Source organism: Heloderma suspectum, chromosome 6 (assembly GCF_057233095.1).
Source record: "Heloderma suspectum isolate Gila_16-S chromosome 6, 16-S_ref, whole genome shotgun sequence".
In the NCBI taxonomy this organism is placed as follows: Eukaryota; Metazoa; Chordata; class Lepidosauria; order Squamata; family Helodermatidae; genus Heloderma; species Heloderma suspectum.
This window is the reverse complement of record NC_139463.1, coordinates 107,890,314-107,961,751: the sequence shown is the minus strand read 5'-3', so window position 1 is coordinate 107,961,751 and position 71,438 is coordinate 107,890,314. Positions and strand designations below refer to the sequence as shown.

General features: G+C 46.4%; 3 protein-coding genes across 3 annotated transcripts in view; 2 read left to right on the top strand and 1 right to left on the bottom strand.

Moving 5' to 3' along the window:
* The first annotated feature begins 12,665 nt into the window (after positions 1-12,665).
* On the top strand, positions 12,666-31,592 carry LOC146342358 (vomeronasal type-2 receptor 26-like). Its single transcript, XM_084807819.1, has 5 exons — positions 12,666-12,701; positions 15,352-16,206; positions 20,399-20,626; positions 22,263-22,389; positions 30,691-31,592. The coding sequence occupies exons 1-5, from the start codon at positions 12,666-12,668 to the stop codon at positions 31,590-31,592; spliced, it is 2,148 nt and encodes a 715-aa protein (XP_084663945.1).
* Positions 31,593-43,654: 12,062 nt separating this feature from the next.
* LOC146342357 (vomeronasal type-2 receptor 26-like) lies at positions 43,655-54,394 on the top strand. The gene is made up of 5 exons (XM_084807818.1): positions 43,655-43,900; positions 44,743-45,597; positions 49,215-49,451; positions 53,156-53,276; positions 53,493-54,394. Exons 1-5 carry the CDS (start codon positions 43,823-43,825, stop codon positions 54,392-54,394), a joined length of 2,193 nt encoding a protein of 730 aa, XP_084663944.1. The 5' UTR covers positions 43,655-43,822.
* A 16,714-nt stretch (positions 54,395-71,108) lies between these two features.
* LOC146342356 (vomeronasal type-2 receptor 26-like) overlaps positions 71,109-71,438 on the bottom strand; it is a 16,550-nt gene continuing 16,220 nt past the window's right edge. Inside the window, exon 7 of the mRNA XM_084807817.1 lies at positions 71,109-71,438. This exon is cut by the window's right edge and continues 1,698 nt beyond it. The gene's annotated coding sequence lies outside the window, so the exon portion shown is untranslated.

The window sequence follows — 71,438 nt, the reverse complement described above, 5'->3', positions numbered from 1 at the left end:
ACTTGGGGTTCCCCCCTCCAAGGAGGCTCTGACCTCAGAAGGGGGAGTTGGACATCCCCCCTCCCTGTCACAGCTGGTGCAGAAAGAACTGCACCAGCTGGCTTCCAAGGTGAGGAAAGAGACCTTGGAGGGGGGGGGGAAGGGGGAATTTTGGTGGGCAGTGAGAGGAGAAGACTGGAGAGGCCAGTCTATCGGTTTGTGTAGCCCAGGACAAAAAAAGCAAGGCTTACATTGCCCTGTTCTGTTTTGAAGGATCACACACACTGTTTGATCCAGGAGGAACGGAAAAGGCCTTGTGGCAAGTAATAGTGAAAGTATTCTTGGATTACCTGTGGCTACATAGGCTCTGGCAGCTATTAAATGTCATCAGCTATGTACTAATGAGAATGTTGCTGATGGTAAGACAAATAATTGGCATTTATATTGTCCTACATCACTTCTGTTTTAAGATTCATGGTTTGCTTTACTTCCAGTTTTGTATGGCCTTCACCTAATTAATGAAGTAACTCTGAAAATTATAGGTTTGTCTTCAGCCAAATGAATCCTGGCATAGATAAGCTTTGGTGCCAAAGTTGAAGCCAGGTTGACTGGGTCATGTGAGTGTTCTGGGGACCCACTGGCAAGAAGGAGTTCCCCAAAGAAAATGCAACATGGCTTTCCTTCAGATAAATCTTGTTGTCATTTTCTGATTAATACTCATCACAGTGACTTGAACTCAGCCTCTGAATTAGGAAGTCCAAGCCAGAGCATCTTCCAGAAACATGATCAGAACTGCCCTGGTTTACCATGCTGCCCTGGCTTTTCAACATTACAGAGCTCAATTTTAATTCCCCTCCCCCAGGTAGGGATGTCAGAGAATTCCATGACGGATCTCGGTGAGGCCAAATGCCAGTGCATTTGGCCCCTCGAAAACTGTCGCAGAATGAAGCCCCCGCCCCCCCAACCCATCAAAGGCGCGCGGGACGAAGTGTCCACCACCCCCACCCCACGAAAGGCGCGCGAAACGGAGCACTGCTGTGCGAATGGCAGCCGTCCTGCGGCCGCCATTCGCGTCTTCCTCTTCAGCCGTGATAGGCTACGTAAATACTTACGTAGCCTATCAAGGCAGAGGGTGGGAAACCCCAGCATATGCAAATGGCGGCGGCTACCGCCATTTGCGTACGCTGGGTTTTTTCCCCCCCTGCCATGATAGGCTACGTAAGTATTTAAATTTTATTTAAATGGCAGCGGCTACCGCCATTTGCGTACACTGGGGTTCTCCCCCTGCCATGATAGGCTACGTAAAAGCTTACGTAGCCTATCACGGCGAAAGAAAGGGATGCAAATGACGGTGGCTACAACAGCCGCTATTTGCGTCCCTGCAGGGCTGGGCTGCCCAGCGGCCGGATGTCTGGCTGCTGGCGGCCGGAGCTGGCCGGCAGCTCCGTGGCTTGGCCACGGAGCAGAGCTGGCCGGCCAGGATTCTGGGGAGAGACACGGAGTGCCTCCCCCCCAACGGAACCTGGCGGAGCCAGGTAAGTGGGGTTTCGTACACCCCTACCCCCAGGCCAATCAAGCTTTTCAAGATCCTTGAGCAACTTTCCTGGAACTGGGACTCCTTAGCCATTGCTGGGTGGGGTAAAAGTAGAGGGTTGAAAGACAGAAGGAGCAGCTGACCAGGGAGAATGCCTCAGAGCTCCCTGAACTGTTGCAATTTATTTATTTATTTAATTTCTATACCGCCCAATAGCCGAAGCTCTCTGGGCGGTTCACAAAAATTAAAACCAATCACACAATAAAACAATTTAAAATATATAGAATATTAAAACCACAATATAACAATACAACCACAATAAAATCTAGCAGCAGTGCAGGAGTTTAAAATACAGATTTAAAACAGCAAAGATAAAAATTTAGAAAGCTAAAATGCCTGGGAAAATAAAAAGGTCTTCACCTGGCGCTGAAAGGAATACAATGTAGGCGCCAGGCGAACCTCACTAGGGAGCTCATTCCAGAGCCGGGGTGCCACAACAGAAAAAGCCCTCCTCCTAGTAGCCACCCGCCTCACTTCCTTTGGCAGGGGCTCACGGAGAAGGGCCGCTGATGATGATCTTAAGGTCCAGGCAGGCACATATGGGAGGAGGCGATCCTTCAGGTAACCTGGCCCCAAGCCGTTAAGGGCTTTGAATGTTAACACCAGCACTTTGAATCGGGCCCGGAAATGGACTGGCAGCCAGTGCAGCTGGAAAAGTACTGGCGTAATATGAGCTCGCAGGCCTGTCACTATTAACAATCTTGCTCCCCTATTTTGGACCAGCTGAAGTTTCCGGACCGTTTTCAAAGGCAGCCCCACATATAACGCATTGCAGTAATCCAGACGAGAAGTTATCACAGCATGGATAACTGTAGCAAGGCTATCTCTGTCCAGATAAGGGCGTAGTTGGTATACCAGCCTAAGCTGATAAAAAGTGCTCTGTGCCACTGAGTTCACCTGTGCCTCAAGTGACAGTTCTGGATCCAAGAGCACCCCCAAACTACAAACCTGATCCTTTAGGGGGAGTGCAACCCCCTCCAGAACAGGTTGAATATCACCTAGCCGGGCAGATGAACCACCCACTAACAGTACCTCCGTCTTGTCTGGATTGAGTTTCAGTTTATTGGCCCTCATCCCGTCCATTACCATGCCCAGGCACTGATTCAGAACAGCCACTGCCTCACCTGGTTTTGATGAGAAAGAGAGGTAGAGCTGGGTGTCATCTGCATATTGATGGCACCTCAGCCCACACCTCTGGATAACCTCCCCCAGCGGTTTCATGCAGATGTTAAACAGCATGGGGGATAAAATAGAGCCCTGTGGAACCCCATGGCACAATTGCCATGGCACAGAGCAATAATCCCCGAGCACCACCTTCTGGAATCGGCCATCCAAGTAGGAGCGGAACCACTGTAGTGCAGTGCCTCCAACTCCTAACCCAGACAACCTATCCAGAAGGATACCATGGTTGATGGTATCGAAAGCCGCTGAGAGGTCCAGGAGAATCAACAGGGTCGATTCAACAGGGTTGCAAGGGATTCTGGGATGCATAGCCTCCAGCTAAGGTGGGGGATTGGGCTAGTTGGTGTGTTGCAGCACAGTGCTTTGAGTTACCTCTGCAATTACATCGAGTGTAATAGCCAGGGATACTGTTCCATTAAAAGTTAGTGGGACCTTAGCCTGGTACTAGAGATGCTCGAGAATTTCATTCAGTCCATATGTGGAAGCAAACCAACATTATTCAGACATCCCAAACAAATGTGTGGATGAGAATACAGCAATATACTGCCAACTTCGCATTTCTCCAAATGTCATGAGGCAGATTTTGGCTTTAGAAAGGTACCCAAATGCACGTAAAATACTTTTTTTATGTTAAAACACGTATTCTGTGGTAAAATGGGTATAAAATACATACACATTTTCATGCAGATTTTGATCCAAGTCAGAGGTTTGAAAAGGTCACCCCTCCTTTGAAGTGTGCTTTTATGAGCCCCTGCAATGCGTTTCCTAGTATCTCCCGAAAAGGTACAGATAAAGGCAACCAAATAAATCTTGGGGCTGGAGCAACTTCGCTAAGGGGAAGGGTTACAGTGTTTGGGAGCTTTTTATCTTAGAAAAAGTGAGGAATGGGCATGATAGATGTGCATACAATTATGTCTAGTGTGTGAAAGTGGACGGGGAGAAGTCCCCCCCCCCAATATTAGAACCTGAGGTCATCCGGTGAAATTAAATGGTGGGAGACCCTGGACAGATACAAGGAAGTATAGTTAAACTATGGCATTCGCTATTGGAAGATGTAGTGATGCCCTCCACTTTGGATGGCTTTCAAAGGAGGTTAGACACATTCCTGGAGGATAAGGCTATCCTGCTACTTACGATGGCTACATATTACTTCCAGAAACAGAGGCGTACGCTGGGGATCACAAGCAGGAGGGCAGTGTTGCACTCATGTTCTGCTTCCAATTTGTCTGGCATTTGTCTGGCCACTGCGTGGAGAGGTGGCTGGACGAGACAGATTTTTGGGCTGATCCAGCCTGTCTCTTCTCCTGTCTTTCTCTTTAACCTGAAGTGCGGCAGCAGTGTCGCAGGTCCCCCCTTGTTTGCAGTTTGTGAGAACTGGGCCAGCCAGTATTTGCTGCACAGTGAAATGACTGTGAAGATTATTGTTCCCAGGCCCAAACCCTGACTAGACTGATGTGGGAAAAACCTGGCAGGAACAAAACTAGCATGCTGGGGAGAAAACCTGGCTAGGCTAGGCCTGTTCTCCCTGACACTTCACTGTTCTGTGTCCAGGGAGATTAAAAAATTAAACAAACTATGCAAACAGGAACACGACTGGTGAAAAATCTAGGGTTCCTCCTCTCAATCTTCCCCCAGAAATCGAGGAGATTTTGTGCACCTGGGCCAGAGGTTCTGAATAACCAAGAACAAAACACAATGTCAATGCTTAAACTAGAGAAAGATTTATTTTAGGGAAGTCAGAAATACCCATCTTCAATCAGACATGGAAGAAAATAAATCTCAAGGGTATCCAAATCATACAGACAGCAGCGTAGGGATTTGCCTAAGTCTGGGTCCCAGTCATGCCTGCCTTTAAACATGCTGGGGTTCTAAGCTTTACAAGCTGCTCATGCTACATGATGAATTTGCTCTGTATCTTGAACCATCCAGTCTAGACTGGAGGTGCTGACCTAATAGCCAGGAAGGTGTTTCAAAGGTAATCAGAGTTTTCCAGGCAGGGTTATCTGAGTCAGGGTGAGGAGAGACAGCAGGAAGCCAGGAGAGATTAACATTCAGCTGCCAAGGAGAGGGTGTAATGAGTTTCCTGAGCCCAAAGCTGCAAAACCAGTGTGGAATTCAGATGATAAACATGCATGCAAGGAGTTGGCAGGGATCAGAAGTGGGCTAGAGGAGGCCCAAGGCAAGAAGAGTGGGAAAAAATTAGGGATGTCAGAGAATTCCGCAACGGATCTTGGTGAGGCCAAATGCCAATGCATTCAGCCCCCCCAAAAATCCATCGTGGAACGAAGCCCCCGCCCCCCCAACCCACGAAAGTTGGGCGGGACAAAGCCCCTGCCCCCCCAACCCACAAAAGTCGCATGAAATGGAGCACTCACCTGCTCCCATCCTTGCCGACTTGTGAATGCCGACTTGTGAAGCATTCACCTCTGCTTCATATTTGTGATCGGCTACGTAAATACTTATGTAGCCTATCATAGCTAATGCAGGGACGCCTTTTGCATCCCTGCAGAGGCCGTAATAGGCTATGTAAGTATTTACGTAGCCTATCACAGCAGGCTAAAAAAAAAAAATGCATACGCAAATGGCGGCACCTACGGAGGCCGCCATTTGCGTTCTGTATTTTTCGCCGTTTTAGCCTACGTAAATATTTACATAGGCCATTATGGCGAAAAAAAGGGGAATGCAAATGACGCCTACTATGCCATTTGCGTTCCCCTTTATTTCCTCGTAATAGCCTACATAAATATTTACATTGGCTAAAACGGCGAAAAATACAGAACGCAAATGGCAGCCACCATAGCCGCCGCCATTTGCATACGCGTTTTTTATATTAGCCTGCTGTGATAAGCTACGTAAATACTTACGTAGCCTATCATGGCTAAATACAGGGACACAAGTGGCGCCGGCTATGGCCACCGCCATTTGCATCCCTGCTGCCCAGCGGCTGGATGTCTGGCCATGGGCGGAGCCGGCCGGTGGCTCCGCAGAATCGCCACGGAGCGGAGCCAGCTGGGCAGGATTCCGGGGGGGGCGACTGGATCGCCTCCCCCCCTGTTGAGGATTCTGGGGGGAGGGACAGTGCGCCTCCCCCAGGCCGCGAAACATTCCGCAAAACGGTGACTTTCGTACATCCCTAGAAAAAATCGCCTCCAAATGGCATCCATTTCAGCTAAGGCAGTCCAGCATTAAGCAGCTTCCAGATTCACTCATGCATGTGTGTACAAATTAGCTCTAAATGGACGGGGAATCTATTGTTATACTGAACAGCAATACTGCCATTTTGGACCTCACCCCTGAAGACATAGGTACCCCCTGGACATTTTCCTTGTGATACACGTGAAGTGACTGGCAAGTGAACTTGGCTTCTTTTTATGCCAGTTAGAGATGTCAGAGAATTCTGCCATGGACTCCTGTGAGGTCAGATTCTTTAGAATCCGTCCCCCCAGAATCCGTGGCGGACCCCCCCCCCCGCGCAATCCCTCCAGGATGGACCTGCCTGGTGGCGGATGCGGCAGCTCTGGCAGCTCCAGCGGTGGCGGATGTGGCAGCAGTGGCAGCTCCGGCTGGTCTCTTGGCCACTGCTGGGCTGCTGCGGCCACAAATGGCAGCCGTTGTAGCGGCCGCCATTTGCGGGGCTGCCTTTGTTTGTGATAGGCTATGTAAATACTTGCGTAGCCTATCACAGCTTAATGCAAGGACACAAATGGCGGCCGCTACGACGGCCGCCAATTGCGGCCGCGGCAGCCTGGCAGTGGCCGGAGCTCCATCTGCAGCCAGCCCTGGCCGGCTGCTCCGCGGAGCAGCCACGAAGCAGACCCGGCCGGGGAGGATTCCGAGGGGAGGGACGGAGTGCCTCCCCCCTACCGCAGATTGCCCGGCACAGAGCCAGGTAGGGCTTTCGTACATCCCTAGCGCCAGTTACTGGTTTGTCAAATGCAGTGCAGATGGCTTTAAGCCTGCTATTTGAGACATGAATGAAAGCATTACTCCTTCAGTTGGCCAGGCCTCCCTTGTGGACCATGGGAATGCTGTGGACATAATATATCTCACCTTCAGCAAAGCTTTCAACAAAGTGCCCCATGATATCCTGATTAGCAGATGACACAAAATTGGGCGGGATAGCTAATACCTTGGAAGACAGAAACAAAATTGAAAGGGATCTTGATAGACTGGAGAGCTGGGCAGAAAACAACAGAATGACATTTAATAGGGATCAATGCCAAGGTCTACATCTAGGAAAAGAAACCAAATGCACAGTTACAAGATGAGGGATACTTGGCTCGCTCAACGATACTACGAGTAAGAAGGATCTTGGAATTGTTGTCCATCACAAGCTGAATGTGAGCCAACAATGCAATGTGGCTGCAAAGAAGGCAAATGCTATTTGGGGCTGCATTAATAGAAGCATAGCTTCCAAATCCCAGGAAGTACTAGTTCCCCTCTACTCAGCACTGGTTAGGCCTCATCTGGAGTACTGTGTCCAGTTCTGGGCACCACACTTGAAGAAAGATGCAGACAAACTGGAGAGGGTTCAGAGGAGGGCAACAAAGATGATCAGGGGACTGGAAACAAAGCCCTATGAAGAGAGACTGGAAGAACTGGGCATGTTTAGCCTTGAGAAGAGAAGACTGAGGGGAGATATGGTAGTGCTCTTTGAGTACTTGAAAGGTTGTCACAGAGAGGAAGGCCAGGATCTCTTCTCTATCATCCCAGAGTGACACGGAATAATGGGCTCAAGCTACAGGAAGCCGGCTCAACATCAGGAGGAATGTCCTGACTGTTAGAGCAATACGACAATGGAACTAATTACCTAAGGATGTGGTGGGCTCTCCCATACTGGAGGCATTCAAGATGAAGCTAGACAGCCATCTGTCAGGATGCTTTGACTGAGATTCCTGCATTGAGCAGGTGTTGGACTCGACGGTCTCATAGGCCCCTTCCATCCCTACTATTCTATGATTCTATATCCTCTCCTTGGTATTCTGAGGACCTGAGCGATGGCAAGGTCAACAAGTAGAATCCAGATGGTGCAAAATTCAAAGCAAATATGATCACACACAGATTAGAGCTTATTTTATGGCCTACCCTATACCTGTGATGGTGGCAAAAAAAAGCTTATTTCTGCCCTACCATTGAGGAGTTTCTCACAGGTAGGGCTTATTGCATGTAGCACAACATCCTAGAACAGTTTCTTTCTTTTTTCTGAAGGCTTGTTCTTTTCTAAAGTGGCAACAGCATCACCTGTATTGGCACTAGGGATGTTGCAGGAGTCCGGGAAGGGGGTGGAGTCCAGTGGACTTCCCCCTCCTCAGCCTCCCAAACTCCATTCTGCAGACTGCCACACTTGTCCAGCTAGGTCCCTGCTGGTCTGCCAAGCAGCCATTTTGCATAAAAATGGCAGCTCAGCCTTATTTGTAAAACTCCATTTACACAAAAGGTGGCTGTAAAAGGGCCATTTTCACATGATTACAGGTGTGAATGGACAATTTATGCCTGCAATCTTGTGTAAATGGCTGCTTTACAGCTGCCATTTGCATAAAGGAGGATTTACAAAAAAGGCTGAGCCACCATTTTTATGCAAAATGGTGGCTCAGCGAGGGATCGGGCAGTTTCGTGCCACTTGCTGGGCATCCGCAGACCACCCAGCATCTCGCTGCGCACAGCGAACAGGGTCGGGCCGCTGGCAAAGGTCTGGCAAATGGTGAGTGGCATGCAGCATGGGTGGGGGTGAGTTCGGCCATCCCTGGCCCCCACTGTGCATTCTCCACAATGACCCATAGCTAGCATATTCTGGAGCATTGTGGAGCAGGGGGTGGGGGAGAGGCAAGCTGACCATCACACACACCAAAAAAATAAATAAAGTGAAGAAAATTTGGAGAGAATTCTGCGAAGTCGACTTTTATTTCTAGAGGGATACGAAAAGAAAAATCTCAGACATTTTCTGAGAAAAACACCTTCCGAAACTATTTGGCTCCACTGTGGTTGTCACTCTTCATAGTTCAGGACCTCCCCAAGAGTCTTCCAAATGTGAAATTTCTGAGGAGTGACTATGGATACATCTTGTCTCTAATGCAGGTGCCTCTAATGTCACTACTTCCTGAAAGCCCTGTAGCAGGTGTGAGGGGGGCAGTGTTGTATCCAGCTCCAGGGAAGACATGAAGCTAGTGCTGTCCAAAATCTGTCCTCCAAATTCCTGAAAGTTTTATTCGCCAAAAAAAGTGGTTTGTTGGTTTGTTTGCCTCATTCTCGGGGCATTTCATAATTGTGAATTTATTTGGGTGGTGTTTGTGACCTTAGGGGTCACAAGGGTCTTGTGGGTGTTTTTTCCTTTCTATTACACATCTCCCCATTGCTCTGCAGCATCTCAGGCTGCCTGCACTACCTGATCAGAGAAAGCCCTATGGGAGGAGTTACCTCATGCTGTCTTCCCCTGGACTTTAATGGAAGTGTGGGAAGGCAAGGAGGCTAGAGGCTTCCAGAGAGATTATTGTACAATTACAGACAGGGCATTTGTGCATATTCCTCTGCCACATCATGAGTAAAGTGGGGAAAAGAACCCCAAACCCAACCCATGAGAATTTCTCTGAAATTTTCATCTCCTTGGAAATTCTTTTTGAAACTAATTTCTTTTCTATCAAATTGAATAAGAATGGTCAACAAATGTGGGAAAATTCTCAGAAGAGAACTAGTATTCACTCACACTTGGATGCCAGTTTTGACACAATCAGAGAGGGATGTAGCAATGGCCTTCTCTCATCCTGTTGTTATGGATACTTTTCAGCTTGGACTGCCTGGGAATGTTGACAAGCTTCTTCAATAACTGAGGCCTACCTCTTTTGCAGCTTTCTCCCTCCTGCCCTGAGAGGTCTTCCAGGGCTGGGCTTACAACATGCATATCAGAAGTGGTCATAAGAAGGCAAGATCATAAGAAGAGCCATGCTGGATCTGACCAAGGGTCCATCTAGTCCAGCATTCTGTTCACACAGTGGCCCACCAGGCTATTGACCAGGAACCCACAAGCAGGACACGAGTGCAACAGCACCCTCCCACCCATGTTTCCCAGCAACCGTTGTACATAGTTTCACAGCCTCTGGTACTGTAGGTAGCACATAGCCATCAAGACTAGTAGCCACTGATACTTCATTAATGGATGTGTAATTCCAGCATTACTAAAGGAGGCAGTAGTAAAACCACTGTTGAAGAATCCAGGTCTAGGTCCCTTGGCTATGAAGAATGATCACCCAATTTTGGATCAATCATTTCTGAACAAGGTCTTGGAATCGCTGGCATTATATCAGCTCCAGGCCCTTTTGGATGACACTGATCATATAGATCCATTCTAGACTGGCTTCCAGCCAAAGTTCAGAAAAAGCTCCATAACTCCTAGGGTCAGTAGAAGAGCTGTAGTAGCAGAGCTCAGTTAAAAGGATCTCAAGTTGCAAGGAAGAGAGAGACATGGAGCATCTTTGCTCATCAGAGTAGACAGATCTGGGATAGATGTACTCATGGTCTGACTCAGCTGAAAGCAGCTTCAGATGAACCTGACCAGGATAGCGATAGAGACTGGACATCCACCATTCTCCACTGGTCCTAGGCCAATCTTTATCTGCTCAAAAAGTTAGACCAAGCCTCCAATACACTGCTTCACTCCAATATAGTTTTGTATATAGATTTCTTGCCCCAAGACTAAGTAGGGCATTCCCTATACAGGGATCTGTCCATTGCATTTTCTTTCCTTGTGCTGAGACTTGAGGACTTTGACAAACAGATGATGTGCCCTCTATTTTTTTTTTTTTTTAATTACTGTGTTTTGCACTGCTGCTCTTGGAAGCCCCATAGGTAATCAGAGGCCTCCAGTTGAAAAATCAATACTCTGAAGAGCCTATTTCTACCATTATATGCAATACTCAGTCTCTGAAAACCCCTGTCCAAGGAACAATCTAAGAGGTTACTTTGAGGCAGGCACAGTCCCGTCAGTTGAAGCTTTTCTGTAGCTTCTGCCAGGACTGATACTGGTGATGATGGCTATCAGTGATCATGAAGGGGTCCAGTTGGGGCTTGGTCCAGATTGGTCATCTGTCCATCTGATTTTGCTGCTGCCACTGCTGCATTATTCATTGAGCCATGGTTTGAACGCCTCCATATGTAGCTGGCAGTCAACAGTCCAATCTCATTCACATAAACCTTCAGATGGGATTATCATTGGCGAATTTGTATCCATGATACTTGCTAAGACCACTACCCAGGAGTTCACAAAACAAGCCAAGTCTTCTTCTGTGATAACTGCTTAGTAAGTATTTCTTTCTTTTCTCTGGCTTGTGAAAAGTTCTGTACTGGACTGTGTGGTCATTCTTAGCTTCAAAAAAAAGTTATACCTTTAAGCACCATGTTGTTTCTTTCTTCACTGTTCTGGGAGAGCTGGAGTGGCTGGTTTTAAAGGAGAACCTAGATATGATGGGCAGTATGAAAAACTGGTGACATGGAGAGAATGGAGAGAAAGAGCAGGATATGGTCATCTCTGGATATAAACACTACAGGAAGGACAGGGAAGGGATTACTGGAGGAGGTGTTGCTCTGTACATCAAGGAGAGCAGGACATCTAAAAGGGGCAGACTCTTCCACAGAAGAGCTGTGGGTGATAATAAAAAGGTAAAGGTGTCCCCAACCAGTCGTGTCTGACTCTAGGGTGCGGTGCTCATCCCCGTTTCTAAGCCGAAGAGCCAGCACTGTCCGAAGACGCTTCCGTGGTCATGTGGCCGGCATGACTGAACACCGAGGTGCACAGAACGCTGTTACCTTTCCCACCGAGGTGGTACCTATTTATCTACTTGCAACTTCTTGCTTTCGAACTGCTAGGTTGGCAGGAGCTGGGACCGAAGACGGGAGCTCACTCCGTCACGCAGCACTCGGGTCTCGAACTGCTGACCTGCCGACCTTCCAGTCTGCAGTTCAGTGTCTTAACCACCAGGGTCCAAAACTAATTTAGTATGAGGAACGTGCTATTGTCCCCCAGACCAGAATGCTCAGGGTGACCTTGAGAAGGAAAATGAAATCAGGGAGGCCTCCGAACGAGGAAGCGTTGTAATAACGGGGCACTTCAATTACCCCCACATTGATTGAACAAATCCATGCTCCAGGACAAAGAGGTTAAATTTCCTAATGCCCCAAAGGACTGCACCCTAGAACAGCTGGTCATGGGACCGACCAGAGGGGAGGCAACCCTGGATTGAATCCTAAGTGGTGTCACCCAGGTGAACGTGTAATTATGTTCCCAGGTATTTGGATATTAGCTATGAAGCCATTGTTGTGGATTGCTAATGCAGTGTTCCTGCTAGGCTTGCTGTGGAGACAGATTCATATATTGTGGATGAACACATTTCATATTGGATTGTTTTTAGATAATGTTTATTTGGTGTCTATTTTAATTTGTATTGTTGTGTTGATTACAGTTTATCTTGATTCGGGAGTGTATTATTATATTAATTACAGATTTCTGTATTTGTGTGTAAGTCACTTCAAGATACCTTTTTGAGGTGGGAAGCATGCATAAATGTTGTTGTTGTTGTTGTTGTTGTTCCTTTTTAGTTAGATGAGTGAATATTTATACCAGTTGCAGCATATTTGATTGGATGATATATGACCATCTCATTGCAGCATGATCCCTAAAAACTACCAGCATGTGCTTGCCTTCATTTTTGCCATCTCTGAGATTAACAAGAATGCTGAATTGTTATCCAACACTACACTGGGTTCCAAGATTTATGACAATGCCTTTAATTCAAGGCAGACCTGTTGCACCACCCTGGATCTTCTTTTCACAGGACAAGGGAATCCCCCCAATTACAACTGTTCTGGGAAAGAGAAATTAATGGCTGTCATTGGAGGACTTACCTCTCAAAATTCTATGCAGATGGCCAACATTTTAAATAACTACAAGATGCCGCAGGTATGTGTTTAGGGTTAGATAAATGAAGCTACATGGTAAGTTCCTACTTACATCAAAACTGTTAAGGATGCAGGTCTCTTGTTCAGCCCACTGAGGTCTTTATTGACTGCACTGCCATTATGGAATTCCTGGAATACACATCCTAGCTGTGGTTGCTGCATGAGAGAATGGAAAATGCTAGCATGGACATCTCCAGGAATTTGTCGACGGGGTGTGTGTGCAAAGCTGCACAGTGGTCTGTAATTAGCGCATATGCTGGTAGAACACACCTGTGTGTTTTCCTTGTGTGTCTGCAGAGGCTCCACCCCGCCCCGCCATTCATATTCCATGACATTTAGAATCCTACACAGAGTGGCAGAAATTCTTGGGAGTTTGACAGCAGTCGTGCAGAAGAGTATTCTAGTTAAGCTTCACACAAGACTCATACATCAACATGAGAGTCACACAAGAGTCATACATCAACATGAGAGTTGGAGTGCCTGATTTTAAAGCAGAACCTAGATATAGCGGACATAACAGAGACCTGGTGGAATGGAGAGAACCAGAGATATTGCCACTTCTGGAGGTAAGCTTCATAGGAAGGACAGGGAAGGGTGTACTGGAGGTGTTGTCACTGTATATTAAAGGTGCCATAGTGTTGAACAGACTAGAAACCTTACAAGGAGCAGGCTCTGGGTGACAATACCAGGTTCCAAAACTAATTTAGTACAGGGGACATGCTATAATTTCCCAGACCAGAACACTCTGGGTGATCGTTAGATGGAAAATGACATCAGGGAGGCATTCAAATGAGGAAGTGTTGTAATAATGGCTGACTTCAGTTGCCCCCATATTTGCTGAATAAATGCATGATCTACGTACTCTGGAACCAATCGAAGTAGAGGGGACCCTGGACTTAATCCTAAGGGGGATGCGGCACACTGCAGCAGAACCACGCTGCAGCCGCTTTTAAGGGGAAAAGACGCACTAAAAGGACTTCCTGAAAATTCACCTTTTCCAGAGGGACACTGTGAGGCTGCTGCGGATTGGCGACAATGTCATCTGTTGCAAACGACCCTAATGTGCTGTTGCTCCACACTGAATCAGCTGTGCAGATTGTGCCTTGGAAACATTGGTGATAATGTTTCCACAAATTGCCACAAAGTTTTGCGAGCTTTCAAATTCTCCAGAACTTTTCATCAGGCTAAGTAGTACAGAAGCAGGAGATGGGAGAAGAAGCAAAGTCCAAAAAACTGGCAAAATGTTGAGGCCCAGTCTGAATGAATTCGTCAGTGGTAGGGATGGAGTCAGAGGAAGATTTTCTACCACATGCAGAGAGACTTTACACTGACGTTTACATCCCCTCCAACCACTAGGTTATACTCACAATTTTGCCTCAACTGACTTTTTTTTACCTAGGGCACCACTGATAATCTGTCTCAGACTTTGTGAATATAAGGACTGACATTTTTTTTCTATACTTCTGCTTTATGCTGCCTCAGGAACCGCTGTGTTTCTCCGAAGGCAAGAGGCAGATTAGTTACAATTGGGCTTAGCGTTTCCAGTAATGAAGATCAGCCCTTGCTTCTCCTTCCCAAAATGCACTGCTACATGTAATCTGACCTGCAACACCTACCACTGACTAATTCATTCAGACTGCACATCCCCCTTTTGAGAACTCTCTTGTTCCTCAGTAGGTAAACCTGGAGTCCAGACAACGCCTGTCCACCTGTAGCTGAAACCCTCAATCTTTTCCCTGGGTCCCTTCATCCCTGCACGAAGGGCATGGCTAATATTGGGGCTGAGGGTGACCTGCTGTACTTACTTAACAATGCTGTCCAGGCAACATACAAAACAGAGAGACCTTCACAACATGTTTTGTTATTCCAGTCCATGAGGAAACACTAACTTCTGAGTTGCTGCACGGCACACTGACTCAGCTCTAAGGCCTGCACTAAAAAAGAGGGGCAAAGGCCTCACCCAGGCCTCCTGCAAGAGCTACAACATAAAACTATAGGCATGCATGCATGCATCCCAACAACCCCTTGCAGGCCTAAAGAAAGTGCACTGCTGCTACAATCAACTTCACAGCTCCCCAACCTGAAACAACACACCAGGTGACTGGATCACAGCATCTGACAACATTGCCGAATTGTCATACACTGCTGTATCCCCCTCCACCCAGTATAATGGAAGTCATGGGAGTGACAACACTGGGCTCTTTCCAGGGCTGCGTAACTCACACTCAGTCACTCACAGCAACGAATCCTGTAATGTAGATACAATCATGATGAACTTTATCCACATGCCATGTCAATATAGTTTCTTAATGTTTATAAACTCAGAAATATTTAATCAGTTAATTAATAATTAATTTTAAGACCTGAGTTAGAAATATCATGAACTGCTGTCTTTGCTCCTACCTTTTCTTTTGGGATAGAATATTGTGGCTCACCCATGCAACTGTCCCCCTTTCCTGTTGACACCCATGAATGCTAGTTGCTTCAGCATCCTGCTTAGATTCCACTCCCAGCCTGACATCACGTTAGTTTGCCGGGAGATGTGATATTGGACTTTAAAAGACCCAAGGTCTTAAAAAGACTTTAAAAGACCCAAGAAAAATGCAATTGATTCTCAGTCCTGAAGATACGTACCGTATCTTTCCCATTAGCTCAGCTATGGCTCCTTTGATCCAGCATTAAGGGACAAAACTCAGTTCCCTTCTTTCTACCGGATGGTCCCAAATGAAGATCCTCAATATGCTGGGATTGTTCAGCTACTCCAGCATTTTGGTTGGAACTGGATCAGCCTCATTGTTTCAGAGGATGACAGTGGAGAGACCTTCCTCCGAACGCTGAGACCAAGGCTCTTGGAGAACAATCTTTGCATTGCTTGGATGCACGTGATCCCAACAGTAACAACACTTTTACCATATGAAATACTTCAAAAAAAATTGAGACCAATTCAATCAACTCTCAGACTAAGTGAAATCAACGTGATTCTTGTGTATGGAGACGGTCAGTCTCTGGAGGCGTTACGGCTGGTTTTATACTCCAATGAAATTGTTCACATGTATCCTATAGAGAGGGTATGGATCACAACAGCTGAATGGGATTTCACTGCCGTAACACCTGGGGGTAAATTCACCACTAAATCTTTCAATGGCACCTTGTCCTTCACCCTCCATACAAACATGGTGCCAGGATTTCAAGATTTTGTGGAGATGATCAATCCTTTCCAGTCCACTTCTTATTTCATCCATCAGTTCTGGGCCAGTGCGTTTATCTGTTCTTTCCCTATGTATAACCTTTATGTCGCAAACAAGAGAAACTGCACTGGGAAGGAGAAGCTGGGGAGCCTCCCTGGATCTGTGTTTGAAACAGGGATGTCTGGCCAGAGCTACAATATCTACAATGCGGTCTATGCTGTAGCACATGCTCTCCATGCCATGGATTCATCAAGAGACAAGTACAAAACAGGGGGAGATGGAAGAACATGGGATCTCCAGAAACTTCAGCCATGGCAGGTAGTTGCACCTCCAGGGACAAATCACAAAACCTCATAAAATACCACAGGAGTACTATTAAAAAAAATACTGTAAAAGCACAATCATAAATAGATCAACAGAAAGAGAGAGAAAACCAAGTCAGCAGGCATAATTGGTGAGACCACAACAGAAAATGAAGGTCTCAGCTTGTGTCTGGAACATGAGCAGTGGGGAGACATAGCTGATATTAGGGCCCATTTTATAAATTCATTATTTATTTTGCGACCAGGAAGAATAGTTGGATTGTATGTTTCACATCCATTGGCTGGCATAAATAAGGTTGAAAAAGAACAAACAGGCAAACATTTTGATGTGGCTATTAAGTTGAGATCACAATGGCCAATGGAAACTGTTGGGAAATAAATGGTTATGGGCATTGTTTATAATATAAAGTTGGCTGCTAATTTTACATTACATGACTGGATGTTTAGTTTTGTTATTCACTTTTTAATATTAGCAGTCCTGTGTAGTTTACATACCTTAATTTATCCTGTTTGTGAGTGTTTTTTATTAACTGTTATAGGTCCCAATATGAGGAAAGGTCTATGTAGTACATTAACATTTTGGTTGATTGGTTGGCTGGCTGACTGACATGTATATTGACAGTACATTACATCAATCGTGAATGTTCCAAACTTCACTGGGAATAGTGCTTTGATGGAGGACTTAAATGCATTCCTGGTGAAGCTAAAGCTTCAGGCTAGAGATGCTGTCATGGGAAATGTTTGGGCTTGCTGGATTTCCCCAGAGCCCCTGGCTTGGCTTGCATTTGCAAGATGAGCTGGGGGCTTTTTCACAAAATCTGGGACTTTCACGGGTCCCCCCCCCAAAATCAGCATTTGCACAAATTGCTGCCGTAAATATGCTTAACTTGCACAGATTGTGGGTAAACTGCCCAGAGAGCTTTGGCTATGGCGTGGTATAGAAATAATAACAGTAGTAGTAGTAGTAGTAGTAGTAATACACAATTTGTGGAAATGCCAACTCAATACAGATCGAGTGTGGCCAGCTCACGGGTAAGTGAGCCAGAGTTTGGGGACACAGCTGCCTAAAGCTTGGCACAGTTGACCCCCCCCCCCCAACAAATTCCTATAACATCCCTATTTCAGGCCTAAAAGTGATCCTGTGGACATAGGTGAACCAGCTGGTTCACTTGTGGAGGAGTGTGTTGGGCTGATAGAGCAAAGAGGAGTGGGTTGGGTAGATAGGAGTCCCTAACATTTGTGGGAGCTGTGAGAGAGGGACATAATAGGCTTCAGGTGGGCGTGTGGAGTGGGGAGGAAGGAGTGGTTTGTAGAGCAAGCTATTCTAGGGGGAAAGTGGACAGTGCTCTGGCTATTCCAGCATTCACTCGCTGTAGCTTGCAAGACTGTGGGCAGGAGGCTACCCAAGACTTGAAGCACACACTCAGTTGAAATGTGGATGCCTTTCTGGTGTTTCTTGCCTATGAAACTGCTGAACTGATGCAGCCACCCATTGCAATGTTACCCTGTGGTGTCAAGACAACTTCTCTGTACACAACTGGGAGGAGTGGATTCTGGATAAGGGACACCGGAGATGCACCACTTTAAAATCTCTCGGCCCCTCTGGTTGTGAACTTGTGATCCTTCTCGAACAGGCAGGTGCCACACAGGCCGGGTCAGAAGCCAAAAGCAAGTTAAAAGATTAGATCCAGACTAATCTTGGACGCACATGTCTTGCTTAATTTTTCCACCTACCCTTGCCTTGTGGCATATGCATTTTTGGAGGCATGATTAGAAGCCGACTGTGCTTGTTGTAATCATGCGTATTTGACAGATCTGTGTAGGATTATTCGCTTTGCCTGTGTTTTCCTGCCTCGCTGAGGCTGAAGGCAAAAGTGTCAAGCCTATTAGCCTTGCACCAAGATGGGGTCTGCTTGGTTCATTCTAACTGAGCTACTTTGTAACAACATCTTGAATCTATTGCTAATCAATAGATTTCATTGGGGCACCAAGTTCAAGTATTATAAGAGAGGGAGACAAGTTATCTTCATCAGCTCCTTAACATTCATAACTTTATAAGCCTCCATAGTATCCCTCCTTGTTGTTGTTGTTGTTGTTGTTCAATCGTTCAGTCGTGCCCGACTCTTCGTGACCCTATGGACCATAGCACCCCAGGCCTTCCTGTCCTGCGCTCTCTCCCAGAGTGTGCTATGTTATCCCTCCTTAATCATCATTATTTCTCTAAGTTAAAAAACCTCTTCTCTGATGGTTGCTGATCATTTTATTTGCCCTTATTAGATCTAGACAATTAAACAAAAATGAACATACGAAGAATGATGGAGATCATCCAGCCTGTAAATATATTGTCACATGAAACACCGTAATAATTTTCATGGGATAGCAGTAAAAACAATAACCTCCCGACCCAATGTAGCTACTCACTAGCAGCAACAGGCCAGGTAAGTCTGATACACAAATAAGGATCAGATCCTGCAACAATCCCAGATGGCACTCTGTCCCCATATCACCCCTGGCAGCTCTATTTACAGGTCCTGATAAGGTCACTCACAATATCAAGCGTGCATTGTCTTGGTCATCTTCCAGTGTAATATATAGCATCTTCTCTCAGCAATGCCCTTCTGCAAACTGGCCAGTCTCCACAAAAGAATACATGGACACAAACCTGACATCACAAATCATTTCTTGCAGGGTTTGATCCCCATGTACCGTTGTTATGATCATTGTTATGTCAGCTTTTGTTGCTAGTGAGTAGCTTCCTTAAGCTGGGCAGGGAGGGGGGACACCCAAGGCCTGTAAGAAGGAAGTGTCATTGTCCGGAAGGGCTGCAGAACATTTACGTTTGAGTGGTTTTAACTTAAAACTGTAGGTGACAAGAAGTGGAGTTCTCTTTTCTCTCCTGGGTATGTCCTGCATTAGATTGTTCCCGGGTACACAATTGGCATTCTCAGTGTCTTTTCTCACTTCGTTGGAAGGGTATTGTGATCTGAGGAATGCCAGATTTAAATCCTTAAATTTTGGGACTGTGTCCAATGAATCTAAACAGATATGTTTCAAACCCAGACTTTTAAGAGCTAAGGGCTTGGCTGTAGTCAATGGACCTTGTGGTGTGTTCTGGGTGGAAGCTGGAATCATGGAAGCATGTGTAAGTGGTCAATAGGTTTCTAATATAAGAAACATGTCCACTGTGTACCTACCTGTTGAATGGAATGGTCAAGGCTTAGGCTGATGGTGGGGTGAAAGCCTATGGATGGCATCAGGTTCTGCATGGCGGCTGCTGTATGGTAAACAATGTCCTTTGCTGATTGCCTCAGCTTGAAGCAAGGTGCAGGAAACGCTCTATGTTAAAACCAATCCAGGGTCACAACTATCTGGAGTTGTCCGTGTAGAATTTTTCCTCTTCCTGTAGCATTGAGACAGTGCTTGCTGGCTGGAAAGTGCACTGTATTCTGGGTAGATGGTGGTTTCATGTTGATGCTCTGATTAATGTAATTTGACATCTTCCTTCCCACCTTGGACAAAGATTTCAAAATGTTTGGAGGTAAAAGATACATTGTGGGTGGCAATGATACTCCGGCAAATCTGTACTGAACCTCAGCTTTGCACAGAGGTGACATCAACCAGTTTCTTGCTGATGGAGCACCTCTCCTGGCATGAACTGACCTGTACACTACATTCAGCATCTACGGCCTTCCTCCAGTTGCCTCCTCTGAGGGAGGCTCAAAGGGTGGCAATAAGGGAGAGGGTCTTCTTGGTGGTGGCCCCCAGTTCTTGAATGATCTCCCCTCATGAAGCCAGCCTGGCACCAACATTGTTATACTTAATATATTTTATATTATATAACACATAATATTGTATATAATATTGTATATAATATAAAATATTATATAAAATATTATATTTGATATTTTCAGCACCAGGTTAAAACTGCCCTCTTCTCTTAGGCATATGGCAACACATAGTCAGTTTTCAATCAAGTCCTGGATTGTCTTTGGTTGATTGTTTAAAAATGTTTTTTAGATATATGTTGTCTGTGTGTGTGCTATCTGTTTATATGTTTTTATGTAAATGTTTTTATGATTTAATAGTTTTTAATATTTGTGAACCATAGCTTCAGCTATGGGGCAATATAGAAATATAATAAATGGACTGTTTGATCCAGTTCGTAATTTTTCTCTCTTTCCTTTTAGCTTCACTGGTTTCTGAGAAACATCCATTTTAACAACAGTGCTGGTGAAGAAATATTTTTCAATGATAATGGGGACCTGGTAGGGGGATACGATCTCATCAACTTGGTCACCTTTCCCAATGGATCCTTCCAGAGAGTCCGAGTTGGAAGGATGGACCTCCAGGCTCCTGCAGGGAAAGAGTTCATCATCAATGGAAGTGCCGTTGTGTGGAATCACAAATTTAGTCAGGTAGGAATGGTCTAGGGATGGCGCGGGTGCCCATTCCAGTCCACAAATCTGTCAGACCGCCAACACCCATGCCCCCCCTAGCTGTGCCCACCAAGCCCTCCCTGCCGCTCGCCAGTCCCCGGACTGCCCTCCTGCATTTGTTAAGCAGCCCGCATCTTACCTGGGCCCGTCCGTCTCTGCCTAAATCGCCATGCTTTTTTAAAAAACATGGCGATAGGCAACCTGTGCCCATAGACTTATATGGAAAATAGCGCGCTGAATCTAGAGTATGTGGGCGATTCACAGCACTTTTTGCATAGAAGTCTAAGTGGGAACATAGAGATAAGCAAAAAGCGCAGTGAATCACCCACATACCCTAGTTTTACAGTGCTATTTTCCATATAAGTCTATGGTCATGGCCTCCCGATCACCATGTTTTGATTGGGACAGAGGAGGATGGGCCCGGGTAAGGTGCGGGCTGCTTACCAGCACAGAGGGGGGCTCGAGTGCAGCCCAGAGAGTCAGCAAGTAGGGGCAGGGGCTGGGCGGGCACCTGGAGAACCTGGATGGTTCAGTTTTGGTTTCTCCCCTATTCAGTTGTTTGTGTGTGTGTGTTTTACACATTTTAGGATTTTTGGTCCCGAATATAAAATCGAAACTGAATGGAGAGGAATTTCTCACCCATCTCTATTTGTTGACAAAATCCAGAAGGGGGGTAGACAAGTTAGACCAGCATCTTAGTGAGATTTCTGATGACAAAGACATATGCTAGATTTCAGCAATTTAGATTTCACTCTGGTAGCTGTCACACTGGCAACTTTCCATTGTTTTAAAATCCTCCTTCAAGGTTTTCTTTGTTGTTTGTTTGCTTGTTTGTTAGTTTAGTTTTAGCTGAAACAATGAAGGCCACACTCACTGTAAACTGATATAATTTCCTGCTGCTTTTCCTGCTGCTGCTGCTGCTTTCCCAATCTGGGCCCCTCCAGATATTTTGGCCTTTAACCAGTGGAGGCTGGTGGCTTCAGTTTTGGTGGGATTATGATTCCATTCTGGGTTTCAGTCTGAACCAGACAGAACTCTCAATGAGCTATCCAAGGTGCTGAACATAATTTGGGGTAGGGTTCGGCAGCTTGAATAGCTCATTTAGAGTTCTGGCAGGTTCTGACTGAAACCCAGAATGGATTCACTGGCCTATCAAAATTGGAGCTACCAGCCCCCACAGTCTTTATCTCCCATCATCTCTGACCACTGGCTAGACTGGCTATGGCTGATGGGAGTTGTAGGCCAAAAAAATCTGGAAACATTCACATTGTGGAAGGCTATTCTGTGTGATAGTGAGGATTGGGATCCAGTTGGTCCAATCAGTACCACCACCCAAAAGAGAGTGTAGGAAATTGAGCAGGAAGTATGTAAATACCTTTGTTGTGTCCACCCATTTGAGCAAGTGGACAAGAAGCACGTTCATGAATGGTCTGTGGTCAGCATTGGCCCTTTCTGATGCATTAAGGTCTTGCCATATGCCCAAAGATGCTGAACTGATCCAAGTTCTGAGATCTCATTATGTTCTGTAGGAAAGGAGATGTCACTGAGGATTAAAGCTATCATGAAAGCCTAGCACATTTTCATGCCAAATGGCTTTCCTTGTGCTTTCCATTAGATACTGCCCAGTTCCACCTGTGTCAAGAGCTGCCACCCTGGACAGAGCATGTTTGTCCAGCAGGAGAAGCAAGTGTGTTGCTATGGTTGTGTTGAGTGCCCCCAAGGGAGGATTTCAATCCAGATGGGTAAGTGGCAAATTCTAGAGATACTCACACAAAAATCCAAAAGTTTCAAATTCAGATGTGCCTACTCTGTGGCGGTGAGGGTGGAAAAGAGACAGTTCTTTTCCACCAGCATTGCATCTCCTCAGTGTCGTCCAGCGGAGATTTTCCGAGTGGTTCGTGGCCTGTTACATTCTGGGCCAGGGAAAGAGATGGTGGAACCCTCGGTAGCACGCTGTGATGAGTTTGCACAGCACTTTGAAGATAAAGTCGCTCAGATTCGTCATGAATTGGACACCACGATTAATGCAGTTCCATTGGTAGAGGCGTTCAGAGCACCGTCTGGTCCAGTTTTATTGGATGAGTTTCAGTTACTGAGGCCTGAGGATGCAGACAAGGTGCATGGCCAAGTCCGATCGACCACTTGTGTGCTTGACCCTTGCCCTTCATGGCTTATTGAATCAAACAAGGAGGGGATGTCTGGCTGGGTCCAGGAGGTTGTAAATTTTTCCTTGAGAGAGGGAGTGGTGCCTGCCACTTTAAAAGAGGTGGTAATTAGACCACTACTGAAAAAGCCTAACCTGGACCCAGAGGATGTTAACAATTATAGGCCAGTGGCCAACATCCCCTTCCTGGGCAAGGTGCTTGAGCGGGTGGTTGTAGGACAGCTCCAGGCACTGTTGAATTGTAGCAGCCATATCGGGGATCAGACTAAGTAGCCTCATGCAGTCTCATGCTTCATGTTCTTGCTGTGCTCTTTCTCCCTTGAATATATTGTTGTAAGCTGACGAGACACAGGAATTCCTTATCTTGTCAAAGGTCATACAATTGTATATCTTGTTCTCTGCTGTTCTCTTCTGTTCTCTCCTTATCATGGCTACCCTATAACCCAGTTCTTGTATTATAAACAATAGTGCTAAGAGAAGAAATGTTGAGGATTGCAACCCCATGCAGGAGGGGGAGGAGGAGCCATTTCATATGTGTCACAATGTCTATAAAACCAATGTGCTAATATAAATCGGGGCTTCTGGCTCTTTGGAAATGATTCCAGCCTTAAGCCCGCGCGTTAAATAAAAAACCTTTTTCCTTCACTCCGTGGTCTCTCTGACTCTGGGTTCTGCAACATAAATGGTGCCGTGACTCGGATGTGGCAGGCTCTGAGCCAGACAGGTGGCAGTTGCCTGCTCTTGATCGCCGCACCGGGAAGACGAGCTCGGCGCATGCCTCCCTTTCTTGGCGCCACCGACCTTTTTGTCGAGTGAATGGGAGAAAGCCTGCACCGGGATCGCCCAAACGGCAGCGAGCAGCAAGAGAACCTTGGGAAGCGGAGGAAGGAACTTGAGCCCTGCCTGTATCGCAGCTGCAATTGAGTTGAAACCCACATTGGAAGCCTTCAGGAGAAAGGCAAGTATATGGGAAAAAGAGGGCCCCGCCTTTAGGGAGAAAGGCCACTGGGCAGAAAAAAAGAGGGCCCCGCCTTATGAAGAAGGTCAGGGTTGGTGGTATACGTATACAAAAGAACCTACTCCTTGCGGGTAGAAGGGGGGCCTGATCACACCCCCGAGTGGGCGCCAGTACCCAGCACGCCAGTACTCAGTAGGAAGCTGAGGAAGCTGGGGAAGCCATTTTCTGCTCTGGTAAAAAGTGGGAAAAGTGGGTGGCAGGGACATATGGATGTAGTGGAGAGATTGATGATTGTGTGAGTGGCTACTGCGGTTTCTGATGCATACCGTTGACCGTCCGGGTGCCCAGGCCAGTAGCAAAGTGCGTGGTGTGAAAAATCCTCTTGTGTCGGCCAGTGAGACCCCTTACTCACTGACCAATTCCCATTCCCTAATTGTGTCTGTCTTCAATTTAGGAGGGAGGCTATGGGTGGTGGGGGAAGCAAACCTTGCACCCCCTTGAGATGTATGTCAAACAAAGAAGGAAAAAGGTTTTTTTAAAAAGATTCAGAATAGAGAGAGAAAACAGCAAAAAGCTCAAGGTCGAGCTGAGAGGAAAAAAAAAAAAAAGATCTGAGGCTGTTAATTAGAAAAATGTTGCAGGACAGTCTGGCTTTTAACAAAGCGTGGGAGCGTGAGAGTGTAAGGCCGAAGAAGTAGCTGTTAGCCTAGCGCGCCGAGAGAGGGGGGGCAGGAAAATTGCCCACAACGTTCTGAGTTGTGCAACATCATCACCTCGCTTAATTGAGATGAAATCCCTAAGAAATGGAAACTGAAAATGAAGACCCAAAAGATGAAGGCAAAATAGAAAATAAAGGTGAAGAATCAGCCCCCAGAGCACAAGCTAGACCCCTCTTCGAGTGAAAAGTGTGCCATAAGACTGTCCCAAAGCAGAATGAAGCGGAAAGACCATGTTGAAGATCTCTGTCAAGGTAACCGTGTTTAGCTTTGAACTGTGTTAGAATTGCATAGAGCCTGTAGCTACTGACCATCAGCTATATGATTTCTGAAGAGCGTAACCATTAAGCTTTTGCCGTGGGATTCCCTGCAATGAAGAAATCTCACTGATTTAAGTGTCCAGTGTTACACTGCCTAAGTGTGTGTGCTAAAGAGACCGAGAAACCAGACAGCATGTTCCTGGCCAAGCCAAAATCACGCTACTGCCATGCTCCTGAAAGCTGCAATAAACTGTGTAAGCTGGGAGACCCAACCTGATTGAGAAGAAAAGAAGATATTGGAGCAACTGTCTTAAAAAACAATGAGATCTGTGTAGCTGGCTGGCTGACGCTGTCAGTGATGTTACAACTTTAAATTAAGACTGTTTTCCTGTTTGAGACCCCAGTGAAGAAAGCTGACCCGAGTTATTTGTTGCCCGTGCCAAAGCAAGAATTTGGCTGCCCTGTACCTCATCGTGTCCTGTTTTGAGCTTGGGATTTACAAATACAAACAAACTGAGAAGCTTGCCTTTGAAGTCCTGCAAATCACCGCACCGCCTCCCCGAAGATTAATGGCTGCCTGAAAAATGCAAGTATAAGGCGATGCCCATCACCCCCCAGCGTCCTGAGTTTCGGCACTCAGTGTTTCAGTGCTTTCGTGTACCAGGTTAGAAGAGAAAAAAAAAGAGTAAGTTTTTAAAATGTCTGTGAGAGAACCTGGCAGAGGTAGAATAAAATTTACAGAGGAGTTGCCCAAGTTAAAGTGTCACGGCTAGAGAGCTGAGCTGTGCCGCTCTGTTTAGACAAAGGCCTTGCTAAAAAGTTAAAGGCCCTTGTCTGTCAGAAGGGGTGTAGGGCCACACTTTCCCTTTTTAAACTGATGCAAAAGTGGAGAGCCTTTGCTGGAAACATCTCATCTTCATTGCCCAGAGCCTTCTCTGTTTGCCTCCATCAATGTCTGGGCTTTTTAGAGACACTCTGCACATGGACTAAAATTTTAAATTGTCAAAGACTTGCCATGGACAGTGCTGTGAAGCTTTTGATAAACTTGAACTCTCATCGCTGTGGACCGTGTGTCTGTGTTTGTAGTCAGCTCAGTGTACAGCAGGCTGAGTTTGATCTATAACTTTTAGATTTCCTTCTGCTAAAACTCATGCAGCATAGAGTTGCCGATGCAAAAATGGTGACCTAAAACTCTTTGCGTGTGTAGGTATGCCCGTCCCTTAATTTTAATGAGCCCTGAGCTTTCAGCCAGAAGAGCAGTATAATTGCTGGATCTGCTCCATCATGCCTTACCATGCAAGAAGTGTTTTCCATTCATTGTGTTAAATTGCAGAAAAAGTTTGTTGTGTATATTTTATGATTTCTTAAATATCATAAAATATATGTGATATTTGCAGATTAGTGTTAGTTGCAACTCCAAATGATGCTAAGTGTGGTTCCCAATGGATGACAAGGAAAGAAAGACAAAAGCAAATAAAAAAGAAGGAATAGAGAAAGTAGCAGAGAGATAGAGAAGAGGGAGGAAAAAAAGAAGAAAGAAAAGGCAAGAGGCAAAAAAAACCCCAAACCATTTATAAAAAAGAAGCGTGGCCATAGTTGCCCCCAGGGTAAATTAAAAGCAGCTGATTGTGCCTGGAGCTTATTACCTGGGGTAAAGTAGCCACAATAATGTAATAGTTCTTTAAGATAAAGAAAATGTAACTAGAAAGAGAAGAGCCTATCCCAAATGTGTGTCATTGGGACTAGTGTAAGGCAGAAAGGTTTAAGTAAGTGAGTTTAACTTGAAAAAGACAAATAAAGAAACAAGGCTGGTGCATGGATCAGAAAGTTTTATATAAAAAGTTTGAAACACGATCTGCAATACAGGCAGATCAGCAAAGAAAAAGAAAGCAAAAGAAAGAGAAAAAATTTGTCTTCCCATACTAATAAATAAAAGTGTTATCAAGCACTTTGGGAAGCGAAGTTGTTTACAGGAAGCTGTGCCTGAGAACCAAACACTTCTAGCCTATGCTGAAAATGCTTGCTAGTGTTATGGGTAACATGTATGGTATAAAACCCATTTAGCCCAATAGCTCGTGGTTCAGAGAAGCTGTCTGATCCAACCATTAAGTACGCCTGTGTGCTGTAAGTTACCCAATAAAGTCTCCTTGTAAGTAAATCCCCCCCTCGCTGAAATCCCAAAACACAAGTGGGGCTAGAGCGCCTCACCCAGTATCAAACCCTGCTGTTAGAAGCCATGAAAGCAGGTATGAAGAAGTCAATTAATATGACCAAAGTGTCTAAAGTGCTGCAAGGTGCCATCGAGGCCCCAGAGCGTACTTAGAGCATCTTTCAAATGTCTATCGCCAGTATACCCCCCTCCCTCAACCCAGAGGCCCAAGAAGACGTGGACGAAAGAAAAAAAAAGAAGACCCGGCAGAGGCAGAAGATTCTTAAAAAAGAACCAGTGTGCCCAGTGTGGACAAGATGGACATTAGTGGCATGAATGCCCAAATAAAATAAATCAAATACACAAAGGAGAAAACCAAAGGGGCCAGAATGGGCGAAGAGGGAGACAGCTTGAGAGGGGCCGTGACATTGACTGTGAGGGGCCGTGACATTGACTTCATAATTGACACTGGAGCAGCATCAAAAGCAAGCAAATGTTAGCCTTAAACAAGAAGTTCAAACACTGAGCAAAGTTCTTCAAGCCCAGCGTCGCTTTGTCTTAAAAAATAAGCCATTCCCATCACAGAAGCTCATCCTTTCCAACCAAGAGTTAAAGTATGAGTTAAAGAGGGAAAAATAACCCTTTGACTCCCAGATAGAGAGAACTAAAAGCTGTCATACTTTCCACCCCCGCAGCTATGAAAGCAGCTAGAGTTAAACCCTGGATACACTGGACACGAGTCAAGAGAGCGAGAGGGGGAGAGTAGACTGTAAACAGAAATCCTGAAAATCCTTTAAAAATCATTCTGAAAAAGCAGTAAGAAGACTCAGGCTAGACCTTACTGTGGACACACCGGGAGACTGTCCCCCTGCGTACGGTCAGACCTGCAACTGGAGAATTGAAGAAGGGGACTAGACCCTACTGCAGCTTGCCAGGTGAATAGCTGCCCAGCGTACGGTCAGATCCCAAAGAAGATCAAACATGCGTGTTGTAGTGTTAGCAGTGTTGCATTGTGTCTCCTTAATAAGGTGCAAAAAGGGGGGCCAGCCCCTAGAAAGAGAAGTTTGTCCCAGCGATTTGCTGATAATTACTGGCTTCACCTGGCTAACATCACGAGAATAAAACATTTTTGTTTGCCAAAAGGTATACCTGCAAACAGGCTTATTAGCTCTTGCTTAATACCAGTCTGTAGACATCCTGGAAAATTCAAAAAGATACCATGTTAAGAGTTTATAGTGTAAGTTTAACTTATTCCCAAAATGCTAATTGGGGCGTGGTTGCAAAGATCCTACCCCCTACAGAGTTCACTCTACGCACCCCCATCATTGCTGAAACAAATGCTACGTGTGCACGAATGCTTAATTGTCAAAATTTTTTCCAGAAAATACAAAGCTATCCCTGGCCCCCTTCCACTGTAATAAAATTCAAAACATATCTTTTAATGATGCCCACATACTTTTGCCTCATGGATAGTTTTAGACATGTAATTCCCGCACTTGGTCATTCATTCCTGCCAACTTGTCTGATAACCACCCATGTTGCCTCAGCCGCCAATTGAACTGGTGCCAATTCTTCCCCTGTAGCCCGAGAAAATCCGTCAACGGCAGCCTCGAGCACTCCAACTAACTAAAAATTGTAATAGTCATGTGCAGTTATATTCTGACTCAGAAAAATTGGCCTTAGCAATATCACTAGTTGGGGTTCCAGGTTTAGCCTTGGCTAATGGTCTAAAGAACAACTGGTTAGCTTGCAGCTTAGCCAAAAGCATAAATGCCACCTCACGAGCATTGTCATTGTTAAATAAAGAGTTGCGTGATCTAAGAGGTGCAGTTCTAGAAAATAGAGCTGGTATAGATTACCTCTTCCTTCTTCATCATTTAAGTTGTGAGACACACCAAAAGCTCTGTTGTTTTAACTTAACCGATAATGGCAATGCTGTAGATGAACAGATTAACAAGCTGCACAATATAGTAGCTAACAAAACAATAAGACAAAACAATTAGCTCAATTAGTTGACCCTTTGGCTTCCAGATCTTAGCTGGTTTGAAGCATTGTTCATCCTAATTCTACCAGTGTTGTTCATAAAAGTTCTGTTATGTCTCTGCGTTCCTTGTCTTATGCGCTGTTTAACCAATCTGTTTTATGTCTCAGCTAGTAAAACTGCTGCCCTCTACGCTCTAATAGCCCAACAAGAGGCTAAGTAATATGTATGTCACAAAAAGCTTTGTATGGTTATCAGAAATGCTATAATTGTAATGAAATTATGCATTTAAGGGGGGAATGTAGCAGCCATATCGGGGATCAGACTAAGTAGCCTCATGCAGTCTCATGCTTCATGTTCTTGCTGAGCTCTTTCTCCCTTGAATATATTGTTGTAAGCTGACGAGACACAGGAATTCCTTATCTTGTCAAAGGTCATACAATTGTATATCTTGTTCTCTGCTGTTCTCTTCTCTCCTTATCATGGCTACCCTATAACCCAGTTCTTGTATTATAAACAATAGTGCTAAGAGAAGAAATGTTGAGGATTGCAACCCCATGCAGGAGGGGGAGGAGGAGCCGTTTCATATGTGTCACAATGTCTATAAAACCAATGTGCTAATATAAATCGGGGCTTCTGGCTCTTTGGAAATGATTCCAGCCTTAAGCCCACGCGTTAAATAAAAAACCTTTTTCCTTCACTCCGTGGTCTCTCTGACTCTGGGTTCTGCAACAGAATGAAACGGATTATCTAGATCTATTTCAATCAGGCTTCAGGCCTGGTTTTGGAATGGAAACTGCCTTGGTCGCCCTGTGGGATGACCTCTGCCGGGAGAGGGACAGGGGGAGTGCGACCCTGTTGATTCTCCTGGACCTCTCAGTGGCTTTCGATACCATCGACCATGGTATCCTTCTGGATGGTGATAACAGGTGATATTCAACCTGTTCTGGAGGGTGTTGCACTCCCACTAAAGGATCAGGTTCGTAGTTTGGGGGTGCTCTTGGATCCAGAACTGTCACTTGAGGCACAGGTGAACTCAGTGGCACGGAGCACTTTTTATCAGCTTAGGCTGGTATACCAACTATGCCCTTATCCGGACAGAGATAGCCTAGCTACAGTTATCCATGCACTGATAACTTCTCGTCTGGATTACTGCAATGCGTTATACGTGGGGCTGCCTTTGAAAACGGTCCAGAAACTTCAGCTGGTCCAAAATAGGGGAGCAAGATTGTTCACAGGGACTGGCCAGCGAGGTCATATTATGCCAGTACTTTTCCAGCTGCACTGGCTGCCAGTCCATTTCCGGGCCCGATTCAAAGTGGTGGTGTTAACATTCAAAGCCCTTAACGGCTTGGGGCCAGGTTACCTGAAGGATCGCCTCCTCCCATATGTGCCTGCCCGGACCTTAAGATCATCATCAGCGGCCCTTCTCCGTGAGCCCCTGCCAAAGGAAGTGAGGTGGGTGGCTACTAGGAGGAGGGCTTTTTCTGCTGTGGCACCCCGGCTCTGGAATGAGCTCCCTAGTGAGGTTCGCCTGGCATCTACATTGTATTGCTTTTAGGGATGTACGAAAATTATGCCACGGATTTATTAATAATAAATAATGTATTTTAATCCCTATCATTATTCTCGAAATACAAATGTATTACGTTCTTTACTATGAACAGGGTGGGCAAAGGAAATGCTCATAGAACCACTATCCCTGATGCCAAAGAAAAAGGATCTGTTATATGAAGTCCAGTTGAAAGATCCCAGCTAAATAGAGAGAACAATGTGACATTGTGGAAATGCTAAGTCTTTGCTCATTACTTTCAGATGCAGACCAATGTGAGAAGTGCCCAGAAGAGCAGTATCCAAACAGGAATCAGGACCAATGTATTCCTAAAGTCCTGAGCTACCTATGTTATAATGAGCCTTTGGGAGCAGTTCTCACTTCCTTGGCTCTTTCCATTTCTGTGATCACACTTTTGGTTTTGTGGGCCTTCATTCAGCACTACAGTACTCCAATCGTCAGAGCCAACAACTGGGGCATAACATGTACCCTGCTCTCCTCTCTGCTGCTCTGCTTCCTCTGCTCCTTCTTGTTCATTGGGTGGCCTAGGAAGGCAACCTGCCTTCTGAGGCAAACAGTGTTTGGCATCATCTTCTCCATCGCTGTGGCTTGTGTGTTAGCAAAGACCATCACTGTGGTTTTGGCCTTCATGGCCACAAAGCCTGGAAACAGGATGAGGAAATGGGTGGGGAAGAGACTTGCTGTATCTATGGTAATTATTTGTTCCCTTATCCAAGCTAGCATCTGTGGTATGTGGCTGGCAACCTCTCCCCCCTTCCCAGAGCTTGACATGCACTCCCAGGTTGATGAGATCATAGTTCAATGCAATGAAGGCTCAGATTTCATGTTCTACATTGTCCTGGGCTACATGGGATGTTTGGCCCTCATCAGCTTTACTGTGGCTTTCTTTGCCAGGAAGTTACCTGACACTTTCAATGAAGCCAAGCTGATCAGTTTCAGCATGTTGGTCTTCTGCAGTGTCTGGTTGTCTTTTGTGCCAACCTACCTGAGCACCAAGGGGAAATACATGGTGGCTGTGGAGGTCTTCTCCATCTTGGCCTCTAGTGCTAGCATATTGGCTTGTATCTTCTTCCCCAAATGCTACATTATTCTATTCAAGCCTGAGATGAACACCAGAGAGCAGTTAGTCAGGAAAAAAGAATAGTCACAATGGGAGGAGGAGGGATGACATCATCCTCAATCATGGGAGGGAGAGAGCAGCTACCAAGAAAATGGAATTGTCTCATTGGTTAAACTTTTTAGAAAATTGGAAGTTTATAACTTTTTTTATTACACAAATGTCGACGCTGACCAGCTGGGGCACCAGCAATCCTTCCCCCCCCCCCCGGCCTAGGATTCCTTCAGAATTACACTTTTTGATGATGTAGTGTTGTTCCCAAGGGCCCATTCTGCAAGAGATGGGAACTCTACAAGATTGCTTTCACTGTAGCTTTGCCATTGTGTTAATCAGTGGTAATCTTTTGTTTGCAAGGAAGGAGGGAAGAAAAATGATTAGGGATGGCGGAGAATTCCGCCACAGATTCCAGTGAGGCCGAATGCACTACTACTAGTATTCCAGTGGGGCCGAATGCACTAGCATTCGGCCCCCCAGAATCTGTGGCGTAATGGCCTCCTGCCCCCCCACCGGCCCCGCGGAACCCCCCGGGACAAAGCTTACCTGGGGCGGATGTGGTGGCTTTGGCGGCAGCTTCGGCGGTGGCGCGGCGGTGGAAGGGATGGTGGAAGGGGCGGTAGAAGGGGTGGCGGCGGAAGGGGCGGGGGCGGCGGAAGGGGTGGCGGCGGGGCAGCAGGTGCGGTGGGGGCGGGGGTGGCGGACGGTGCGGCGGCAGCGGAAGGTTCGGCAGCGGAAGGTGCAGCGGTGGGGGCGGCAGGTGTGGCCGCGGCAGTGGCAGCAGCGGGGGGGGGGCGGCTGGTCTCCTGGCTGACCGCAGCTGGGAGCAGCGTAGGCAAATGGCGGCAGCTTTGATGGCCACCATTTGCGTTCGCTATTTTTAGCCGCTCTAGCCTACGTAAATATTTACGTAGGCTAGAATGGCAAGAAAGAGCGAACGCAAATGGTGGCCGCTGTAGCCACCGCCATTTGCGTACGCTTTTTTTTTACTTTGCCGTGATAGGCTATGTAAATATTTACGTAGCCTATCATGGTTAAGTACAGGGACACAAACGGCGGCTGCTACGGCCGCCGCCATTTGCGTCCCTGCTGCCCAGCGGCCAGATGTCCAGCTGCGGGTGGAGCCGGCTGCTGGCTCCGCGGAATCCCCACGGAGCGGAGCCAGCCAGGCAGGACTCCGGGGGGAGGGACGGAGCGCCTCCCCCCACATCGCGAAGCAGATCAGCGAAATGGTAAGTGACTTTCAAACATCTCTAAAAATGACCAAATCTTCTTCAACCTCATCTTAAATAAAAGTAACCCCATCCAGCCATCCAAAATGACCTGAATTCAAAGAACCCTGAATATCATTTTAAAAAAAACAACTTAATTTTCTAAAACACAAAGAAATAAATACAGCAAAGGAAGATCTACGTATTGACAGAGGGTAATAACATTCAGCATATTTTTCCCGTTATTGTACAAATCAAAATAGAGGTGAAAACCGTAGGCTGCTTGGGTTTTTTTCCTTTTGATTCTTCATAACAACAAATTATATTTAGTCTCTTTTCTACAGTCTTAAAAAAGGCTTTGACAAATATTGATGTGTATATTCCTAATCAGTGTCTCTGTGTGTGTGTGAATGTGTATGTGTGTGTGTGTGTGTGTGTATATATATATAGTCGTATTTTATGAAAATCAAATGTTTTGCATTTGCCTTCGCCTTCGCTAGTTTCAGTTTGACTGTCAATTTTTCTGCCATGGCTATTTGCCACAACTGCATATAGCAAGAATTCAATCTTAGAAGTTATTCCAGTTTTCCAGCTTTTACCTATAACTCTAAGCGTGAACATGATTAATTCCTTAGATGTCTTCTCTGCATTGTGTTCTTCCCATTTTGACAATACAGCCAATGATGAGGTAACATATATAGACTGGTGTGTCACCTTGCCTTTTCAAATGTAATAAGTGGAAGGAAAGGAAATTTCTGAGCGTATGATGTTCCAAAACTGGAACACCCCTGGACATGATCTCCACAAATGAATATATAAACCTTGCTGATTCCATTTTCTCCAAAATAGTCACATAGTTGGAAGGGGTCATTTAGGCCACCAAGTCCAGCCCCCTGCTCAGTGCAGATATTCAGTTTAAAGCATTCCTGAGAGATGGCTGTCCAGTTGTTGCTTGAATACCTCTATTGTGAATGTATTATTATTATTATTTGCTATCCTTGGCAGAGACACTTCCAGAATATACCATGGGTGTAACAATTTCTCCCTAAGGTTTGATACAGTTTCCTTTGTTTGAGTTGTCCCTAGTCGCTCTCATATCTTCTGCTCTTTGTCATTACTATTTTCAGGGGCCATTTTCACTTCCTCCTCTGAATTAGGAAGTACTTTTCAAGCTGCACTGGCTGCCGGTTCATTTCCGAGCCCAATTAAAAGTGCTGGTATTAACAGTCAAAGCCCTAAATGGCTTGGGGCCAGGTTATCTGAAGGATTGCCTCCTCGCATATATGCCTGCCCAGAGCCTAAGATCATCCTCAGGAGTTCCTCTCTGGGAGCCCCCGCCAAAAGAAGTGATGCAGCTGGCTACCAGGAAGAGGGCCTTTTCTGCTGTGGCGCCCCGCCTGTGGAATGAGCTGCCTAGAGAGGTTTGCCTAGTGCCTATGTTGTACTCCTTCTGGCACCAGGTGGAGACTTTTTTATTCTCCCAGTATTTTAGCATTTTAGCTTCCTAGTCTTTTAGCTCTGGTGTTTAAAATCTGTATTTTAAATCTCTGCACTGTTGCTAGGTTTTATTCTGATTGCATTGTTATATTGCAGTTTTGAGCTTTCAGATTTTACATTGCTTTATGCTAGATAGCATCACCGATGCAATGAATATGAACTTGAGCACACTCCGGGAGAGAGCGCAGGACAGGGAGGCCTGGCGTGCTCTGGTCCATGGGGTCACGAAGAGTCGGACACGACTGAACGACTGAACAACAACAAAATGCTGCACTCTGCGGTTTTAATTTGTCTGAACTGCCCAGACAGCTCGGATTCTGGGTGGTATAGAAATCAAATAAATGAATGAATAAATAATTTTAATATTGATTTATTACATTTCCATACCACCCATTAGCCAAAGCTCTCTGGGTACTTCACAAAACAAAATTTGCATAAAATCATAGAATAAAATAAGACCGTAAAACATAATATAAAAGCTGTAACTTTAAAATGGAATACAACCAAAGTAGGAACCAAGATAAAAGCTAGCAGCAGCGCAGAGATCTAAAAATGCACCAACACTGTTTTTAAAATTCAAGGCCAAAAGAGGCTGGGAAAATCAAAAGTTAGTCATCTGGCACTGAAAAGACCACAATTCAGGTGCCAGGCAAGGTTCTCTGGCAGGGGACATTGCACAACCAAGATGTCACCAACCACTGAAAATGCCCTCTCCTGTCTCACCTTATTTGGCAGGGGCATGTAGAAAAGGCCTCTGAGGGTGATCGGGGCAGGTATATCTGGGAGGAGACAGTCTTTCAGGTTACCTGGCACTAATCCGTTTAGGGTTTTTGTAGGTTAATGCTACACTTTGAACTGAGCCAGAAAAAGGACTGCAGCCATTGTGGATCATAAAGCATTGGCATAATATGATCATATCGGCCAGTCCCTGTTAGCAATCTCTGTCCTATTTTGGACCTGAAGTGGGGGGGGGGGACAGGAAAGAGAGCAGCAACAGGGCTCTGTTAGCTATGAACTTCCCACATGAGTATCACCTCCAAACCTGTGCTTCCGCTTTCACCCCTGAGACAACCCCCCGCCCCGTTTTCCTCTGTCTCTGTGCTCCATATCCGAGTGTGGAGGTGTAGCCAGTGTGGAGAGAAATCTCCAGCTATGAGGAGAAGGGGACAGGGAGCACGGTTTCCAGGACCGTGGCTCCCAGAAGAAACCGAAAAATCCTATGGCCTTCTAGACAATGTCTAGTGGCCTTAGGATTGCTCCCTGGAAGGAGTTGCTCTTTTAATTCGTAAGTGACTGTGGTTATTGATTCTGACGGTTGCTTCTTTATTTTGGTTGGGGAATGTATTGATAAGGCCATGCTTCATGTGTAGGGGCCGAATGATAGGGCTGTGCACCGCTTCGGCCTGAGGCCCAAACCCCGAGTCGAAGCGGGCCTGCTTCGGGCCACTTTGCGCCCCTCCCGAGGTGAAGCAGAGGGGGCACAAAGCGGCCCAGAGTGGGTCAGGGGCTGGGTGCACTTTAGCTCCCAGCCCAGCCCCCCCGCGCCTCTAGGTCCTTACCTGAGCCGCCTTTTCCTTGCTGCCGCACCACCACCCACCTCTGCCTCCGCACTGCTGGTGGAAGGCACTCCAAGCAGCCATGGCCACTTGGGCCTCCAGCAACAGTGATGGATGTAGGAGTACCCCCAGACGACAAACCCAATCTTTCAGAAGGAGTGCAACCCCATCCAGAACAGCAATTCCCCATCCAGAACAGCAATGAGCATATCAGCTAGGGATGTACGAGAGTCACTTACCTTTTCGCGGATTGATTTGCAGGGGGGGGGGTAGGCGCTCCATCCCTCCCCCTGGAATCCTCGACAGGGAGGAGGTGATCCGGTCCTCTCACCCGGAGTTCCGGCTGTGGACTGGCTGGTGTGGATGCAAATGGCGGCCGCCGTAGCAGCCACCATTTGCATCCAGACAGGCTGCCCTGATAGGCTACGTAAATACTAGGGATGGACGAAAGTTCCTTACCTGTTCTCGAAGCTTGCTTCGCGGTGGGGGGGAGGTGCTTCGGTTCTCCCCCCGAAGTTCAGGCGGGGAGGGAGGCGCCCCATCCCTCGCCGGCGAAATTCGGGCCGGGTAGAAGCGCCCTGTCTACCCGGCCGCGAAACAAAAAGTAAAAACACCCCCCCCCCCCCGTGATAGGCTACGTAACGATTTACGTAGCCTATCACGGCTATATTTCCAAAGTCAGCCGTGATAGGCCATGTAAATCGTCACATAGCCTATCACGGGTGACTTTGAAAAAAAAAAAGCGCGTACGCAATGGGCGGCTCCCATGGGGACCGCCATTTGCGTTCCTTATTTTGACACGTCTAGTCTATGTAAAGATTTACGTAGACTACGGCGAAAATAAGGGCAACGTAAATAGCGTTCCCTTATTTTCGCCGTAGTCTATGTAAATCTTTACGTAGACTAGACGTGCCAAAATAAGGAACGCAAATGGCGGCGCCCATGGGCCGCCACCATTTGCGTACGGGGTTTTTTTTTCCCCCAAAGTCACCCGTGATAGGCTACGTGACGATTTACGTAGCCTATCATGGCTGACTTTGGAAATCTAGCCGTGATAGGCCACGTAAATCGTTATGTAGCTTATCATGGGTGTTTTTTTTTTTTACTTTACTTTTTTTTTTTTGCAATGGCGGCGGCGGCAGCTGGTCGGGAGACCGGCTGCCACCCCCGCCCCCGCTGAACCGCCACCGAACCACTGCCGGGACCTGCCGCTGAGAGGGACATTTGGCCACGGTAAGTCCCATCCCGGGGGGGGGCGGGGGGCCGGCAGAGAATTTCCCCACCAATTTCGGGGGGCCGAATGCATTGGCATTCGGCCTCCCGAAGATTCGGGGAGAAATTCTCCGCCATCCCTAAGCCTATCACGGCAGGCAAAAAAACCCCAAAACAGCGTATGCAAATGGCAGCGGCTACGGTGGTCGCCATTTGTGTTCCCTATTTTTTACTGTTTTAGCCTATGTAAATATTTACATAGGCTATTATGGCAAAAAATAAAGAAAAGGGGGAATGCAAATAGCGTAGTTGGCGCTATTTGCATTCCTTTTTTCCCTGCCGTTTTAGCCTACATAAATAGTTACGTAAGCTATTACGGTGAAAAAAAGGAACGCAGATAGCGACCACTATGTTATTTGCATTCCCCTTTTTTTCCCCATAATAGCCTACGTAAATATTTACATAGGCTAAAACGGCGAAAAATAGGGAACACAAATGGCAGCTGCCATAGCCGCCGTCATTTGTGTACGCTGTTTTTTTTTTTTTAGTTTTGCTTGCCGTGATAGGCTACGTAAATACTTACATAGCCTATCATGGCAAACAGCAGATGCAAATGGCGGCTGTGGCAGCCGGTCGAAAGACCGGCTGCCGCCGGAGCCACTGCCGCCTGGAACATTCGCCCCAGGTAAGTTTCATCCTGGGGGGAATCTGCAGGGGGGCGGGGGGTGGCAGGCCATTTCACCACGGATTTCGGGGGGCTGAATGCCAGTGCGTTCGGCCTCACTGAAATCCATGGCGGAATTCTTCGCCATCCCTAATATCAGCCGGACCCGGGAACCATTCACCCACGGGACTTCTGTCTAGCCAGGATATTGGAGAAATTGGTTACTAGCTGCATCCTTTGGTGCCACTGACCTTGGGCTGCAGCATCTGCCTCAGATAATCCAAACATATCCAAAACAGCTGGAGAGAAGTGGTCATGGAATGGATCCTTATGCTGCTTTTGTTTTCTACATCTTTTTGTAGAGATGCCTGTGACAGCAGTTCTGGGAGGTGACAGAAAGGGACCTGCACTGTCATTGCTGGTGTAATTGTCTGCTTCACTGACTCGCTGAGAGTAAGGGAGAAGCCATGGCTCAGTGGTAGATAGGGATGTACGAAAGTTGGGGTGATTCGACGGGGTGATTTGCGGTGCGGGGGAGGCACTCCGCACCTCCCCCTGAAATCCTGATCTGGCCAGCTCTGTGGAGATTCCGCGGAGCCGCTGGCCATGGCCGCCACAGCCAGACATCCGGCCGCTGGGCAGCCTTCTGGAAATAAAACACAGCGCACGCAAATGGCGGCGGCTACGGCCGCCGCCATTTGAGTTCCCTTTTTTTTTTGCTATTTTAGCCTACGTAAATATTTACGTAAGCTATTACGGCGAAAAAAAGGGGAACACAAATAGCACCCACTACGCTATTTGCGTTCCCTGTTTTTTCGCCGTAATAGCTTACGTAAATATTTACGTAGGCTAAAATAGCGAAAAAAAGGAAATGCAAATGGCGGCCACCGTAGCCGCCGCCATTTGCGTACGCTGTGTTGTTGTTTTTTCGCTTGCCGTGATGGGCTACGTAAGTATTTACGTAGCCTATCATGGCAAAGGCAGCTACGCAAATGGCGTGGTGGCCGCCATTTGTGTGGCTGCCTTTGCCGTGATAGGCTACGTAAATACTTACATTGCCTATCATGGCAGCCTGGCCGGATGCAAATTGCAGCCGCTATGGTGGCCACCATTTGAATCTGCAGCAGCCGGCCGAGAGACCAGCTGCCACCGCCGGAGCCACCGCGGCCCCCGGAACATCCGCCCCAGGTAAGCTTCGTCCCGGGGGGGATTCCGTGGGGGGCAGGGGGTGGGAGGCCGTTCCGCCACGGGTTTCGGGGGCCCAAATGCCAGTGCATTTGGCCTCACTGAAATCCGAGGCGGAATTCTCCGCCATCCCTAGTGGTAGAGCACATGCTTTGCAGGCAGAAGAATATGAATGGGAGAAGACCTGCCCAAATCCCTGGGCCGCTGCTGCCAGTCAGTCTCAACAGTGCTGTGCCAGATAGACCAATGGTTTGACTTGGACAAGGCAGCTTCCCAAGCTCTGACGAGGAACCATAGATCAGCAGCAGAGCAGAGCTGAATGTCCCACATTCCGTTGCCAGCATCTACATTTCAATGCATCTCAAGCTGCATGGCAGGGACAGCCCTTTGAAAGACCCTGGGGCATCCTTGCTAGTCAGAGTAAACAATACTGGGAGGGAAGTACTGACTCAGTAGAAGGCATTTTCAGAGGTACTTAGCCAGGATGGGGCTGTAGACTGCACACACATCATCCCCTGTCTTTCCATCGGTTGTATGCAAATCCTAACCTATTCAGAAAGTTGGACATCATCTCCAAGAGACTTCACCCAGTGAAACCCTGTGCAGCACAGCCCTCTGGTGGAATGCCTGGGTTTCAACACAGTTTGACCATAAGGAGATATGGTAGAGGGGAAGAAAGGTTCTGAGAAAAGCGTGAAGAGGGAGAGACAGAAACAGTAAAGGGGGGTCATGAGGAAGCTGCGAAAACAGCAGGAAGGAGAGCAGCAATAGCAGCATTCTGCCATCCCTGCAGTAAGCTGTCAGCATTGCTTCACTGGGCATTTCTACATGGGCTTTTATCCCACTCATTTACTGGGGCTTCTGCTTCCGGATTCTTTCTGGGATTAAGATCTGCTCCTTTAAATGTGCTTTTTTTCCATGGGGTTTCTTTCTCTGCACTAGATGGTGCAGTGTTATAGCAGAATCGCGCCATTACGTACATGAGGCTATATCATGCTTTTTCTAAATGATATCAAACTTTCCGCATTAGGACAAAAACCATGGTAATGGTTGCAAGGAGCAGGAGAGGCCCTGGAGGATGACAGTGTCATACAAAGGACCTGCCAACTGCCATGAGTGAACAATCAGGAGCTGTAGAAAGGCTCAATAACCAACTGTTCCATAACTGAGATGTACATTTATCTTTGAACTCCATCCCCCCTTTCCCTTGATTAAAAATAAAAAGCCTACATCTTGTCTTGTAAGTTGCTCACTGTTTTTCCACATCCCTTTCCAGGGAACACGAATCCTGACGGGCCGGAGGCCCCACATGCTAATTTGGGGTCAGCGTTCTTCTCCCTCACCCATCCTACGACTGCATGAGCCCAGGTCCCCGGGATGCTGGGGGCAAAGTGGGGTTACACAAATATAGTTTTGCATATACCTAAGCAGGGCATGCCCTGGAGGGATGTGGCAAACGTATTTTCGTTTTCTTGTGCTGATTCTTGAGGATTTTCACAAGAGAGGATCTTCCCTGTAATTTTTTTAAATGACAGAGCTTTGCACTGCGGCTCCTAGAATCCCCATGGGAACTCAGAGGCCTCCATGTGAAACATCAATACCTCAAACAGCCCATTTGTACTGTTACATGCTACACTCAGACTATAAAGACCCCTGTCCAAATGACAGGGCCCTCTGCATCGGGGAGCTTAACTTGAGGCAGGCGCAGCTCTGTCCGTTGAAGCTTTTCTGTATCTTCTGCCAGGACTGATGCTGTTGATCATGGCCGTTCATGATCATGAAGGGGTCTGGCTGTGGCTTTCTCCAGATCTGTCAGCCTTTCATCTAATTTTGCTGTTCCTGCTGCTGAATTATTCTTCCAGCAAGAATATGAACTCTTCCATATGTAGCCTGAGGTCAGCATTTCAATCCCATTCATATAGTCCTTCCGATGAGATAATCATTGGTCAGTTTGTGTCCGTGACACTTGCTAACTTCCCTATCCAGAAATTTACAGAATTCTCAGAATATTCCCCTGCAATTAATGCTTAGTAAGTAGTTCTCTCTCTCTCTCTCTCTCTCTCTCTCTCTCTCTCTCATGAAAGTACTAATTTTAAGCACCAGCTTGTCTCTTTCTTCAAGCTTCCATTCTTCTGAAAGTCCGGATGGGTGTTCATTGAGCCTAATATTCTTCCACTCTACCCTGTAGAAACAGAGGCAACAGCAGGTCAAGATCATGTTCATGATTAAATCTCCCCAACTCTCAATTCCTGAAAATGATTTTCAGTTGTCTTGGAGGCACAGGGAGAATATTCATCTCACAAGTGCCCTTCAAAAGTGATCCACGTGCTTTTTTTCTGTTCTGTGGAGCACTGTTGTCTTCAAGATACAGCTGTCAATACACACATAGGTTGATGTGTGTAACAAAAGGAAAAGGAAAACCCAACCCACCTTCCACACACACACACATTCAAACCATCAGAGGAAAACCAAGATGCATTATTTCAATTCTTTTTAGTACTTTAATTCATCAGTGGCAAAATGCAAATGGGCAGAATTCATAAAAGAAAGTAAAGTCAAACACTATATTTTATTATTTTAAGGCATCCATTTCATTGATGTGTCCCTATTATTTTCTGACTTAATCCTGATCTGTGAAATAGCCAATATCATTTTTTTTACCCCCCCCCCCAATTCAGTTCCTTAGACAGGGAGGCAAGCTATGCACTATAATTGCATGTAACAGGTCTCTGGCAGGCAGAAATTCAACAGATGAGGATGCTTATCCTGCCATAGAGATGCAGTTTTGGATACCTGTTTCTTTTGATTTTTTAATTATCTTTCTTTTATTTTTTGCTCTCTCTGATTCTGGATAGAAGGGAGGGAGTGGGAGAGGCAGAGATGGGCATGAAGGTGGTGAGATGAAGTCAAAAGGGTGAGATGGAAAGATGCAGGAGTTAACAGCAACAAGACATGCTCAGCATAGAGGCAGGAGAGAAGTTGGGAGGAAAAGAGAGGTGGAAGAGAATCATTATCCCATGGTTCACTGATTGGGCAGAAATGGAGTGGGCATTTGAAGGAGCAAGATGAGCTGCACTGACATTTACCCTGAAAATGTTCGCCCTATTGCTCTACTCATTTATTTCTTTATATCCTGTGCGATACCTGCAAGATGCTTGCCGCTTCTCTGCCGGGTTCCCTTTCACCCCGATAGCTACATAATCTACTTGTGGTATCTTAGGAGACAATCTGCATGTATCATTAGTTTGAGTAATGTTTTTCTATACTTTTGACGGCATCCTGTGTTGGGAGAGAGAGAAAAAGAAAGGGTCTTTGTTGATTCTCCTTGATCTCTTGGGGGGCATTTGATTCCATTGACCATGGTGTCCTTCTGTAGCTGCTGTCAGAGTTGTGGGCATTGCTTTGTGGTGGTTCCGCTCCTGCATGGTCACTCATTTCTGAGGGGTCTGCTTGAGGGGCATTGCTCAGCCTCATGTGTTCAGGGTTCAGCAGGGCTTGAATGTATGTCTTTCACATGCTGTTTAACACCAACATGAAACATAGTGGGGTCCTATAGAGCTTTTGAGTCCGTTGTCACCAGTATGCTCATAACACCCAACTCTGGGTCTTTTCAACGTGGGCAGGACTTGTTCAACTGGTGCCTCACCTTGGTAATGGACTGGATGAGGGCCAATAAACTGAGACAGTCTGTTGGTGGGTGATTCCACTCTCTGGATGGGGGGGGGGATGCAGCTGGTACTGGATGGAGCTCCACTCTGCCTGTAGGAGTGCATGTGCAGCTTGGAGCTGCTCCTGGTTTCAACCTTCTGACAGGAGTCTCAGGGGTCACTGTGGCATGGAGTGCCTTCTACCACCTTTCGCAGTTAGACCAGCTGCAACCCGATCTGGGTGTGGATAGCCTCATATCAGTGTCCTGTGCTCTGCTAACCTCTCCGTTAAAGTACTCCAGTTTGTTGTATGTTGGGCTGGCTTGGAAGGTGGTATGGAAACTGCAGCAAGTGTATAATTTGGAGGCAAAGTCATTGACTGGGACTAGGCAATGTGAACATCCAAGTCCAATTCTGGTTCAACTTCACTGCTTGCCAACTAGTTTCTGGGCTAAATTCAAAGCGCTGGGAAGCCCTACGTAGCTCCGAACCCCAATTCCTCAAGGACCTCCTCTCTGCATTTGAACCGACCTCGGCCCTGAACTTTGTTTCAGACACCCTTCTCTGCGTGTCCTTGCGAGAAAAGCTGCTGTGGGGGAGGCATTTCAGTTAGGAGGCTTCTCCATGAGAGCACCTCATTCATGGAACACTCTCCTCAGGAAGCTCACCTGGTGAAGACACTGTCATCTTTTCGGCACCAGGCAAAACGTTCTGATTTCCCCAAGGAATTCAGCATTGTCTGTGGTCCAGTTCTTGTGGGCTGCTTGTGCAGTGTTCATTCTAGGCTGGGGGTGGGAGTGAGAGTTCTGCATGGTCAGTGAAGACATTTCATATTATACTGTTTTGAGATTACGTTTGTATGCGGTCTATTTGTTTTGCATTGTTTTGCTGGTTATGCGTTATACTGATTGGGGTTTTTTCCCCTCTTATATTGAGCAAGTCATATTGAGACATTGCTTTTTGTGGTCGGAAACAGTGCATAAATTTTAATAACCACTGCCCATTTAGTTGCATGAGCAAATCATAATGCAAGCTGTAACATACATGATTTAATACTATATAACCATCTCATTGCAGCCTGCTCCCAAAAAACTACCAGTATGTCCTTGCCTTCATGTTTGCCATTCGTGAGGTCAATAAAAATGCAGACTTGTTACCAAATACCACACTGGTTTCCAAGGTTTATGAGAATGCTTTTAATTCAATAAGAGCCTCTTCAAACACACTCCAGCTCCTCTTCACAGATCATGGGAATCCCACCAATTATATATGTGGACTGAAAGAGAAATTAATGGCTGTCATTGGAGGGCTCACCTCCCAAAACTCCATCCAGATGGCCAACTTCTTAAATACCTACAAGATAGCACAGGTACGTGTTCAGGGTCAGATAGATGCCGCCCATGACGAATTCCTCCATGAATCACAACTGGAATGGCAAAGGTCTCTGACCAGCCCATGAAGTTATTTAGGCCACAATGCTATGTGGATAGACTCCGAATGTGGATAGACTCCGAAGTCGGATCCTACCAAGTACCATAACGCACAGCGACCACAGCACAGAGGCAATCCTCGCCTCTGTGTTCCAGCCGCCCTGCACTTTGGCTAGATGGTGATTTTGCTCATCTCACCACAGCGCCTAGGAGGCTGGAGCATGTATAGGAAGCTGTGATGCATTCCTGGTGCCATCCCCTTCCCACCCCCTGGGGCCGCCCCCTTTCCCCATCTCTGCACTCTATTTCTGAGTGTGGAGACATAGCCAGGACTGCTCTGGCTACAAGGGTTTCTGGGTTCCAAGGTCAGAGCCGCTTTCCAACCTCAGAGCCCAGAAACCAAACACACCCTAGATGCTGTCTAGGGGGCATGGGTTTGCTCTCTTAATGACTGCACTGCCGTTACGGGATCTATGTGGGTACTAGGAATAAAAACTCACAACAAGAAGATTCCAAGCTGTGGTTGCTGCATGACAGTGTTGTGAACCATGAGAATTCTAGTTCCTTCCACATCCTGCTTAGAATCTGCTCCCAGTTCTGATAATACTAGATGTGGTTGCTAGGAAACCTACAATTGTACTGCAAGGGAGCACAAAGTTTGTAATGAGAGTATATATTGAATGAGATCAAGATGTTGCCAGATGTCCAAAAATGACTCCATCCAAACAAGAACAAAGTAATGGTTTTCTCCATCCTGAAGGTATTGTGTCATTCCCATTAGCTCAGCTATGGTGCCTTTGATCCAGCACTAAGGGACAAAACTCGATTCCCCTCTTTCTACCGGATGGTCCCAAATGAAGATCCTCAGTATGCTGGGATTGTTCAGCTACTCAAACATTTTTGCTGGAACTGGATCAGCCTCATTGTTTCAGAGGATGACAGTGGAGAAACCTTCCTCCGAACGCTGAGACCAAGGCTCTTGGAGAACAATCTTTGCATTGCTTGGATGCACATGATCCCAACAGTAACAAAAATTTTACCACACGAAATACTTCTACAAAAATTGAGACCAATTCAATCAACTCTCAGACTGAGTGAAATCAACGTGATTCTTGTGTATGGAGATGGTCAGTCTCTGGAGGCGTTAAGGCTGGTTTTATACTCCAATGAAATTGTTCACATGTATCCTATAGAGAGGGTATGGATCACAACAGCTGAATGGGATTTCACTGCTTTAGCACCTGGGGGTAAATTCACCACTAAATCTTTCAATGGCACCTTGTCCTTCACCCTCCATACAAACGTGGTGCCAGGATTTCAAGATTTCGTGGAGAGGATCAATCCTTTCCAGTCCACTTTTTATTTCATCCATCAGTTCTGGGCCAGTGCATTTCTCTGTTCCTTCCCTATGTATAACCTTTATGTCACAAACAAGAGAAACTGCACTGGGAAGGAGAAGCTGGGGAGCCTCCCTGGATCTGTGTTTGAAACAGGGATGTCTGGCCAGAGCTACAATATCTACAATGCGGTCTATGCTGTAGCACATGCTCTCCATGCCATGGATTCATCAAGAGACAAGTACAAAACAATGGGAGGTGGAAGAACATGGGATCTCCAGAAACTTCAGCCATGGCAGGTAATTGCAGCTCCAGGACTGAAATTGCAAAACATTATAATATGTCATACCAAAATTAACTTGAAATACAGGAAAAGCCAAATCATAGATAAATCAACAGTAGAAAAGGGAAAACTATGTTGACAGACTTAATTTCTTAGACCATGACTGAAAAAGAATGTCCAGCCTCTTTAAATCCCATGAAAGCTGTGTTCTGGCTGGAAGCATGTGTGGCAGTCAGTAGGTTTCCTATATAAGCTGTGCTTATACGTCCACTATGGACTTGCACAGTCATGTCCAGAAAGTGAACCTGTTGTGTAGACTGGCTGGGATTGTGTCGTATACAATGCTTTTGCTGATTTCCTCAGTTTGCGCAGGGGGCAGGAAGCATTGTATGTTATAAACCCATCCAGGGTCACAACCCTCTGATGAGGCCCATGCAGATTCTTCTTGTAGCATATTATGGTGCTTGATTTGTGGACTGCAGAGGAGTTCGTGATTAGTTGACATCTTCCTCCTCGCCTTGGTTAGACATTTAAAAATGTTCAGAAAGTAGAAACTCCTGTAGATTCATTTTTCACAGTAATGATTCAGTGGCTAATAGGTACTGAAAGTCAGTGCTGCTTATTATTTATTATTATTATTATTAATATTAAACATTTCTATACCTGGCAGTGTGCTATAAACAGCAGTCTCGAAACTGCCATTTTGGGGCAAGGTGATTGAGCGGGTGGTGGTGATGCAGTTGAAGGCACACTTGGAAGAAGCCGATGATCTGGGTCCATTTCAGTCGGGCTTCAGGCCTGGGCATGGGACAGAAACAGCCTTGGTCACCTTGGTGGATGATATGAGGAGGGCTCTGGATAGGGGCGAATGCTCCTTCCTTGTTCTCCTTGACCTCTCAGTGGCTTTTGACACCGTTGACTACGGTATCCTCCTGGACCGCCTGGAGGGGTTGGGCATTGAAGACACCATATTGCGGTGGTTCCCGTCCTTCCTCTCTGGCAGGTTCCAGAGGGTAGCACTGGGAAAGGAGGTTTCAGACCCGTGACCACTCACTTGTGGAGTTCACAGGATTCCATCCTCTCCCCAGTGCTATTTAACATCAATGTGAAGCCGCTGGGGGCTATCATCAGGAGGTCTGGGATGCAGTGTCATCAATATGCTGATGACATGCAGCTCTACCTCTTGTTCAAATCCTCACCAAGGTTGGCCGAAGAATCCCTGTCCAAATGTCTGGAGATGGTGAGTGGCTGGATGGGGAGGAATAAGCTGAAGCTGAACCCTGACAAGACCGAGATACTTTTGGTGGGAGACAAGAGGAGGTTGGGGGATGTTGCCCTGGTGTTGAATGGGGTACGGCTACCCTTGAAAGACCAGGTCTGCAGCCTGGGGGTCATTTTAGACTCCCAGCTGTCCATGGAGGCTCAGGTGTTAGCTGTGAGCCGGACAGCACTGTACCAACTCCATCTGATATGGCAGCTGCACCCCTATTAAACATTAAAATACAATATAGAAATTCTAAAAACCATTTACATAAAAGCATAAGAACAACATATACAAACAACATATCACTAAAAACAACTTTGAACTAAAAACAATGTTTTAAAAATCCAACAATAAAACAACACAGCTTAAAACAACACGGCTTAAAAACAGAATACAAAGGTCAGCAAAAGGATCAAGGGTTCTCAAAAGAGAAGGCCTGCCGGAATAACAGCGTCTTTCATGCCTGCTTAAAAACCTTCAACAAGGTCAGCAGGCGCATTTGAACCGGCAGGTCGTTCCACAACTGGGGGGCGGCAAAGGAGAAGTTCCTCTTGCATGTGACTGATGATCTCACATTAGGCAGCCGCGGCAGGGAGCCCTCCGAGGACCTTAGGTGGCAGACTGGGACGTAGGGGAGAAGGCGCTCCCTAAGGCACCTTGGACCTAGCCCACGTGGGGCTCTAAAGGTAAGAACCAGCACTTTGTATTTTGCTCGGAAACAAGTTGGCAGCCAGCGTACAGATTTTAAAGCCAGTGTAATATGGTCCCAACAGGATGTCCCGGAGACCAACATGGCTGCCATGTTTTGCACCTGTTGGAGTTTCCAAACTAAATACAAAGGCAGCCGCAAGTGCGGCGCATTGCAGAAATCAAGCCTAGAGGTTACCAGCGCGTGCACCACCGTTACCAGGTCCACATGTTCCAGGAATGGGCGTAGTGGGCATATCAGCCGAAGTTGATAACAGGCATTTCTCACCATTGCCTCCAGCTGGGGTGCCAGCAGGAGGGTTGGGTCAAGAAGCACGCCAAGCTATGAACTTGCTCCTTCAGGGGGAGTGCAACCCCATCCAGAACTGGTTCACATACCTCCATACCTAATTTGGGACCCTTCACAATGAGGACTCTGTTAGGTAGCAGAGATAGCCGAGTGGCCCGTACACTAACAGAATCCCCAGTCTGTCCCTAGTCCCGAGGCCGAGGTATACACACTAGATGTGAGCCAGTTCCTTCACAGTGAGTCTGCTCAGGGGAATGCTATCTTTGCAGACCACTGCTACGCTGCCTCCCCGTCCTCTTCTCCTTACCTGCTCTACCACGGAGTACCTGACCGGGAGAAGCTGCATCCACACAGGCCCACTTATCTCCCCCAGCCAAGTCTCCGTAATGCATACCAGGTCAGCCTTTTCATCCAAGATTAGATCATGGATGGTTGCGATCTTATTCCAGACTGACCTGGCATCGCAAAGGAGCAGGCAAAGATTCTGTGGGTGGCTTGCCCACTCCCCAAGTTACCTGGGCTGACAGGGCAACCAGAAGGCTGGATAGGTGTAAAATACCTGCCCTCCCTTCTCCTATGAGTTTCTGCTCTGCCAGCACCATGTCTTCCCATGCCCCCCCACGCACCATTGTTATTGCCTCCCTCATACACATAATGCTGACTTTGTCTCAGAAAACACATCAAACTCAGCAACATTCAGCAGAATAAAACACAGCCAAGCCCCACATCCCATCTCTCACGTGGAATGTACACGGAACACTCCCCTCCCATCTCTCACCGGGGGGCGGGGGGGCACAATTCAGTACCAGCAGGCTCTCACCCTGGGGTATACATTCACTTCCCTCTCACCCATAAAAATAATAAAGAGCCTAACTGGAAAAACACATTCAAAGGCCACCTCCCTCCGGACTCCAGAAAACCCCAGAAATTCCCCCTCACTCCCCACATGGAGAAGAGAAAGAAGGGAAACACAGAGAGAAGAGAGAAAAACCAAGGGAGGGGCCCTCACCCTTTGGGGGCACCCCCTTTGGGGGGACCGTCGCCCACATCGCTTCCCTTAAGTCCGGGCTTCCTGGAGGACAGCCAATGGTCGGATGCCAAACACTCCCCAGGGAACCGGCTCCTGAGCTGTTTCCAGAGCCAGAAATAATGAGCCCTGCCCAAGGCCAGACAGGATGCTGCAGCAGCGGGAAGGAGCAGGGAGACAACGCTGGCCAGAAGGAAACACCTCCCACCTGCTCCTCCGATGAATTCCCCTGCTGCCACGGTTCTTGCTCTGCTGGCTGCTGCTGCTGCTCCTACATAGAGGTGACATTAACCAGTTCCTTGCTGTTGGACCCCATCCGTGACTTGGTTTTCTCTTTCCGTTTAGCTTCACTGGTTTCTAAGAAACATCCGTTTTAACAATAGTGCTGGTGAAGACGTATTTTTCAGTGACAATGGGGACCTGGCAGGGGGATATGATCTCATCAACTTGGTCACCTTCCCCAATGGATCCTTCCGGAGAATGCGGGTTGGCAGGATGGACCCCCAGGCTCCTGCAGGGAAGGAGTTCATCATCAGTGGAAGTGCCATTCTCTGGAACCCCAAATTCAGTCAGGTAGGAACAGTCAGCGCCACCGCCACCATACTCCACGCACATACCCTGGATATTGGCATCATCGTTGGCTGGGTTTGGATGGACCACCTTCCTACGGGCACACCTAACATGATTAGGGCTGCCCATTGCAGGGAAATCTGGCCTCTTGGGGCTCGATGGATTTCCCCAGAGCCCCCGGCTCAGCTTATGATCACAAGGCATGCTGCTTTCTCTCCCCAATATGAACGTTGTGAGTTTTTGAAAATTCTCCTCAAACCAAAATGAAATTCTTGCCGATCTTCACCAGCCAATCTGAACAAGTACAGCGATTCCCAGCATAGAGAAGACCATAGTTAAAGTTATTTGTCTGGTGAATTGTAGCTGCGTAGGTTCAGCATGTAACTGCGGCAAGGCAAGCGCTATAGAAACAAACACACACTGCTATTTCAAAAGCCAACAAGGGAGTGCTGGGAGTAAACAGCTCCAGGGAAAACAAATAGACTCCCAAGGAAAGGTTGAGCGCAGCCATAATGGTTGCACTGTTCAGACAAAGGAACGCTGACGACTAATGAAGAAAAAGGAAGAAAGTAAAAGCTCAGGACTTGCAATCTGCATCAAAGAGTAGTTGCAAGGAGAAACGAGTAGAAGAAGAAAACAAGTTCCCTTTTGTCTATCGCCCCACGCTGGTTCAGATGACCGATCAGAAGCATTCTTGCTTAACTCCAATAACCGTGATATGTCTGCCCACCGACGTTAAGGATGAGTAGCCTGTCATAGCACAGAGGTGGCCACCCCATGTAACAATACCATGGTTGAATACAAAGGGATTCCAATCCGGACTTTTAAGAGCGAAATACGCAAACCCCTGGGACTGGATGGACGGATCTGTCAGTTTCGGGTTCTCCCACATTCATGTTTTCTTTTTTTAATCATGAGTTCTTTTCCCCACAAATACAGAGAAATTTGCAAATTTGAGAACATTTCTTTTTTTTTAATCAAAACTGAAATTAAAGTTTCACCCATCCCTATTCCTCACTTTGTTGGCAAATTCCAGACGGGGAGACAAATTAGACTACCATTTTCATGAGATTTCTAGTGACAAAAACGGGCGCGATCTTTCAGCAGTTTAGATTTGACTCTGGTACATGATACGCCAGTATGATCAGGCTACTTCCTATTGTTTTAAAATCCGCTTTCAAGTTTTTGACATTTGGATTGTTTTCTGCCTATTGATTTTTTATTCTTATTAGACAGTACTCTATCCAACTGACTAATCTAATTATGCAGTTCTCACAAGCTGCAATTGTGCATTTCATTACCACCTGACTGCACTGCTTAGCTTTCTCTCTTTCTGCTGTGCAGAGACTTCAGCCATGTGTAAGGAGTGCGGCTCACTGGTAGAGCACATGCTTGGCATGCTGGTCCCCGTTTCATCTGCAAGTAGGGCTAGGAAAAACTCCTGCCTGAAGCCCTGGAGGACTACCGCTACTCAGTGTTGACAATACTAGGCAAGACAGAACAGTGTTCTGACTCAGAATCAGGTGGCTTCCTATGTCCCTGTGAAGGTTTGTGGCCCAAAGAGGCAAGGAAAAGAAAAAAGTCAGGCCTAGAGGCCTGGAGTTTTTTGCTGGGAAGGGGTATCCCTGAGCAGAGTAGTTGCATTTCCCCGCTCAAGTTTCTGTTTCAATTCCCCACTTAAGTTTCATTCATTCAGGTTTGAAGCAGTACTTTCGGTTTAGAGGGAGGGGGGTATAAAAAGAGAGCGAGAGAGCCAGTAAGACCAGAGTCTGGGAGACCAGAGCCGGAAGACACAGAAGGAAGGAGTAGCCTGGAGAAGTCTAAGTACAGCTAGGGTAAAGGAACTTGCATTTTCGACTTCTATTCTCTTTTAACGTTTTTTGTATCACTCAGCTGTGTTGTATAAATACCTTGAGATGTGATTTGCTTGCTTTCATTTGCTAGTAAACTGTTGCGGTTAAACCCTGTGTCTAGAGTGTCAATCACCCCACGTCTAGAGCCTAAATCCCACATTATTTACTTATTTTTATTTATTTATTCATTTCATTTCTATACCTCCCAGTAGCCAAAGCTCTCTGGTTGGATCACAAAAATTAAAACTGAAAAGCACAGGATAAAACAATATAAAATATAAAAGCATTAAAACCGCAACATAACAATGCAAACAGAATAAATCAGAATAAAACCTAGTAGCAATGCAGAGATTTAAAATGCAGATTTAAATCACCAAAGCTAAAAGACTAGGAAGTTAAAATGCTAAAATGCTTGGGAGAATAAAGAAAGGTCTTCACCTGGTGCCAGAAGGAATATAACGTAGGTGCCAGATGAAACTCTCTAGGGAGTTCATTCCACAGGCAGGGTGCCACAGCAGAAAAGGCCTTCTTCTTCCTGGTAACTACCTACCTCACTTCCTTTGGCAGTGGCTCATGGAGAAGGACCTCTGAGGATGAACTTAGGGTCCAGGCATGCACATATGGGAGGAGGTGATCCTTCAAATACCCTGACCCCAAGCCATTCAGGGCTTTGAATGTGAATACCAGCACTTTGAATCAGGCCTGGAAATGGACTGGCAGCCAGTGCAGCTGGAAAAATGCTGGTGTAATGTGATCTCGTTGGCCAGTCCCTGTTAACAATCTTGCTGCCCTATTTAAGACAAGATGAAATTGTCAGACCGTTTTCAAAGGCAGCCCTATGTACAATACAATGCAGTAATCCAGACGAGAAGTTATCAGAGAATTGGAGAGAAGCTACTGTATCTCTGTCCACATAAGGGCACAGTTGGTAAATCAGCCTAAGCTGATAAAAAGTGCTCCGTGCCACTGAGTTCACCTGTGCCTCAAGTGACAGTTTGGGGTCCAAGAGCACCCCCAAACTAGGAACCTGATCCTTTAGGGGGCGTGCAACCCCCTCCAGAACAGGTTGAATATTATTGGGAAGGGGAAGGGAAACGAAGAAGGTGGGACTCTTAAGGAGGCAACAGATCTTTAAGGAGTTGCTCAGGGGGTCCAGGTCAAGGGTAGAACCCTGACCGTCCCTAAGGATATAAATACCTGGAAATCAAGTGTGACACTTCATGCATCTGATGAAAGGGAGTACTGTCCTTGATAGCTTAAGCAAAAATGAATGTCTTAGTATTTCAGTTTTGTTTGACTTCAAGAGGCCAACACAACTACATTCACTAGCACCTGCTATTTCTAGTTCTGCTGCTTTTCCTTTTGCTCATGCTTTCCCAACCTAGATTCCTCTAAAGGATTCGGCCTTCAGCTCTGCTCACTGCTGACCATTGGCTAGACTGCCTGTGGCTGAAGGGAGTTGTAGGCCAAAACATCTGGAGGGCCACAGGTTATGGAAGACTGCTGTGGGGGACTGAAGTGGGGACTGAATCCAGTTGGTCTAATCTTTAGCACCACCCCAAAGGAGAGTGCTGGAAAATGAGTAGGAATTAAATATCTTTGCTGTTCACCCATTTGAAAGAGTGGACAAGCAGTGAGTGGCACAGGCTGCAAGAACCACCTTCATGATGGAGCCGTGAGCATTGCAGGGCCTTTCTGATTCACAAGGGTCTTGGCATAGGCCCAAGGACATTCACCTGATGCAAGGCGTAAGGTCTTCTGATGAGCCGAAGAAAAAGAGGTTAGCTGAGAGTTAGAGCAACGAGGAAAAATGATCTCATTTTCCTCCCAAATGTCCTTTCTTGTGATTACCATTAGATGCAGCCCAGTTCCACCTGTGTCGAGAGCTGCCACCGAGGACAGAGCAGGTTCGTCCAGCAGGGGAAGCAAGTGTGTTGCTATGATTGTGTTGAGTGCCCACAAGGGAGGATTTCAACTCACATGGGTAAGTGAAGGATTCGAGCATTACTTTTCTCCGAAGATGAATATATGAGTGTGTTTACTATGAATAAGGGTGGGCAAAGGAAATGCAAAGAGAAGAAACTTTTATCATGCTGAAGAAAGAGCGTTTATTATATGGCTTCCAGTGAAAGATTCCAGAAAAATATAGGGAAGCATTTGAGTACTTGGGAAACGCTAAATTCTTGCTCGTTACTTTCAGATGCTCATCAGTGTAAGACGTGCCCTGAAGATCAGCATCCGAACAAGAACATGGACCAATGTATTCCAAAAGTTATTAGCTACCTATCCTATGATGAGGCTTTGGGAGCAGCTCTGGCAGCCTTAGCTGTGTTCCTTTCTTTGATCACAATAGTTGTGATTGGGAGCTTCACTCTGCACTGGAACACTCCCATCGTCAAAGCCAACAACTGGAGCATCACATGTACCCTGCTCTCCTCGCTGCTGCTCTGCTTTCTCTGCTCCTTCTTATTCATTGGCTGGCCTGGGAAGGCAACCTGCCTTCTGAGGCAAACAGTGTTTGGCATCATCTTCTCCATCGCTGTGGCTTGTGTGTTAGCCAAAACCATCACTGTGGTTTTGGCCTTCATGGCCACAAAGCCTGGAAACAGGATGAGGAAATGGGTGGGGAAGAGACTTGCTGTATCTATGATAATCGGGTGTTCCCTTATTCAAGCTTGCATCTGTGGTATGTGGCTGGCAACTTCTCCCCCCTTCCCAGAGCTTGACATGCACTCCCAGGTTGATGAGATCATAGTTCAATGCAATGAAGGCTCAGACTTCATGTTCTACATTGTCTTGAGCTACATGGGATGTTTGGCCCTCATCAGCTTCACTGTGGCTTTCTTTGCCAGGAAGTTACCTGATACTTTCAATGAAGCCAAGCTGATCACCTTCAGCATGTTGGTCTTCTGCAGTGTTTGGGTGTCTTTTGTGCCAACCTACCTGAGCACCAAGGGGAAATACATGGTGGCTGTGGAGGTCTTCTCCATCTTGGCCTCTACTGCTGGCTTACTGGGTTGTATCTTCCTCCCCAAATGCTTTGTGATTATATTCAGGGCTGAGATGAACACCAGAGAGCTATTAGTCAGGAAAAAGGTATAGTCACAATTGGAGGGGGGGGATGACATCATCGTTGACTTTTTTTTCCCCTACCTGGTTTCACTAGATTGGGGCTGAATAGCCCCCCCCCCCATATTTGCTGGCCCAGTGGTGTTCTATGAAATTGTGGGGATATTTTTGTTGACTTTTGGTGGTAGTATTCGAACGCCACTCATTTCTGTTGAGGGGGTGGTTACCCCTATCAGGAGGAATCAGCAAAAGGCGTAGAACCTTAACAAATTGTATTTTGTCTCTTTTCCATAGTCTGAAGGAAGGCTGAGACAAATATTGCTACATATGATCCCGATCAGTACATAAAATCAATTCATGCCATATTTTATACAAGTCAGGTGTTTTCGCTTTGCCTTTTACTAGGTTCAGTTGATACACCCATTTTCCTGCCATAGCTATTTGCCATACGGATGGGAGAGAAATCTTCCACGGACCTCAGTGAGGCCGGATTCAGAAGAATCCACTATGCCATTTACACCTGCATTTACCTTAAACTAAGACCTTTACGGCCACCAACGGTGTAGTGGGCACCATTTGCATCCACAGTCAATCTGCCTAGCCAGCGATACGGCAATCAATGGCGGCCGTATTGCTGGCGCTCCGGAGCCAGCCAGTGGCTCTGCAGAATCACCGTGGAGCAGAGCCGGCCGGCTAGGATTCCAGGGGGGAGGGACGGATCACCTCCCAACCCTGCGGACACCTCCCCCCCGGACTTGGAGGTAAGCCTTCCGCCTATCCCTCATTTGCCACAGCTTCATATAGTAAGATTTCAACGTTAGAAATTCTACACTTTTCCCAACTTTTAGGTACGTCTCCACAGGCTGACATCAACAAGAACGGGATTAAGTCTTAGATGTGACCTTTGCATTTTGTTCTTCTCATATTGTCAATAGAGCCAATGCTGATAGAACATATATAGTCTGATGTGCAATCTTTGCCATTTCTGAGAATATGATCTTCTAAAACGGTAACACAACAGAACATGATTAGCGCATATGAATATATAAACCTTGCTGATTCCAAGTTCTCCAACATTTTGTATTGTTTCCATTTGCTACGCTTGCCAGATGCCCTGGCATAATATACCAGAAGAGTAACAAGTTTAATAAATTCTCCCAAAGGATTGCGGATACCGTTTTCTTTGACTGAGTTATCCATTATTTATCTCATTCTTTTCGTTCTATATCATTCTTATTTTCAGGGACCATTTTCACTCCCTCTCCTATTCATTACAATTCTATACCACCCATTCCCCAAAGTTGTCTGTGCGCTTCACAAAATAAAATTTAAAACCAGAAAATTCAATTACATAGTAAATCCCAATATAGAGACTATAACTTCAAAAGAGAACACAAGCAAAGAGGAACCAAGATAAAAGCCAACAGCAGCGCAAGGAGCCATTAATGTCCTAACACCATTTTTCAAACTCAAGGGCTAAAAAGCCTGGGAAAATAAAAAGGGTTTCACCTGGCACTGAAAAGACCACAATTTTGGTATCGGAGCGTGTCTGGAGAGAACATCTCAGAACCAAGGTGCCACCACTACAAAGGCCCTCACCTTAGTAGCCACCCACCTCACCTCATGCAGTGCAGGCACCCAGAGAAGGGCCTCTGAGGATGACCTAACGGCCCAGGCAGGTATATATGGAGGGGGACGATGCTTCAGGTTACCTGGCCCTCAGCCGTCTAAGGGATATGTAGGTCAACACCAGCACATTGAAGTGGGCCTGGAAATGGACTGGAAACCAGTGTGGATCATAAAGCAGGGGCATAATATCGCCATATTGGCCATGCCCTGTTTACAATCTCACTGCCCCACTTTGGACCTGATGGTGAGAAAAGAACAGGAAAGGCAGCAGCAATAGCAGCATTCTGCTTCCCCACCACTTGCCTGCCAGCAGCATTTCAATAACCAACTGGCAATAACTGAGGCCTAGAGTTACTTCAGAGGCCTCAACTGCAGAGCTCTTGAGCGGTCTTAAAATGTAACCTATCCTTGTGGACCATATTACTAAAACCACAAAGTGCAGGATAGAACAGTATAATTATGAGAGCTTAAAACCACAACAGTACAGTCAGTAGAAAACCAAGCAGCAGTGCAGAGATTTAAAATACAGATTTATTATTTATTTATTTTATTTATTGATTATGTTTATATCCTGCCATTTTTCCTCCTCAAGGAACCCAAGGCGGCGTACATAATTCTCCTCTTCCTCCATTTTATCCTCACAGCAACAACCCTGTGAGGTGGATTGGGCTGAATGTACGTGACTGGCCCAAAGTCACCCAGTGAGCTTCCTTGGCCAAGCGGGGACTAGAACCCGGATCTCCCGACTCCCAGTCCAACACTCTAGCCGCTACACCTCACAGATTTAAAACACCAGAGCTAAAAGACTAGGAAGCTAAGATTCTAAACTACGGGGAGAATAAAAAGGTCTTCATCTGGAACCAGACGGAGTGCAACGTAGGCACCAGTGGAACCTCTTTATGGAGCTCATTCCACAGCCGGAGTGCCACAGCAGAAAAGGCCCTCTCCCACATAGCCACCCACCTCACTTCCTTTGGCAGGGGCTTACAAAGAAGGACCGCTGAAGATGATCTCAGTGTCTGGGCAGGAAAATATGGGAAGAGGCGGTCCTTCAGATAACCTGGCTCCAGGTGTAGGGCTTTGAATGTGAATACCAGCACTTTGAATCGGGCCTGGAAATGAACTGGCAGCCAACGCAGCCGGAAAAGTACTGCCATTATATGATCACGTTGGCCAGTCCCTGTTAACAATCTTGCTGCCCTATTTCAGACAACCTGAAATTTTCAGACCATTTACAGAGGCAGCCCGACATATAATGCATTGCAGTAATCCAGACCAGAGGTTATCAGAGCATGAATAATTGCAGCTAGGCTATCTCTCTCCACATAAGGGCACAGTTGGTGTATCAGCCTAAGCTGATAAAAAGTGCTCCATGCCACTGAGTTCACCTGCGCCTCAAGTGACAGTTCTAGGTCCAAGAGCACCCTCAAATTATGAATCTGATCCTTTAGGGGAAGTACAACTCCCTCCAGAACAGGTTGAACATAGAATCATAGAATAGTAGGGTTGGAAGGGGCCTACAAGTCCATCGAGTCCAACCCCCTGCTCAATGCAGGAATCCAAGTCAGAGCATCCCTGACACCTCACCTTGGATGCCTCCGGTGTGGGAGAGCCCACCACCTCCCTTGGTAATTGGTTCCATTGTCGTATTGCTCTAACAGTCAGGAAGTTTTTCCTGATGTTCAGCTGGAATCTGGCTTCCTGTCACTTGAGCCCATGATTCCGTGTTCTGCATTCCGGGATGATAGAGAAGAGATCCTGGCCTTCCTCTCCATGACAACCTTTCATTCAAGTACTTGAAGAGCGCTATCATATCTCCCCTCAGTCTTCTCTTCTCAAAGCTAAACATGCCCAGTTCTTTTATCTCTCTTCATAGGGCTTTGTTTCCAGTCCCCTGATCATCTTGGTTGCCCTCCTCTGAACCCTCTCCAGCTTGTCTGTATCCTTCTTAAAGTGCAGTGCCCAGAACTGGACACAATACTCCACATGGGGCTTAACCAGTGCCGAGTAGAGGGGAACTAGTATTTCCCGGGATTTGGAAGCGATGCTTCTATTAATGCAACCGAAAAGAGCATTTGCCTGTTTTGCAGCCACATCACATTGTTGGTCATATTCAGCTTGTGATCGACAACAATTCCAAGATCATTCTCGCTTGTAGTGTTGTTGAGCCACGTATCCCCCATCTTGTAACTGTGCATTTGGTTTCTTGTTCCTAGGTGCAGAACTTGACACTGATCCCTATTAAATGTCATTCTGTTGTTTTCTGCCCAGCGCTCCAGTCTATCAAGATCACTTTGAATTCTGTTTCTGTCTTCCAAGGTATTAGCTATCCTGCCCAGTTTTGTGTCATCTGCAAATGTGATCAGCATTCCCTGCACCTCCTCTTCCAAGTCATTAATAAAAATGTTGAAGAGCACTGGGCCCAGGACTGAGCCCTGCGGGACCCCACTCGTTACCTCTCCCCAGTTGGAGAAGATCCTATGGAGAAGCACTCTTTGAGTCCGATTCTGTAGCCAACTGTGGTTCCACCGGATCGTTGTTTCATCTAGCTCACTTTCAGCTAGTTAGTTTGCTCATCAGGATATCATGGGGCACTTTGTTGAAAGCTTTGATGAAGCTGAGGTATATTATGTCCACAGCGTTCCCACAGTCCACAAGGGAGGTGACTTGATCAAAAAATGAGATCAGATTAGTCTGCAGGATTTGTTCTTGACAAATCCATGTTGGCTTCGAGTAATCACTGCATTGTTTTCAAGGTGTTCACAGATGGATTGCTTTATCATCTGCTCCGGAATTTTCCCAAGGATTGATATCAGACTGACTGGTCTGTAGTTCCCAGGTTCTTCCTTTTTACCCTTTTTGAAGATAGGGACAACATTAGTCCTCCCCAGTCATCTGGCACTTCACCCGTCCTCCATGATTTCTCAAAGAGAATAGACAGTGGTTCTGAGAGTTCTTCTGCCAGTTCCTTTCTTACTCTAGGGTGCAGTTCATCTGGCCCTGGAGATTTGAATTCATTCAAAGTAATTAGGTGTTCCTTGACCACATGCCTATCGATCTCAAGCTGTAATCCTGCCCCTTCAGCCTGTACTTCACCTTTGCCAGGGGGATCATAGACCCTCTTTTGGGAGAAGACTGAGCCAAAGTAGGAATTGAGCACCTCTGCCTTTTCTTTGTCATCTGTTATCATTTTGCCATCCTTATTTAATAGCTGAACCACCATTTCTTTCCTCTGTCTTGTACTATGCACGTAGCTGAAGAAAGCTTTTTTGTTGCTTTTAACATTCCTCGCTAACCCCAGCTCGTCCTCAGCTTTAGCCTTCCTGACGCCATCCCTGCAATTCTGTGCTACTTGCCTGTGCTCTTCCCTTGTTGCTTGGCCTTCCTTCCACTTCCTATGTTTGTGCTTTTTTTTGTTTTCAGGTCATCTCTTAGCTTTTTGTGAAGCCACATTGGCTTCTTCTGTTGTCTTCCACCTTTTCTTCTTGTTGGAATTGTTTGTAATTGTTCCAGGAGAATTTCCTTTTTAAAAAACTCCCACCCATCTTGGACTCCTTTTCTCATTAGAGTTGCTTGCCATGGGACCTTACTTATCATTGTTCAGAATTTATTAAAATTGGCTTTTCCTAAAATCCAGGGTATGCGTTTGGCTACACTCTGCTTTTGCTTCCTTTAGAACCAAGAACTCAAGTATAACATGGTTGCTTCCCCCCAGAGTTCCTGTAACTGCTACGTTATCCACTCTGTTGGTTAGGATCAAGTCAGGGATAGCCAATCCTCTAGTTCCTTCCTCTACTTTCTGTAGGAGGAAGTTATCCACCATGCAAGTCAGGAATTTCCTGGAGGGGCCATGTTTTCCAGAATTTGTCTCCCAACAAATACCAGGGAAATTGAAGTCCCCCATTACTAAGTTTCACCCTCGTCTTCTCCTTGATTGGGTGGCCGGTAGTAGACTCCGACCACCATGTTCCTTTAATCACTTAGCCAGGCAGGCAAACCACCCACGAACAGTACCTCCATCTTGTCTGGATTGATTTTCAGTTTATTGCCCCTCATCCAGTCCGTTACCGTTCCCAGCCACCAATTCAGAACAGCCACTGCCTCACGTGGGTTTGATGAAAAACAGAGGTAAAGCTGGGTGTCATCTGCATTTTGATGGCACCTCAGCCCACACTTCCGGATAACCTCTCCCAGAGTTTTCATGTAGATGTTGAACAGCAGAGGGGATAAAATAGTACCCTGTGGAACCCTATGGCATAATTGCAATGCAAAGGCACAGAGCAACAATCCCCCAGCACCACCTGCTGGAATCAGACATCCAAGTAGAAGAACCATTGCAGCGCTTTGCCTCCGACTACCAGCCCAGACAACCTATCCAGAACAATACCATGGTGAATGGTATCGAAAGCTGCCAAGAGGTCTGGGAGAATCAATACGGTCGCACCACTCCTGTCCCGCTTCTGGCAAAAGACATCCCACAGGGTGACCAAGGCAGTTTCTGTTCGAAAACCAGGCCTGAACCCTGGTTGAAATGGAGCTAGATTAGCCGTTTCATTCAAGAGTGCCCAGAGTTGTCCTGCAACCACCCGCTCAAGCACCTGGCAAAGGAAGGGGATATTAGCCACCGGCCAGCAGTTGTTAAAATCCTCTGGGTCCAGGTTAGGCTTTTTCAGGAGTGGCCTGATTATTGCCTCTTGTAAAGAGGCCAGCACCACTCCCTCTCTCAGTCAGGAACTTCCTGGACCCAGCCGGACATCCCCTCCTTCTTTGATTTAATAAGCCATGAAGGGCAAGGCTCGAGCACACGGGTGATTGACCGGAGTTGGCGAAGCACCTTGTCCACGTCCTCGGGCCTCAATAACTGAAACTCATCCAATACACCTGGACCAGATGGTGCTCTGGACAACTCTACGAATGGAACTGCATTAATTGTTCTTCCACTCTACCCTGTTGAAACACAGGCAGCGGCAGGTCAAGGTCGGGCTCATACTTAAATCTCTCCAACTCTCAGTTCCTGAAAATGATTTTCAGTCGGCTTGGAGGCACAGGGAGAACATTCATCCCACAACTGCACTTCCAAAGTGACCCATATGTTATTTTTCTGTTCTGTAGGTGCACTGTTGTCTTCAAGGGATAGCTGTCAATATGCCCAAAGGCTGCTGTGTGTCACAAAAGAAAAAGGGAAACCAAACTCACCTCCCACACACACACATGCAAACCATCAGAGCAAAACCAAGATGCATCATTTTTTCATATTAGTACTTTAATCTGTCAATGGCAAAATGCAAATGGGGAGAATTAATAAAAGAAAGCAAAGTCATACACTATATTTTATTATTTTAAGGCATCAGTTCCATTGATGTGTCCCTATTTTTTTCTGACTTAATCCTGATCTTTGTAATACCCAACTTCATTGCTTTTTGAAATTCGAATAATTCCATTCCTTCGGTAGGGGGGCAACCTATACACTGGGACTGCATGTAGCAGGGGTCTGGCAGGCAGAAATTTCACAGGTGAGGATGCTTATCATGCCATAGAGATGCAGTTCTGGATACTTGCATCTTTTGATTTTTTTTTTCAGGGTTTTTTTTTGTTTTTGTTTTGCTCTTTGTGTTTCTGGATAGAAGCATGGAGCTTTTTTCAAGAAGAAAGGGTTCCATCCTCTACAGGAATTGCTAGCAACCATCTTACATCCTTCTTGCATCCCACCCACAACCACAGCACGCATCACAGTTCGGAGGCCTGGGAGAGAGAGAGATGGGCATGAAGGTGATGAGATGAAGTCAAAAGGGTGGGATGGAAAGATGTGGGAGTCAACAGGACATGCTCAGCATAGAGGCAGGAGAGAAGCTGGGAGGGAAAGGGAGGCGGAAAAGCAACATTATCCCGTGGTTCACTGACTGGGCAGGAATGGAGCGGGCATTTGGAGGAGCAAGATGAGCTGCACTGACATTCACCCTGCAAATGTTAGCCCTATGGCCCTAGTTATTTATTTCTGGCTCCACAGTGGGGGATCCACGTTGGGGGGGAGGCGCTCCCTCCCTCTCCCCTGAATCCTCCCTGGCCAGCTCTGCTCCGCAGCAGCTTCGTGGAGCCGCCGGCCAGGGCTGTCCGCAGCAGGAGTTCCAGCTGCAGCCGTGCTGCTGCGGCCACAAATGGCGGCCATTGTAGCGGCTGCCATTTGCGTCCTGCCAGGCTGCTGTGATAGGCTACGTAAGTATTTATGTAGCCTATCACGGCAAAGAGCAGGGGCGCAAACAGCGGCCGCTACGATAGGCTACGTAAATATGTAGCCAATCACGGAAAGAGCAGCAGCGCAAACAGCGTAGCGGCCGCCGTTTGCTTCCCTGCTCTTTGCCATGATAGGCTACGTAAATACTTATGTAGCCTATCACGGCAGCCTGGTAGGATGCAAATGGCTGCTGCTACGACAGCCGCCATTTGTGGCCGCAGCAGCCGGCTGAGAGACCAGCCGCCGCCGCTGCTCCTGGAGCCGCCACTGCTGCTGCCGGAGCATCCACCCCAGGTAAGTTTCATCCCGGGAGGATTCCGCGGGGTGAGTGGGAGGCCATTCTGCCACGGGTTTCATGGGGCCGAATGCCAGTGCATTCAGCCTCACTGAAATCCGTGGCGGAATTCTCCACCATCCCTAATCCTGAAGCACCCAGATTCACTTTGGGATTCGGATTCGATACTGAAGTGATGTACAACCCTAGTGTTTTGGATAGATGGTAGTCGTGTGTTGGTGCTATGATTAATGTTATTTTACATCTTCCTTTCCACCTTGGAGAAACTTTTTTAAAATCTTTGGAAAATACAAAACATTAAATGCATTGTGCTGGTAATGATGATTCACTGCGTGACAAGAACTGAAAGTCAGCTTTTCAGTTTTTAAGTCAGAGACATTAGACATCTCTGACAAAGACATCTCTGACTTTTTTAAGTCAGAGACATTAGCTGTGGTCTCGTTCTTGTGGGCTACTTTAGTAGTTTTTATTCCAGGCTGGGGGTGGGAGTGAGAGTTCTGCCTGGCAGATGAAAACATTTCATACCGTACTGTCTTGAGATTATGTTTCTATGTGGTCTGTTTTAAGTTGCATTGTTGTGCTGGTTATGCTTTCTCCTGATTTTGGTTTTCCCCCTCTTGTATTATTGTGTAAGCCCTATTGAAGCATTGCTTTTTGTGGTGGGAAACAATGCATAAATTTTAATAACAACAACTGCCCATTTAAATTGCATGAGCAAATAATAATGCAAGCTGTAACATACTTGATTTAATACTATATAACGATCTCATTGCAGCATGATCCCAAAAAACTACCGGTATGTCCTTTCCTTTGTTTGCCATTCATGAGGTCAATAAAAATGCAGACTTGTTACCAAAGACCACACTGGTTTCCAAGGTTTATGACAATGCTTTTAATTCAAGAAGAGTGCTTCAAACACACTCCAACTCCTTTTCATAGATCATGGGAATCCCACCAATTACATCTGTGGACTGAAAGAGAAATTAATGGCTGTCATTGGAGAGCTCACTCCAAAATTCCATCTCGATGGCCAGCTTCTTATATACCTACAAGATAGCACAGGTATGTTGTCAGGGTTAGATAGATACAACCATACGACAGATTCCTACCTGTATCAAAGTTGGCAATGGTAAAGTTCTCTGACCATCCCATGAAGTTATTTAGGGCACAATGCTATGTGGATAGTTGGGAACCTCTGAAGTCAGGATCTACCAAGTACCATAATGCACAGTGACCACAGCACAGAGGACATCCTCACCTCCATGCTCCACCCGTGCTGCATTTTTGGTATATAGGTGATTTTGCTCATCTAGCCATGGTGCTTCGAAGGCTGGGGCATGTATAGGAAGCTGTGTTACACTTTCCCGGTCCCCTCCTGACACCTGGGACTGCCCCCCTTTTCCCATCTCCGCACTCCACTTCTGAGAGAGGAGACATAGAACTGGTCTGGCTCTGATGGGAGGGGTGGGGAGTGCAGAATCTGGGCTCTGATGTCAGACCCTCTTTCTGACTGCAGAGCCCAGAAACCAAGCAATCCTATGTCCCCCTAGATGCTGTCTAGGGGTCATTGCTCTCTTAATAACTGCACTAGCATTATGGTATCTAGTACGTTAGTAGATACAGGAAGAGAAACTCACAGAAAAAAGATTCCAGTCTGTGGTTGTTTCATGACAGTGTTGTAAGCCATGAGTTTCTTCCACATCCTGCTTAGAATCTGCTCTCAGCCTAAGTACTGATAATACCAGAAAAGGTTGCTAGGAAATCTAACATTGTACTGCAAGGAAAAGCAAAGTTTGTGATAAGATTATATATTGAATGAGATCAAGATCTTGGCAGATGTTTGCACAAAGCAATGCGCACAACTCTGACAGCAGCTATAGAATGACACCATGGTCAATGGAATCAAATGCCCCTGAGAGAACAAGGAGTATCAACACAGACACACTCCTCCTTTGTCTCTTCCAACACAGGATGCCATCAAAAGTATAGAAAGATATTGCTCATATAATGATACATGCAGATTGTCTCCTAAGATGACACAAGTAGATGTAGGTAACTATCGGAGTGAAAGCATCCAGGCAGAGAAGCTGCAAACATCTTGCGAGTATATCATAGGATATAAAGAAATAAATAACTAGGGCCATAGGGCTAACATTTGCAGGGTGAATGTCAGTGCAGCTCATCTTGCTCCTCCAAATGCCCGCTCCATTCCTGCCCAGTCAGTGAACCACAGGATAATGTTGCTTTTCCACCTCCCTTTCCCTCCCAGCTTCTCTCCTGCCTCTATGCTGAGCATGTCCTGTTGACTCCCACATCTTTCCATCCCACCCTTTTGACTTCATCTCATCACCTTCATGCCCATCTCTCTCTCTCCCAGGCCCTCCGAACTGTGATGCGTGCTGTGGTTGTGGGTGGGATGCAAGAAGGATGTAAGATGGTTGCTAGCAATTCCTGTAGAGGATGGAACCCTTTCTTCTTGAAAAAAGCTCCATGCTTCTATCCAGAAACACAAAGAGCAAAACAAAAACAAAAAAAAAACCCTGAAAAAAAAAATCAAAAGATGCAAGTATCCAGAACTGCATCTCTATGGCATGATAAGCATCCTCACCTGTGAAATTTCTGCCTGCCAGACCCCTGCTACATGCAGTCCCAGTGTATAGGTTGCCCCCCTACCGAAGGAATGGAATTATTCGAATTTCAAAAAGCAATGAAGTTGGGTATTACAAAGATCAGGATTAAGTCAGAAAAAAATAGGGACACATCAATGGAACTGATGCCTTAAAATAATAAAATATAGTGTATGACTTTGCTTTCTTTTATTAATTCTCCCCATTTGCATTTTGCCATTGACAGATTAAAGTACTAATATGAAAAAATGATGCATCTTGGTTTTGCTCTGATGGTTTGCATGTGTGTGTGTGGGAGGTGAGTTTGGTTTCCCTTTTTCTTTTGTGACACACAGCAGCCTTTGGGCATATTGACAGCTATCCCTTGAAGACAACAGTGCACCTACAGAACAGAAAAATAACATATGGGTCACTTTGGAAGTGCAGTTGTGGGATGAATGTTCTCCCTGTGCCTCCAAGCCGACTGAAAATCATTTTCAGGAACTGAGAGTTGGAGAGATTTAAGTATGAGCCCGACCTTGACCTGCCGCTGCCTGTGTTTCAACAGGGTAGAGTGGAAGAACAATTAATGCAGTTCCATTCGTAGAGTTGTCCAGAGCACCATCTGGTCCAGGTGTATTGGATGAGTTTCAGTTATTGAGGCCCGAGGACGTGGACAAGGTGCTTCGCCAACTCCGGTCAATCACCCGTGTGCTCGAGCCTTGCCCTTCATGGCTTATTAAATCAAAGAAGGAGGGGATGTCCGGCTGGGTCCAGGAAGTTCCTGACTGAGAGAGGGAGTGGTGCTGGCCTCTTTACAAGAGGCAATAATCAGGCCACTCCTGAAAAAGCCTAACCTGGACCCAGAGGATTTTAACAACTGCTGGCCGGTGGCTAATATCCCCTTCCTTTGCCAGGTGCTTGAGCGGGTGGTTGCAGGACAACTCTGGGCACTCTTGAATGAAACGGCTAATCTAGCTCCATTTCAACCAGGGTTCAGGCCTGGTTTTCGAACAGAAACTGCCTTGGTCACCCTGTGGGATGTCTTTTGCCAGAAGCGGGACAGGAGTGGTGCGACCGTATTGATTCTCCCAGACCTCTTGGCAGCTTTCGATACCATTCACCATGGTATTGTTCTGGATAGGTTGTCTGGGCTGGTAGTCGGAGGCAAAGCGCTGCAATGGTTCTTCTACTTGGATGTCTGATTCCAGCAGGTGGTGCTGGGGGATTGTTGCTCTGTGCCTTTGCATTGCAATTATGCCATAGGGTTCCACAGGGTACTATTTTATCCCCTCTGCTGTTCAACATCTACATGAAAACTCTGGGAGAGGTTATCCGGAAGTGTGGGCTGAGGTGCCATCAAAATGCAGATGACACCCAGCTTTACCTCTGTTTTTCATCAAACCCACGTGAGGCAGTGGCTGTTCTGAATTGGTGGCTGGGAACGGTAACGGACTGGATGAGGGGCAATAAACTGAAAATCAATCCAGACAAGATGGAGGTACTGTTCGTGGGTGGTTTGCCTGCCTGGCTAAGTGATTAAAGGAACATGGTGGTCGGAGTCTACTACCGGCCACCCAATCAAGGAGAAGACGAGGGTGAAACTTAGTAATGGGGGACTTCAATTTCCCTGGTATTTGTTGGGAGACAAATTCTGGAAAACATGGCCCCTCCAGGAAATTCCTGACTTGCATGGTGGATAACTTCCTCCTACAGAAAGTAGAGGAAGGAACTAGAGGATTGGCTATCCCTGACTTGATCCTAACCAACAGAGTGGATAACGTAGCAGTTACAGGAACTCTGGGGGGAAGCAACCATGTTATACTTGAGTTCTTGGTTCTAAAGGAAGCAAAAGCAGAGTGTAGCCAAACGCATACCCTGGATTTTAGGAAAAGCCAATTTTAATAAATTCTGAACAATGATAAGTAAGGTCCCATGGCAAGCAACTCTAATGAGAAAAGGAGTCCAAGATGGGTGGGAGTTTTTTAAAAAGGAAATTCTCCTGGAACAATTACAAACAATTCCAACAAGAAGAAAAGGTGGAAGACAACAGAAGAAGCCAATGTGGCTTCACAAAAAGCTAAGAGATGACCTGAAAACAAAAAAAAGCACAAACATAGGAAGTGGAAGGAAGGCCAAGCAACAAGGGAAGAGCACAGGCAAGTAGCACAGAATTGCAGGGATGGCGTCAGGAAGGCTAAAGCTGAGGACGAGCTGGGGTTAGCGAGGAATGTTAAAAGCAACAAAAAAGCTTTCTTCAGCTACGTGCATAGTACAAGACAGAGGAAAGAAATGGTGGTTCAGCTATTAAATAAGGATGGCAAAATGATAACAGATGACAAAGAAAAGGCAGAGGTGCTCAATTCCTACTTTGGCTCAGTCTTCTCCCAAAAGAGGGTCTATGATCCCCCTGGCAAAGGTGAAGTACAGGCTGAAGGGGCAGGATTACAGCTTGAGATCGATAGGCATGTGGTCAAGGAACACCTAATTACTTTGAATGAATTCAAATCTCCAGGGCCAGATGAACTGCACCCTAGAGTAAGAAAGGAACTGGCAGAAGAACTCTCAGAACCACTGTCTATTCTCTTTGAGAAATCATGGAGGACGGGTGAAGTGCCAGATGACTGGGGAGGACTAATGTTGTCCCTATCTTCAAAAAGGGTAAAAAGGAAGAACCTGGGAACTACAGACCAGTCAGTCTGATATCAATCCTTGGGAAAATTCCGGAGCAGATGATAAAGCAATCCATCTGTGAACACCTTGAAAACAATGCAGTGATTACTCGAAGCCAACATGGATTTGTCAAGAACAAATCCTGCAGACTAATCTGATCTCATTTTTTGATCAAGTCACCTCCCTTGTGGACTGTGGGAACGCTGTGGACATAATATACCTCAGCTTCATCAAAGCTTTCAACAAAGTGCCCCATGATATCCTGATGAGCAAACTAACTAGCTGAAAGTGAGCTAGATGAAACAACGATCCGGTGGAACCACAGTTGGCTACAGAATCGGACTCAAAGAGTGCTTCTCCATAGGATCTTCTCCAACTGGGGAGAGGTAACGAGTGGGGTCCCGCAGGGCTCAGTCCTGGGCCCAGTGCTCTTCAACATTTTTATTAATGACTTGGAAGAGGAGGTGCAGGGAATGCTGATCACATTTGCAGATGACACAAAACTGGGCAGGATAGCTAATACCTTGGAAGACAGAAACAGAATTCAAAGTGATCTTGATAGACTGGAGCGCTGGGCAGAAAACAACAGAATGACATTTAATAGGGATCAGTGTCAAGTTCTGCACCTAGGAACAAGAAACCAAATGCACAGTTACAAGATGGGGGATACGTGGCTCAACAACACTACAAGCGAGAATGATCTTGGAATTGTTGTCGATCACAAGCTGAATATGACCAACAATGTGATGTGGCTGCAAAACAGGCAAATGCTCTTTTCGGTTGCATTAATAGAAGCATCGCTTCCAAATCCCGGGAAATACTAGTTCCCCTCTACTCGGCACTGGTTAAGCCCCATGTGGAGTATTGTGTCCAGTTCTGGGCACTGCACTTTAAGAAGGATACAGACAAGCTGGAGAGGGTTCAGAGGAGGGCAACCAAGATGATCAGGGGACTGGAAACAAAGCCCTATGAAGAGAGATAAAAGAACTGGGCATGTTTAGCTTTGAGAAGAGAAGACTGAGGGGAGATATGATAGCGCTCTTCAAGTACTTGAATGAAAGGTTGTCATGGAGAGGAAGGCCAGGATCTCTTCTCTATCATCCCGGAATGCAGAACACGGAATCATGGGCTCAAGTGACAGGAAGCCAGATTCCAGCTGAACATCAGGAAAAACTTCCTGACTGTTAGAGCAATACGACAATGGAACCAATTACCAAGGGAGGTGGTGGGCTCTCCCACACCGGAGGCATCCAAGGTGAGGTGTCAGGGATGCTCTGACTTGGATTCCTGCATTGAGCAGGGGGTTGGACTCGATGGACTTGTAGGCCCCTTCCAACCCTACTATTCTATGATTCTATGTTCAACCTGTTCTGGAGGGAGTTGTACTTCCCCTAAAGGATCAGATTCATAATTTGAGGGTGCTCTTGGACCTAGAACTGTCACTTGAGGCGCAGGTGAACTCAGTGGCATGGAGCACTTTTTATCAGCTTAGGCTGATACACCAACTGTGCCCTTATGTGGAGAGAGATAGCCTAGCTGCAATTATTCATGCTCTGATAACCTCTGGTCTGGATTACTGCAATGCATTATATGTCGGGCTGCCTCTGTAAATGGTCTGAAAATTTCAGGTTGTCTGAAATAGGGCAGCAAGATTGTTAACAGGGACTGGCCAACGTGATCATATAATGGCAGTACTTTTCCGGCTGCGTTGGCTGCCAGTTCATTTCCAGGCCCGATTCAAAGTGCTGGTATTCACATTCAAAGCCCTACACCTGGAGCCAGGTTATCTGAAGGACCGCCTCTTCCCATATTTTCCTGCCCAGACACTGAGATCATCTTCAGCGGTCCTTCTTTGTAAGCCCCTGCCAAAGGAAGTGAGGTGGGTGGCTATGTGGGAGAGGGCCTTTTCTGCTGTGGCACTCCGGCTGTGGAATGAGCTCCATAAAGAGGTTCCACTGGTGCCTACGTTGCACTCCGTCTGGTTCCAGATGAAGACCTTTTTATTCTCCCCGTAGTTTAGAATCTTAGCTTCCTAGTCTTTTAGCTCTGGTGTTTTAAATCTGTGAGGTGTAGCGGCTAGAGTGTTGGACTGGGAGTCGGGAGATCCGGGTTCTAGTCCCCGCTTGGCCAAGGAAGCTCACTGGGTGACTTTGGGCCAGTCACGTACATTCAGCCCAATCCACCTCACAGGGTTGTTGCTGTGAGGATAAAATGGAGGAAGAGGAGAATTATGTACGCCGCCTTGGGTTCCTTGAGGAGGAAAAATGGCAGGATATAAACATAATCAATAAATAAAATAAATAAATAATAAATCTGTATTTTAAATCTCTGCACTGCTGCTTGGTTTTCTACTGACTGTACTGTTGTGGTTTTAAGCTCTCATAATTATACTGTTCTATCCTGCACTTTGTGGTTTTAGTAATATGGTCCACAAGGATAGGTTACATTTTAAGACCGCTCAAGAGCTCTGCAGTTGAGGCCTCTGAAGTAACTCTAGGCCTCAGTTATTGCCAGTTGGTTATTGAAATGCTGCTGGCAGGCAAGTGGTGGGGAAGCAGAATGCTGCTATTGCTGCTGCCTTTCCTGTTCTTTTCTCACCATCAGGTCCAAAGTGGGGCAGTGAGATTGTAAACAGGGCATGGCCAATATGGCGATATTATGCCCCTGCTTTATGATCCACACTGGTTTCCAGTCCATTTCCAGGCCCACTTCAATGTGCTGGTGTTGACCTACATATCCCTTAGACGGCTGAGGGCCAGGTAACCTGAAGCATCGTCCCCCTCCATATATACCTGCCTGGGCCGTTAGGTCATCCTCAGAGGCCCTTCTCTGGGTGCCTGCACTGCATGAGGTGAGGTGGGTGGCTACTAAGGTGAGGGCCTTTGTAGTGGTGGCACCTTGGTTCTGAGATGTTCTCTCCAGACACGCTCCGATACCAAAATTGTGGTCTTTTCAGTGCCAGGTGAAACCCTTTTTATTTTCCCAGGCTTTTTAGCCCTTGAGTTTGAAAAATGGTGTTAGGACATTAATGGCTCCTTGCGCTGCTGTTGGCTTTTATCTTGGTTCCTCTTTGCTTGTGTTCTCTTTTGAAGTTATAGTCTCTATATTGGGATTTACTATGTAATTGAATTTTCTGGTTTTAAATTTTATTTTGTGAAGCGCACAGACAACTTTGGGGAATGGGTGGTATAGAATTGTAATGAATAGGAGAGGGAGTGAAAATGGTCCCTGAAAATAAGAATGATATAGAACGAAAAGAATGAGATAAATAATGGATAACTCAGTCAAAGAAAACGGTATCCGCAATCCTTTGGGAGAATTTATTAAACTTGTTACTCTTCTGGTATATTATGCCAGGGCATCTGGCAAGCGTAGCAAATGGAAACAATACAAAATGTTGGAGAACTTGGAATCAGCAAGGTTTATATATTCATATGCGCTAATCATGTTCTGTTGTGTTACCGTTTTAGAAGATCATATTCTCAGAAATGGCAAAGATTGCACATCAGACTATATATGTTCTATCAGCATTGGCTCTATTGACAATATGAGAAGAACAAAATGCAAAGGTCACATCTAAGACTTAATCCCGTTCTTGTTGATGTCAGCCTGTGGAGACGTACCTAAAAGTTGGGAAAAGTG

Coding starts and splice junctions, on each gene's coding strand:
- LOC146342358 (XM_084807819.1), top strand. CDS start 12,666: ATGGCCAACATTTTAAATAACTACAAGATGCCGCAG. Junction 20,627..22,262: donor GGAATCACAAATTTAGTCAG/GTAGGAATGGTC, acceptor GCTTTCCATTAG/ATACTGCCCAGTTCCACCTG. Junction 22,390..30,690: donor GAGGATTTCAATCCAGATGG/GTAAGTGGCAAA, acceptor CATTACTTTCAG/ATGCAGACCAATGTGAGAAG.
- LOC146342357 (XM_084807818.1), top strand. CDS start 43,823: ATGGCTGTCATTGGAGGGCTCACCTCCCAAAACTCCATCCAGATGGCC. Junction 45,598..49,214: donor AGAAACTTCAGCCATGGCAG/GTAATTGCAGCT, acceptor CTTTCCGTTTAG/CTTCACTGGTTTCTAAGAAA. Junction 53,277..53,492: donor GAGGATTTCAACTCACATGG/GTAAGTGAAGGA, acceptor CGTTACTTTCAG/ATGCTCATCAGTGTAAGACG.